This window comes from Bidens hawaiensis, unplaced genomic scaffold, assembly GCF_021521415.1.
Source record: "Bidens hawaiensis isolate Kalapana, Puna unplaced genomic scaffold, B.hawaiensis_p1.1 tig00019676_1, whole genome shotgun sequence".
NCBI classification, from domain to species: Eukaryota; Viridiplantae; Streptophyta; class Magnoliopsida; order Asterales; family Asteraceae; genus Bidens; species Bidens hawaiensis.
Window position 1 is genome coordinate 58,755 of NW_027492988.1, and position 72,089 is coordinate 130,843.

General features: G+C 36.7%; 4 protein-coding genes, 2 non-coding genes and 2 pseudogenes across 7 annotated transcripts; 6 read left to right on the forward strand and 2 right to left on the reverse strand.

Annotated features, from left to right (window-relative positions):
• The first annotated feature begins 15,096 nt into the window (after positions 1–15,096).
• LOC143558965 (putative serine/threonine-protein kinase PBL11) lies at positions 15,097–17,711 on the forward strand. The gene is made up of 5 exons (XM_077047693.1): positions 15,097–15,299; positions 15,587–16,085; positions 16,388–16,530; positions 16,615–16,708; positions 16,802–17,711. The coding sequence occupies exons 2-5, from the start codon at positions 15,932–15,934 to the stop codon at positions 17,179–17,181; spliced, it is 771 nt and encodes a 256-aa protein (XP_076903808.1). The 5' UTR covers positions 15,097–15,299; positions 15,587–15,931; the 3' UTR covers positions 17,182–17,711.
• LOC143558957 (putative serine/threonine-protein kinase PBL9 pseudogene) lies at positions 15,248–15,920 on the forward strand (annotated as a pseudogene).
• A 2,071-nt stretch (positions 17,712–19,782) lies between the features above and the next one.
• On the forward strand, positions 19,783–22,134 carry LOC143558966 (putative serine/threonine-protein kinase PBL9; annotated as a pseudogene). Its single transcript, XR_013139838.1, has 6 exons — positions 19,783–20,030; positions 20,118–20,382; positions 20,470–20,605; positions 20,697–20,839; positions 20,913–21,034; positions 21,221–22,134. The product of XR_013139838.1 is annotated as a putative serine/threonine-protein kinase PBL9 (transcript).
• An 895-nt stretch (positions 22,135–23,029) lies between these two features.
• Positions 23,030–23,102, forward strand: TRNAK-UUU (transfer RNA lysine (anticodon UUU)). The gene has a single exon. It is a non-coding gene; the product is annotated as a tRNA-Lys (tRNA).
• A 1,594-nt stretch (positions 23,103–24,696) lies between these two features.
• On the forward strand, positions 24,697–28,159 carry LOC143558958 (uncharacterized). Its single transcript, XM_077047690.1, has 8 exons — positions 24,697–24,811; positions 25,877–25,993; positions 26,090–26,339; positions 26,469–26,754; positions 26,839–26,938; positions 27,015–27,158; positions 27,644–27,751; positions 27,842–28,159. The coding sequence occupies exons 1-8, from the start codon at positions 24,743–24,745 to the stop codon at positions 28,148–28,150; spliced, it is 1,383 nt and encodes a 460-aa protein (XP_076903805.1). The 5' UTR covers positions 24,697–24,742; the 3' UTR covers positions 28,151–28,159.
• Positions 28,160–28,166: 7 nt separating this feature from the next.
• LOC143558967 (expansin-A4-like) lies at positions 28,167–38,682 on the reverse strand. Its single transcript, XM_077047695.1, has 3 exons — positions 38,500–38,682; positions 37,454–37,772; positions 28,167–28,784 (listed from the first exon to the last, which is right to left on the reverse strand). Exons 1-3 carry the CDS (start codon positions 38,645–38,647, stop codon positions 28,475–28,477), a joined length of 777 nt encoding a protein of 258 aa, XP_076903810.1. The 5' UTR covers positions 38,648–38,682; the 3' UTR covers positions 28,167–28,474.
• Positions 38,683–54,442: 15,760 nt separating this feature from the next.
• TRNAR-CCG (transfer RNA arginine (anticodon CCG)) lies at positions 54,443–54,515 on the reverse strand. The gene has a single exon. It is a non-coding gene; the product is annotated as a tRNA-Arg (tRNA).
• Positions 54,516–65,221: 10,706 nt separating this feature from the next.
• On the forward strand, positions 65,222–68,066 carry LOC143558968 (telomere repeat-binding protein 4-like). Its single transcript, XM_077047696.1, has 9 exons — positions 65,222–65,580; positions 65,667–66,330; positions 66,419–66,580; positions 66,679–66,741; positions 66,819–66,898; positions 66,977–67,197; positions 67,281–67,565; positions 67,648–67,711; positions 67,805–68,066. Exons 1-9 carry the CDS (start codon positions 65,497–65,499, stop codon positions 67,994–67,996), a joined length of 1,815 nt encoding a protein of 604 aa, XP_076903811.1. The 5' UTR covers positions 65,222–65,496; the 3' UTR covers positions 67,997–68,066.
• Positions 68,067–72,089: the final 4,023 nt, after the last annotated feature.

Consider the following 72,089-nt stretch of genomic DNA (forward strand, 5'->3'; position numbering starts at 1 on the left):
TTTTTCCATTCATCACAGTTCCAATATCACTGATTCTATCTCCACTCTCTCCAGCGAAACTAACCCTTCCTCCTTGAACAGATTTTCAGTCACGTAGCAATTTCTTGTTACCAGTCATGTGCCGGGAACAGCCACTGTCAACAACCCACATATTGTTTACAGCCCTGTTTGACTGTTCCTGCACAATTAAAGAAATAGATTAAAATCTATTAAATCTGTTGACCGGCATCCAGTACTTTGGTTGCCCAAAGTCAGTTTGAGGATGGTTTCTGTAAGTTCTGAAAGGAAACCTTCTAGAGGCTGGCTATGAGGCCATCCAAACCTTAGTGAATTAACTGAATTATAATTGTTGGTTTGGTAGTTGACTGGGAAAAAATGAGACTGATTTCTTTGAAATCTTGGATTAGTCCAATGACTGAAATTTGGTGTGTTCACATTCTTACCAGTATCATAATTAGTATTCGTTTTATTCTCAGTTTTCGGAGGCCTCATACCTCTAGATTTTCTCTGTTTTAGAGGACAATCAGCAATAAGGTGTCCTACTTTATTGCATCTGAAACAACTTTTGTTATGAACTTTCGTCTCAACAGTTGTTGCAAATCTCGAGGTTGCATTACTACCCGTTTGTCTAACATATGGTGGGACGAACGGATTTAGGGAAGAATTCTTTTCATCGGGCTTATATTCCTCCCCACGTTTTAGTAACACTACCTCTTCTTTTATCTCACCCAACTCGGATGACTTGTCCGAATTTGATGAGACAGAGCTAGGGACAGAAATCACAACATTAGAACTTGACTTACTCGTTTCGATTTTATTAACTTCAGTTTCTTTAGTAGAAATTTTGATTGGAACTGTCTGACTAATCTCAACATTCGCAGATTGCTGATTACTAGGATCATAAGTATAGTTATTGTTATACGGTGGTGGAACTTCAGAAAATCCAATTCCTCATTTGTTAACCGGGGAACGTTGAACACTTATGATGTGATCTAGCATTGCTGAAGAATTTCTAAATTGTTCAATTTTTCTGTTTAGTTCCACTACTTTTACCTGGTAATCAGCTATCTTTTTATCTTTTTCAGCAATTAGTTTGGTTTTTTCTACTAACACTTCATAACTAAGATCAATTACTTGTATTTTTTCAGCTAGACTGGCTTTAAGACTTCTGATATCCTTTTCACTAGCTTTTATTTTTACCGAGTAACTGTTTTCTCTAGTTTTAGTATAGTGATGATCTTCTTTTAAGGTTTTAAATTGTGTGTCCAAACTAACAAACTGATCAGTTATTGTTTTCAATTGTTCAGACATATTTTCATATTTTTCACAATGAAGTTTAGAACTTACCTCAGAGAGCTGATCGTTCACTTATGCCATATATGCTTGATTTTCTCCCGTCTCCCTCTCACTTCCTCCAGTTTCGATGTTTACCAAATTAGCCTGTTCGAACACTTCCTCAACTTGTATGTTCCAGTTGTATCCACCATTCTGTCTAGATACCATAGCCCTATTTTCACTACCACCCCCATTCTGTTGTGCAGGCCTGTTCTGACTTCGTTCGACTCTCTCATTTGTACATTCCTTAGCAAAGTGACCATTTTGTTGACAGTTGTAACATCGAACCTTTGATTTATTAAACCCTGGTCTTTCTCCAACGAACTTTCTACCCGTTTTCTTCATGAATCTCTTTACCTTTCTTACTATCATAGCCATCTGCCACTGCAGGTCCATCTCTTCCAAATCATTAGCATCGATCTGGTCATAGTCTTCATCCAACGTTGCAGGGTCGACTATTTTACCTTTGATGTAGTTATCATAGGATGCAGTGAAGGATGCATAGAGAGCAAACTGCTGTTCAGCTGATTTAACACTCATGGGCATCTGTGAGTAGTTGTAGCTTGGAACATTTGACGAGAAATTTCCAGTTGTGGTTTGAGGTTTTGAAGGATTACTACCTCCAGCTACGAAACATACGTCACCATCCATATTGAGAATCACATGACCATCTCGAGTTGAGTAGTAGGCAGAGGATTCTGATTTTGAACTTGAGCTTGGAGTGAATTTCGCACCATACATTCCTGGATCCTGAACCTGATCAGTTGGTGTCTCCTTCCGAACCATGTTAAGCTCAAAACTTCGTAACTTATTTACCACTGTTTCCAAATCGATCTTGGCAAAGTCCTTATCTTCTCTCATCAGAACAGTGTACATTTCCCATTTCGGTGGAAGAGCATCAAGAAGTTTCTCTACTATCTCTTCTAGTAATTACTAAGTTCGGTCATCAAGTGATAATATCTTGTGATGATATCGTCAAGTGATTCATTTTTCAAATACTTGAATACAGAGAATTGGGTTTTTAGCAGCTTTGTCTTGGAAGCACGTATCCCCACATTACCTTCATATCTATTTTCTAGTGCTTCCCATAGCTCTCTAGCAGTTTTGTATTTCTTGAAGGTATGAAGAATCTATTGCGGAAGAGCCATTGTTATAGCTGCATGAGCTTTACTCTCTGCCTCATACATTTTCTTTTCCTCCTATTGAGTACAACTTCGCCTCTTATTAACTTCGCTTAAACCTTATAAGTTCGCTTAAACCCTACGTAAGTTGACGGCAACTTCGCTTGATGAACACAAGGTTTGCAGGTTTTAATTGGATGTATTGCGAGGTATGCGGAGGTGTTTTGGGGTATATTTGATGGTGGAAAATGGGCAAGACACAAAAACTAAGTATTTCAACGTAAACTCGTTCCGCGAATAGTCGAACGGAACGATCTTAACACCCGTGTGATAATCCCGAACCACACAATCACGAGCAAACGCTCTGATACCAATTGTAGGTTCCCAGCCGAATCACACATGAATATCTCATAACACGAGGGTGCGGAATCCCCACGTAATATGATACGAGCGTAAGATAGATAATACGTTGAACTGATAAGACAAACTCACGGCACAATACTAATAAACTCGATTGTATTGCAACACTTCAACACGTGATATCAATAATCGCTAACACACGTTCGGAAAAACTGTGTAACGATAAGCCGAAGTGGAGGTTTAAATAGACCTCGACAACTTCGCCTAACATACTAGGCGAAGTTGTCATAACTTCGCTTATTCTCCAAGTTCGCCTACATCTCAGGCGAACTTATACAAAACAATATTCAAAACCAAACAAACAATCTAAAACGATTACAGACACATACAAAACAGAAGATACTGAACTACTGACATTATGCACCAACAGCAAGACGGTAAGGGGATTTAGCTACGGGGTTAGCTCCGGGTATAAGATCAACTCGGAATTCGAGTTGACGAACCGGAGGAAGACCAGTGACATCATCGGGAAAAACGTCGGGAAAATCGCGAACAACCGGGATATCGGATAATTTCTTCTCTTTTTGCTCTTTCTCTACCACGAGTGCTAGGAAGGCGACACATTTCTTGCGCAAATAACGTTTAGTTTGAAAGCACGACATGAGATTAATCTTGGATGTTGGAGTATCACCGAAAACCTTAAGAATACGACCGTTTTTGAGAGGTAGCGAATGAACTTTTCGAAACAAACAACTTCCACGCAATTAAGAGTTAACCAATCCATCCCTACGATTACATCGAAACTACCCATTTGCATCGGAATGAGGTCAATTAAAAACTCGACTTTGTTAAGGACTATGACGCAATTCCTGACTACCGAGTCAATCATAATAGAATTTTCGTCGGCTACTTCTACGGAAAAAGGTCTAGCCAACTTATCCCGAGGCTTATCAATAATATACGCAAAATCCAAAGATATGAAACTCTTATTGGCGCCCGTATCAAACAAAACCGAAGCATGATGATTATCAATGAGAAACGTACCATTCACCACATCGCTAGAACTCTGAGCTTGATTCACATTCATCATAAACGCACGACCATTGGACCCTTGAGGGGTTTGAGCAACTTGGTTCAAAGGAGGAGCAGGAATTCCAGGAGCTTGAGTTGATGCCGATCGAGGAGCCATGAGCTGAGGCACAGGAGGTGCATGGGTTTGGGGTGCATAGGCTTGAGGTTGGTAGGTTTGCACTTGGTAGGCTTGAGCAGTGTAGTATGGTGCATGGTATACTTGGGCTTGTGGTGGATGGGTAACATAAAGAGGTACAGGCATGACATGGGCTTGGTAATGGGCAGGCATTACGGAAATGATTAGGGTTTCCGCAGTGGTAGCAAGCTCGGGTATTGGGAACACCAGGCTGTGCAGGGTTAGCAGCAGGTCTAGCCACGGCCAAATACGACCCCTGGTCGTTTCTCACGGTATTCCACCATACAACAGCTCGATCCAGGCGGTGCACGGCAAGTATCAGCAAGGTGGCCATAACGGTTGCATCGAGTGCATAATCGGCAACGGGATTGAACCGGGTGATGGCGGTTACACCTGGCACAAAGGGGACGTGGGCCAAAGTAAGCTTTCTTGTTTGGGGCATTAGGGTCATTTGGGGCTTGGTTGTTGGATTGGTTGACGGAGTAGTTTTGGTAGTTGGGATTACATTTTGGTGGTTCTTGTTGAAGCGGTTGTTGTTGTTGGATGGTTTGGCCTCAGCTTTGGCATCGGTAGAGGAGTCGGTTTTTGTCTTGTTGGGTGTGGGCTTGGAATCCTTGTGGGACAAGGCTCCATCCCGTACGTGACTATCAGTGAGGGAGGCAGCTAGGTCCATTGCCTCACCAATGGTTAATGGGTTACGACTCATTACGGCATCACGGAAAGCAAGTGGGAGACCGCGAATGTATTTCTGAATTCCGTGGGTCTCGGGAGTTACCAGATGCGGCACAATACGGCTTAATTCGCGAAATCGGCTAGAATAAGTGGAGTTATCGCCACCGATTTGCTTAAGATCCCAAAACTCCGCTTCCAACTTCTGCAATTCATGTTCTGGGCAAAATTCCTTTTTCATCGCCTCCTTTAGTTCCTCCGAAGGCATAGCCACGGCCAAATACGACCCCTGGTCGTTTCTCACGGTATTCCACCATACAACAGCTCGATCCATAAAGCAGCTTGAAGCAAATTTTGTCCGTTTGACATCCGGACATTCACAGTGGATAAATTTGTTCTCCATTTCTTCAAACCATTGGAGCAAGGTGGTAGCATTTTCCTCCCCACGGAAGGACGGAGGTTTGGTGGCTAAGAAGTTACGAAAATCATAGTTGTTGGGTGTGGCCGAAGTGGCTGAACCATTAGAATTGAGGCTTTGGATTTGGGCGACAATTTCAGGCATAGCAGCAGCAAACTCTTTCGTGATTCTAGCAGCCAAGCGGCGATCGCGCGAGCCAGATGAACGTTGATGGCGACGGTGATTTCTGAGTGACGACATTCTACGAAAAATAATAGTAAAGATTTATGAGTTGGGGGATCATATGTGTAAATATTTATGTGGAAAAACAAAGTTAGTTGAAAACATTAAGTTTCTGTTAGGTTAGTTTCACAAAAATATAGCGAAATGCATCTCGGGACGTTGGCCTCCCATGAGCTTTCCATGGCAATTTGAATGGCCCAACAATAATTAATGAAAACACATGTGAGTTGGACAGCATGAGCGTTACTTGGCAATTTGGTTGTCCCAACTAATTAACGAATTATCGATGCAATATAGTTTTTCGGCCCGATGAGCGTCTTTGACCGACCAAACTAAATAACGAACTATCAAAATAAAATATGGGTAGTCGGAGTATCCGACAAAATACGAAACAAGTTAACAGATGGATAGTCAGGATTCCCGACTAACCACTTGAAATAACATAAAAACCATAATCGGAAGGTTACCGAATTTAAGCCACGAAATCACCGTGAATTCAGTTTAAAATATGTATATGGGAGTGCAACCACTAGTGTGGTTACGGTTGACAGCTTAGGGTGTCGGTCATATGGCATTCATGGGTCTCGCTCGGGTCCATAGGGTTGAGTACTGTGGTCAGGTTATCACCCAGGTAAGGATTAGCGTCTTACCTTTGGTTCTCGGAACCGTTTGGCCAGTGCCCAACTCACAGTTTCTCTCCCCTTTTCTTATGATAGGGACATGCCATATAACCTAGCCTTAAGGAGAACGAGTGAAAACAACAGGTGAGAATTCTTAAGGAATTTCACGCAATTAAAAAGCAATCTAATATTGATTTTAAATTTAAATAAAAATTTAAAGTTTTGAGGCATAGCCTCGGAGCAGTGCGTGTGTGCATGACAATAATATAATAAGAAGACTTATCAACTACGGTAAAGCAGTAACAATCAAATAGAACACGTAAGGTAAGTAGATAAGCACGTATAGGGCTCCTAAACATGTGTTTAAGGCAATCTCTAAAGACCTATCTTAAACCTTTGGCTCTGATACCAATCTGTCACACCCCAACCTACGGCGGAAATGCCGGGGCGTGGACTGATTGTCACAGCTCGTAAGGTTACTATCACGCAATGATTAAAATTCAAATATCTATTTATTTAATTCAAATAACACCATGATTCGTTACAAAAAGAAATTCAAAGTAAAACAAAACATCAAATAATTCAAATGAAAATTTAAAGTCTCAAATAAACTCTGATAGCATTAAGTCCTTAAACAATTCTTTTAAGTCCACACTTCACATCAAACGGTAACCTGCACATGCGTGAAAATAATATAGTTTGTCAACACGAGGTTGAGTGAGCAACACACCAGTTCAGTTTACATATATAATGAAATACGTAGCTGCAACGAGTCAAATGATATTAACAAATCAACCAATGAGCAAATAAAATGAGATGTCGAAAAGCACAAAGCTAAATCGACTAGCGTATGATCATACTATTTTCTGAGATTATGCTGGACCTCTCCGAATGCGGTTCACATTGAGCACATAAACATATAGCAAGTATGGCATGAGATTAGTTAACACATAAGACAACAATTGCAGTTTTGTGTATAGATAAAGTGTGAAAATATAATAAGTTACACATATGTCCCCAAAAGTGATAAAACAAGTAAAAAGGGGGAATGTGATACTCACCTCAAAGATGGACGAGGATGGTTAAAGTAGCGAGAATGAAATAAGAGGATCACGCGCGAACGTTAACGCCTAAGAGAGTAAATTATGTGATTAAAAATAAGGGTCTTAATTACGACGCTAGTTAAACGATAACCAATATTATATTTATTTAGGGATTTAATATTTAAACTATTACTTTGATTTAAGAAAATATAAAATACTATTTTTTTAGTTTTTATAACTTAATTACTTGATTTATATATTTAATAAAACGTTAGTTTTTAAGTAAAAATCTTCTTTATATATTTATGTATCTTTATATAAGAAAAACGTATCTTTATTTATATCCATACATATATATGATATATATATATATATATATATGCATGAAAACGAGTCTTAGAAAATATATGTGAACGAAAACGAATATTAAAAGGTCGGTTTTTAGTTAAACAACTTTGTTTAATCATTATTATTAATATTAAAATGGATTATTAATTAAAAAGCATGAAACAATTATTTTCCAAAAAAATCGGGGTGTGAGAGGGTCGAACCCGCGACCTCCCACCCCTAATGTTCAAGTGTTGACCAGCTAGGCTACCTGGCCATATGCATCATATTTCGATTTCAAAACAATAAGAACATGATCTGGTTCTAGTTTCCCCCATTTGCCAAGAACCCTAGAAAATCGATTAACCCCAAAACGTTAACAATCGATCAAAACAGGTTTAGGGTTATTGATCCTTATGAAAACGCGATCTAAACCAAGTGTTTAATTACCTTATATCGAAATCAGAGGAGGGAGAACGAGGGTGAGTAGAGTCGGCCTAAAGAAGACGCGATGAACGAGTTTACAAGTCAAATTAATCCAATTATTTATAGGGGTATTGTCGGTCATCTCATAAGGAAGGTATCTATGAAATTAATTGCAATTATATCAATGTTTACGCGGTCAATGCTGTCAAAGAGTGTCGGTTAGGTCTAAAAAGGAAAAACGAGTCAATTTAGGTGTAATTAACGTAATAATTCCGTTGGTGAGGCCGCGCCTAACAAACATAAACAAATTCCAAAATCATAGATTGATTACAAACGGATTTGGAAAACCAATTTGATTGATTGATTGATCTCGGGTGAATATGGGTCGGGTTTAGGAGGGTTGGTTGAACCATATAGTTATAATATAATTAATAATAATCAAATTAAACTCGATAAGTGCGGATATTATTAAAGAACGAACCCGAACCCGTAAATGGGTCGGGTAACGGTTACAAAGTAAAAATCGAAAAGAAACCGAAATGTTATACGACACAATCACAGAATAGGATAAGTTGGTGGATTAAGGCTTTGGGTTAACAATTGGGCTTAAAGCCCAATAGGGTTTAATTGTTAAACCTTAATAACTTTCCTATAAATAGATAAAGTTTATTCTATTTATGGTAACCTTTAAAAAAACACTAAACCCTAGCTGCCCACCTTACTAAGCCGCCGTTTTCCGGCAAGTCGTTTTTCCGGCAGCCACTTCCGGCCACCGGAATTTCGTGCCAATCTTCATCTCCGGTTCCTAGACGTAGTATATCACCACCGTAGCCCTTAAAGGCTACCCGTGTTGCTCACTGCCCTCGTCTGTCCGTCTGCGGCTCCTTTCCGGTGAACCCGATTTTCCGGCGAGCTATTTCATGCCGCCGGATTACCGTCTTAGCCAACCACAGCCTCCGCCGCCAATCTGCTTGCACTCGGCTGCTGTTGCAGCTGCGTTTCCGGAGTCTGATAGCCGCCGCAGCCAAAGGTCACCGGAACACCCATCTCCGCCGTCGCCGTCACTGGCTGCCGCCGTCGCCGGAGTGTTATTGGTTGTTGATTGTGTTATTTTTCTAGCTCGTTCTCGTTATCCTTCGGTGTCTTCCCGGTTTCGATAACCGAGGTAAATCGACTACCTTATCTATGGTTGATTTATTTATGTTTATTGTGATCGTATTGTTGTAATCGGATCCGGGTTAGGGTTTCGGTTTTTGGTTCGTTTAAATTGTTTATCCGCTGCGTTTTATAGTTCGTTTAAGTTTGTATATTAATAATGATTAATATCTATCGAAACGAATTTATAACTAAAACGGGTTTGTAAATATTTAGGAGGATTGGAATATCAAAGACGATAAGGCAAAGGATGTCACACTTAAGAAAGCTGTGAGCTATCGTAACGATTTCCGAAGTAGTTTGGCACGAAATTTCGTATATCCCAACAAAAATCCTCTTAAAAGACATCCATGGCTCGACATGTCGCATTGGAAAGAATTCGTAAAGGCAAAGACTAGCCTGGAAGCCTTGGTATATGCTAATTATTATTATTATTTATTATTATTATTATTATTAGTATTATTATATTGTTATATTTTTGTAATATTAGTTATTGTGTATTGATGCATAGGAAAAACGTGAAAAAGCAATAGCAAGTGCAAACGCACAAAAAAACCACCCCCGCACAGGACGCGCTGGATTTAGAGGCTTGAAGGATAATTTTCATACCTTGTGGCCTCAACTTGTGTCGGTTAATCCACATTTTGATGATTTGAAAGATCAACGGTCTCAATGGTTTGCTGCTGGTAGAGCTCGTAAGGACAAAAAAACTCGTTTGTATGAGATTCAAGATGAAAAAATCAACGATTTGGTAAACACGTGTATATCTATTTATAAATATAAAATTATTCGATGTTATAACATTTATATTTTCTTATAGGTTCGTGTTGAAAAAGAAATGAAGGAAGACGGCACATATTTCGAAAAGCGGTCTGACCCAATAACACGATTGTTTGGACCAGAGCACGGAGGCCGAACTCGGGCAATTTCATCCGTAATAGGTAATTAAATTAATATACATTAATATATTTGTCTATAATATATATATCAATGTAATTTTGTATGTTGAATTTATAGGTTCATCACAAGTTGCCGGAGGTTTGTTCAAAGGAGCATGCAATGAGGGGGTGAACATGAACCAAAGTAGCGAAACTGTGGACGCGCTGAGTGCATCTCACGTGGATTATGCAAATATTCAGGTAATTTAGTATTAATATTGAGGGTTATTTTGACTTGTTAACAGCGTTGAGTCCCGCACGACATGCATTGCAAAAATGTCTCAAATCAAGTGTTCAGTGGCCTAAATATGCATTGAAGGTATGTTTGGCAAATTTATAAGTTGTATAATTGTATATGGGGGTGTGCCGGTTTAGTTCAGTTAAGGGTTAGGTTCTGTTAATTGGTTTTGGCTTAACATAACCATCTGTTAATTGTTTGGTTAGGTTCTGTTATAGTTTTGTTTTGTCTATATATTATTGTATTAGTTATTAATATACATTATTTGTTTATTTGTAGATTTTAAATGTTTAATCACCCAACAAATCAACAAGTGGCTCGAGAAACGGCCCGAGTAATAGTGCACCGAGAAGCGGTGATGAACCCTATGTACCATTTCCGCTCCAAGACGATCAGCTTGAAAATCACGAGCATTCATATAACTTAAATATGGATAATGATGTTGTCAATTCATTGGTAATTACTCACTTCACTTTAGTAATTTGTGTGTGTTTATAATATAAAAAAATTCTTGTTAATGTAGTGGGCTGATCTAGAAGATAATCAAGTTGGACGACTTCAAAAGGAGCTTAGCATTGAACAACCAATAATGAAAAAACGCATTGATAAGGATGAAGAACAACCGGACAAAAAAGAGATTAATGTTGAACAACCAAAGGTGGAGAAAACCACTAATAAGGATGAAGATGAACGCAACAAAACGATAGATAAGGCTTTGAAGGTAATAAGTAACCGAGCTAGAAGGATTAAAGATTTGGTTGATGAATTGCATAACCACTTTACACGTGAATCTCGTGCGTTCTATTTTTCTACACCCGATGGTATGTTTCCCAGCATCTTATTTGATTGCTTTGAGTATGAGCTGCTTATACAAGTCTTTGCCAAAGGTTGGCTTGATACCACACTCGTTAATTGGTTTACAATGTAAGTTTGTTAGTTTTTGTATTTTGTACAATATACCCGTATATATATATATATATATATATATTTAATTTTATTAACTGTATCATGTTTTTTTCTTCTTAATTAAGCTATTTTTATGAGGAATCCGTTCGTAAAGAAAGACCATTGGGTTTCTTTAGTGTATCAACGATAGCCGTCCGTTCGTAAAGAAAGACCATTGGGTTTCTTTAGTGTATCAACGATAGCCGAAGTTGCATGCCGACTTACACCCGAAGAGGTTAAAAGTCACATTCTTGACATATCAAGTTATCATGGTGATAAAGAATATATTCTTGCACCATATTTGGCAAGGTAACACATATATTGTTTTTCATAGCCTATTTCAATAAATTTTTATATTTATTTCATTTTTAAATATTATTTAATTATTATATAATTTGTGTTTTGCAGCGGTCACTGGATTCTATTTATTATCTCCCTCAAAAAGAAAGAAGGATTTATTTTAGATTCTTTAAAAGGTATAAAAAATAAAAATAATTATCTTCTTTCGAAAATATTTGAAGACGCTTTCGGGGAAGGAGCATTAACGTGGAAAATGGTTAACGTAAGTTTTATAATTTGCTAGTTCATTAGTATTTGTTAATATTTTTTCTAATTTTTTTATATAAATTTGTTGTAGTGCAAACAACAAAAGAGCTATTGGGAATACGGTTACATGGTTATAAAACATATGTTTGAATTTGTCCACAATCATCAAAATCAATCTCCAGACCTTGTAAGTAGTTTCCGTAAGCTTATATGTTTGAACATGGGGTGTCAAAAAAGCCCGAACCCGATTAACCCGACCCGAATCCAAAATAGCTAATTATCCCGAATAACCCGAATTGTTAGGGTCGGGTTGTATGGATGTCGGGTTAGATGTTGTTGGAAAAAAAAGCTTTTAAGATGTTCATTTTGGATATTACTAAAAAAAATGTGCGGGTTGTTCGGTTTCGGGCTTACATGTGAATGAATAAAAAATGTTTGTTTTGGATATTTTTATTTTTGGGGTTGTCGGGTATGGGTTAGTTCGGGTCGGTGTTCGGTTTTCGTTTGGGTTAGTTCGTGTTGGGTTGTTTGGTTTGCTTTTGCGTTAGTTTGGGTCGGGTTCTTATATTTATGGTTGTGGTTTTCTCTTGCTATTCTAACTTGTATTTATCTTTTTTAGATTTGGCACGACTCGACATTAGCGGATCTCGACGATATGATTATGAGATTAATTCCAAAACTTTTTGATAGAATGTTTGTAAAGGCACAATGATTCTCAATTGATAATCTTGGATTATGTATTTTGGTATCCTTTATGAAACTAGATAATTTGGGATGTAAGTGTTATTTTTAATGTTGCTTGATAATCTAGTATGAAATTAGCTGCATACTAATGATTTTGTTGATGGATAAATTATGCTGCATATGGATGGATAGCTGTAAATATAATATACAAAACCGCTGTATATAATTATGACCGCTGTATAAATAACCGTTGTTTATGAACCCAAAACCCGCTGTATATATAACCGCTGTTTATGAAAACCGCTGTATATTATGACCGCTGTTTAACAAAACTTTAAACCGCTGTTTAACAAACCTGCTGTTTATGGAGTCTTTGTAAGCATAAACAGCGAGCATATCAATAGCGGTTCTAAACCGCTTTTAACCTACCCAAAAACCGCTGTTAAACAACATTTTTTGTAGTAGTGAATTGTTTGAGCCCATTATTTCGTACTGAGCATTCGGCTCATTCCGTTATTTTTACTTTTGTATACAGGTCAACAGGTTACTTTGGGCGGGATTAAGAGCGAGGATTAAAACACCAGGATCATTAATAAAATATCTTTTCAACCGTGCTAGCGTGTAAATTAACCTTAAGTTTGCCTTGTCTAATGTGTTAGACAAGTAAATATTTAAAATTATGTCTTTTGTTCAGAAACCATGTTATTGTGACACGTCAACCTTCTGGGCTGGGGTGTTACAAAAAGGCTCCTTTTCTACGAGTTCATGTCGCGTGGCAGCTTGGAAAACCATCTTTTTAATAGTGAGGTTTCTTTCCATTGTTTGTTCGTTTGCGTTTGTTTGAGTTTGTTCATTTATGTAATCATTTATTGTTAGGCACATTAGTCATTACAATCTAATTTATTAAATTAAAATATCACCCATTACAATTTAGTTTAGTTTTATTAATATGCACGTTTACTTTTAATTGTATTTGCTCAGTTATGTTTGTTTATATTCGTTCATATATGTCCAGTTTTATTCGTTTGTTTATGCTCATGAACCGTTCGTTTAATCTATTAACAATAGAACATAAACGAGCGAACACAAACACCCCCCCCCCCCCGAGTTCGTGTTAGTTTACAAGCATAACCCAAATTGTTTCAATTTATCTGCCTAACTTTGGTGTTTCAATATATTTGAACCAGGGAGTTCTAAACTTCTTTCGTGGACCCTACGCTTAAAGGCGGCTTTTGGTTCTGCTAAGGGGCTTGCATATCTTCATAGCCCGGATGCAAATGTGATATACCGGGATTTCAAGTGTTCAAATATCTTGCTTGATTCTGTATGTCTCAAATTCCTGCATATGCTCATAAGACATTTGTTATACTCCGTATATGTATAACACTTTTCGCCATGTTTTACTAGTTATACTTCATTGCTAATTAATTGTATTATTATTTTAGGACTACAATGCAAAACTTTCTGATTTCGGGTTGGCTAAGGATGGGCCAGTGGATGGAAAAAGCCATGTTTCCACAAGGGTTATGGGCACTTATGGTTATGCAGCTCCTGAGTACATGGCATCAGGTGAACTATTTTGAAATAACATAACATAGTGTTTTTATTCATATATATATAGCACATTATTTAGTAAAAAAAGTTATAAGCAAAATGGGTTCGATCACTTTGATGAAGGTCACTTAAGTGAACGAAGTGACATCTACAGTTTCGGGGTGGTTCTTCTTGAAATTTTGACTGGAAGGCCATGCATCGACAAAAACCGCCCATCTAATGAACAAATGTTGGTTGACTTTGCGAAGCCTTATTTAACTAGCAAAAGAATGGTTCTTCAGATTATGGACCCGCGGATTGAGGGTCAATACTCTGCAGATGTGGCCATGAGAGTTGCAGCTCTTGCAAAGAAGTGTCTCGCGATAAGACCTAAATACAGACCGACTGCTGATGAGTTGGTGAAAGTGTTGGGACAACTTCAACTTCCAGATTTGAAGCAAGGGTCGCATGTTCGTAGAAAATAAACGAGTTGAACCGAAAACATAGTGGCAATAAACTGTTGGTAACCCTTGGCTGGTGTCTTCCTTCTAAAGGTGGTAGTGTTTGAAAGTGTGACAAAATAGTCCCGTTACTAATTTTATAGATGTAATATAGATAAGAGATGGTTTTAGCAATATAGTTTTATTAAATTAATACCATCAACTCGATTTTTATACGAGCGAGCTAGCATTTGCTCGAACGTATCTACAAGCTAGCGAGCTTAAGCTAAATCAACTTATGTTTAACGAGATATATTATCCGATCTGGTGAGTAAATTACTAGCTATTTGAATGGTGCTAATCAAAACAATTTATTAGTCTTACATTTGTTTTATCATAACAAAATTAAAGTTTGAAAAAATAAGGATACAACAAAATTAAATTACTTAGGCTCGTTTAATGTTAAATTTTTATCACTTCGATCCATACTTCCATAGCTGGCCTAGCTTAGGCTTGTTTAATGTTTTTTCTTAAAACACTTAATAAATAATTTAAAACATGTATAAACTAATTAATAAAAAATAAATAAATCGAGTCCGATGAGCTGGATTTAGAAAAAGAGCTTATAACGAGCTGAATAGCTGATATCAATATGTTATACTCCTACATAATGCTATTTTGCATTAAATAATGTATGTTTCAACTACATTTATTTGTTTTAAAGACCCGGCTCGATGGATAGGGTGATATTTTGTCTTGTTCATGGATTTAGGAATACATACATAAAAATGTTACTATTTTAATCCGAAAATTGAACTCTTTGTTCATATAATAACACAACGAGTAGTTGGAAACTCTTGGTTTTATTAGAGAAAGTTCTCATGAAGCCAACCGCGTATACTCAATATATAGACTTTCGATCGTTGTTCACACTCACCAACTGTTATATTTAAGCTCACTGCCAACAAGACACATTCTCTCTCAACCCTGTAATCTAAATCAAAAAGAAAGAAGATTATAATGGCTTCTTGTTTTCGTTTTCGGTTGAAAAGAGAAAGTTCTCGTATTGATGGTGAGTACATCACAGGTAATTTGTTCTATGTATGAATTGATTATTGTTTTTTTTTTATGTTAATCAATCGTCATGTTGATATACAATCATACTGGGTCGTTTGACTTTGTCAAAGGTCACATCACTCATTTATTTGTTGTCAAACACCGCAAAATCTGCCCCTCATACGATTGACCTCGTATGAACATTTCCCCCTTGTTATACGTTAGTGATGTGATATAGTGTGTCATTGATGTTTGTATAACTTCAGCCAATCAATAAATGTACTTCTTAATGTGTTGTGACAGTTAATGTTGCATCTGCAACAATACCACCTAGACCAGCTCGAAGCCAAGATGAGATTTTGCCGTCGGGAAATCTAAACTCGTTTAGTTTCCAAGAACTTAAAGCAGCCACCAGGAACTTCCGTCCCGATAATTTGTTGGGTGAAGGTGGTTTCGGTATGGTTTTTAAAGGCTGGATGGATGAGCAATCGCTTACCGCAGCCAAACATGGCACAGGCATCCTTATTGCTTTAAAGAGGTTAAACCAAGAAGGTCTTCAAGGTCACCAAGAATGGCTGGTAATTTTTGCAGTTTATGATTTTGAAACTTTTACTTCGAGCAAACTAATATCTTGTAATAGTAATAATAATGATAATAATATTACAGTCGGAAGTTAATTATTTAGGGCGGCTGCATCATCCAAATCTGGTACAAATAATCGGTTACTGCCTAGAGGATGACAAAAGGCTCCTTGTCTATGAGTTCATATCGCTTGGCAGCTTGGAAAACCATCTTTTTAAGAGTGAGGTTTCTCTCCATTTTTAATTTTAGATTTACCTAAATGTAGTTGGCCTCCTAGTCATCTTATGGTCTTAGGTTCGATACCTGACTTAAGGAGGTTTATCCACAGTGGTGGGTTTCCTCCTTGATGGTGCATCAGGTGAGTCTGGCCTAGAGCGTCAACATCAATATGGATAGTTGACATGTCGCCTCAGGAAGACTCACTCGAGTATTGGGGGGTAGTTCCAAACGCTGTTTAAAAATATGTTTTACCCAAATCAATCCGATTTATCTGGCCACTTTTAGTGTTTCAATTTGATATAGGGGGTCCTAACTTTCAACCGCTTTCTTGGAACCTTCGTTTAAAGCTGGTTATTGGTGCCGCTAAGGGGCTTGCATATCTTCATAGCCTGGAAGCAAATGTGATGTTTCGTGATTTCAAGTGTTCAAATATCTTGGTTGATTCTGTATGTCTCAATTTCCTTGCATAACAGCCTTTTGTTTTATGTTTAGTATTTTTACACGATATGTATATGTTATTATTATTTCAGGACTACAATGCAAAACTTTATGGATATGCAAAGAGTCATGTGTCCACAAGGGTCATGGACACTTATGGATATGATCCTGAGTACATGGAATCAGGTTATAACTAGTTTGACAGATGATAATTATTTTTGTAGTAATATGTGCACTGAAATTTGGAACTAATTTCAGCTAGATATTTCTTGAATTCAGTACTCTCATGTCTTCATGAAGGTCACTTAACCGAAGGAGGCGACATCTACAGCTTCGGGGTGGTTCTACTTGAAATTTTGACCGGAAGACCATGCGTTGACAACAACCGTCCATATAATGAAAGAGTGTTGGTTGACTTTGCTAAGCCTTATTTGACTAGCAAAAAAAGCTTTCTTCAGATTATGGACCGCGGGATTGATGGTCAGTATACTGCGGATATAGCCATGAGAGCTGCAACTCTTGCTAAAAAGTGTCTCGCGAGAAAACCTAAGGACAGACCGACTGCTAATGAGTTGGTCAAAGTCTTGGAACAACTTCAACTTCAAGAATTGCAAAATGGCTCAGAAACAATGATGTTGGTTGCCACTGGCAATGTTTGAATGTGAAAGATTCAATAGTCCTTTTACAATCATGAATGTATAATTTCTAAAGGTGTAACAAAGTAGGTTGTTAACCGAGCACCAAGCAAGTTCGACTCAATATTTCTATTTGTTCCAAAAGTTAAGCTCGTATCGGCTGTTCCAAAAGCTAATTTATACAAATTAACAAACAAGTTAATCAACCCAAAATCAACTTGGTTTTTATACGAGAGGGCTACCTTTGGCTTGAACATGTGGCGGTGAGCTGGTGCTACTCAATTTTGAAACAAGATGGTCTTGCATGCGATGGACAAATCTAACCGATATTGAGGCACTAATGAGTGCCGGTGTATCACATATTCAATTAAAAGAATTCGCGACAGGAATCAATTTTGAAAAACATCTTAAAGGAGTCCTTTGTGGATCAAGCCAGGGGCGGACCCACGTAGAGATTAGAGAGGATGGGGTTCCCAGGACCTCAATGTTTTCTAAAAGTTTTTAGATCGAGGCTGTATAATAAATTTTTAAGGGACTTGTGAAAATTGGTAGACGAGACCCATACTATGTATGTTTTCTAATGAATAATGATCTTAAATCTTTTTATTATAATATTGTTTTTTATGACGTTCCTTGCGCCAACCCGACTCGAACAACGACCGACCCGAAAAATAAATATCATAAAAATGACCCCCCCCCCCAACCAACCAATTGTGTAAAATTATAATTCATGTAAGCAAGTGGTGCAAATTGCAAATAAACAGATTGGACAGTGACATGTAAATTGAAATTTTGTTTCAATCAGTTGTCAAAGAGCATGCGTCACTGATGTATACATATAATATCAGCATATTATGTCATAATGTTTTAATAATTTTAATAGAATACAAAGGAATATAGTTAGAATATATCTTTGTAAATCATATTGTGATTATGTTTCCTTTGTATTGAGCCCATTATAAGGGATAATATGTATTCTATTAAATTGAATTAAAATGTTGTAGATGGAATAACCACATGACACAAAAACTTAACTTATCCACTTTTATGTGAAACATAATACTTATTCGTTACTAGACTTCACTTGTTCTTGTGATATGATTTAATAAATATGGTAAGGAATCAGTATTTTAGTGAATTGACTCGTAGAGTAAAGTCAAACAAAGCTATTGTGTTCTTTCATGCAAGTATGCAACTATACAATTTTGAATTTCATTATAAACAAAAATGTTCAATAACTTTTGTAACAAAGATATATATTATTATAAAAATTGATTTTGTCTACTATTACTCTAATAATATCTTTTTTCTCTTCCTTCGAAAATAGGTGTAGGAAACCAGGGCCGTCCCTGAGATTTCGAGTTTTCAAAACGAGTACTATAAAATGCCCCTTCATTGCTAGGCCCGGACTATAGTAATATATATTGATTTACTACATTACCATGTTTAGTCCTAATAACATTTTATTGTATTGTTTTACGTTTAATTAACTTGTCATATTTTTTAGGCCTTTATTGGTTTTCTATCAACCATTTTCAACCCTATTTATTAGCTAAGGTTAAATTTTGCTTTGCAACATATATAATTTTTAAAAAATAGAAAACTTCAAACTATTACCGAGACTGTACTGTATAGGAAACTGTCAAGATTTTTAATAGTGTAGTATAGAAAAACCGTGATACTTTTTCATCATAATTTAAAAAATAAAAATAAATAAGATTATAAAACATATAATCATATTTGTATTATTAATATTATTGACGAAGACAGTGAAAGAATGTATATTTCAACTACTTTTATATGCTTTGATAACGAAATTTTATTCATTTTAGTTATTAATGTGAAGATAAGGATGTCTTAAAACTCGAATCCGTGTGACTCGGCTCACTGGATCTTGAAAGGGTTAAGTCTTAAGCAGGTTGTTGACCCTATTCCTTTGTCTTCTTACTAGTTTCATAATTAAACTAATAACAATGCCATTAATTTAATCCGATTCCATCATTTCCACCATTATTATACTCTTAAACTATGGACTTGTTTAATCCAAGACTTGAGATGGTATTTAGGTTAAATGACCAAAATGTCCATTTGCATTTGCCTAGTTATTTCACATAATGTCTGCCCTCAATCTCGTCGACCAAACACTTTTTAATCATCAGCGATGAGATTTTCAACCAATAAGATTCTGCCACACGTCACAAGATTGTTGGGCCGAGAGTTTTTTTTATAATCGTCGGAGCCAACGAGATTATTTTAGACGTCCAATGAGATTCATTTTGGCTTCCAACGAGATTTTTCTGGCTTCACGCGAGACTTTCTTGGCTTCCAACGAGATATTTTTTGGCTTCTGATGAGGTATTTATTGCTTGTGACAAGATTTTTTTTGGATTCCGCCGATATATTTATATATTTGGCTTCCATGAGTTTTTTTTAAGGAAGTGACAGAATCTAGTTAGTTAAAAATCACGTCGAGTAATGCCAAAAAACCGTCGATTCGACGAGATTCATGGGTGGGCATTTCACAAACAAAATGATCGGACATTTTCTTGACTTTGACCAATGAACCAGACATTTTGGTAATTTTGCATGGTATATAACTTATCATTCAAAGCTAAAGCAAGTTGAGTAATGAATTAATTGAAAACTAAGTCAACCCTTCTGTCATTGGCTTTATTCAAGAAAGGTTCTCGTGAAGACAACCATATACACATAACATAAGAAGACTTTTGATGCATGCATGTTCACACTAACCAACTGTTTGATTTAATCCCCTACTCACTTCTCTTCACAAGTAATAATAATTTGAATCAAAAACATTCATATGGGTTCTTGTTTTAGTGTCCAGTTTAAATTAGAAAGTTCTTGTCATGATGGTGGTGATTTGAATAAATAATAATATTGTTCTTATTAATCTTGATCACAAATTCATATTTATTAATCTTTTTAATGTGTTTTGACAGTTAAGGTTACATCTGCAACAATATTACCTCCTAGTCCTAGAAGCCAAGATGAGATTTTGAAGTCAGGAAACTTAAAATCTTTTAGTTTCCAAGTACTTAAAACCGCTACCAGAAACTTTCGTCCCGATAGTGTGTTGGGTTCGGTTTAGTTTTCAAAGGCTGGATAGATGAACAATCGCTTACAGCTGCCCGTCCTGGGACGGGCACTGTTATTGCGGTTAAAAGATTAAACCAAGATGGTATTCAAGGTCACCAAGAATGGTTGGTAGGTGTCACACTTAAGCACTATGCAGTTTTATTATGAAACTGTTTACTTTGAGTAAACTAATTTGTTTTAATGTTAATGTTATAGACGGAAATTAATTATTTAGGGCAGCTGCATCATCCGAATCTGGTACAGTTAATCGGTTACTGTCTAGAGGATGATCAAAGGCTACTTGTGTACGAGTTTATGTCGCGTGGCAGCTTGGAAAATCATCTTTTTAGAAGTGAGGTTTCTTTCCATTAATCCATTGTTAATTTTAGTTTGTTTCAAATCAATTTAATTTATTTGACTAAATTATGGTTAATTTGATATAGGGAGTTCTTACTTTCAACCGCTTTCGTGGACCCTACGTTTAAAGGTGGCTCTTGGTGCTGCTAAGGGGCTTGCATATCTTCATAGCCCGGAAGCAAACGTGATATATCGCGATTTCAAGTGTTCAAATATTTTGATTGACTCGGTATGTGTCAAACTTGTGGCATAACACATTTTGTTCTATGTTTTTTTTTTAATTATTATTTTTACTATTTCAGGATTACAATGCAAAACTGTCTGATTTCGGGTTGGCTAAGGACGGGCCGCTGGATGGGAAAAGCCATGTTTCCACACGGGTGATGGGTACATATGGATACGCGGCTCCTGAGTACATGGCAACAGGTGAACTCTTTTGACAAGTATTAATTATTTTTGTAAAAGTTGAAAAATTAAACAAAATGTGTTTATGGGTGAGCCTAATATGTATTCATTGACGCTTAAAAAGTTAAAAAAAGAAAAAGAACCAATTTTGACACCTACAAAATAAAAAAGATTTGTTGATGTTAATACTCTCATTTTATAATGATGGTCACTTAACTGAACGAAGCGACATCTACAGTTTCGGGGTGGTACTTCTTGAAATCTTGACAGGAAGACGATGCATTGACAAAAACCGCCCATCTAATGAACAAGTGTTGGTTGACTTTGCTAAGCCTTATTTGTCAAGCAAACGACGGGTACTTCATATTATGGACCAGCGGATAATTGGTCAGTATTCTTCGGAAGTAGCCACAAGAACCGCAGTTCTTGCAATGAAGTGTCTTGCAAGAGAACCCAAGTTCAGACCGACTGCTGATGAGTTGGTCAACGTGTTGGAACAACTTCAAGAATTGCAAAACAGGTCAGATCTTAGTAGAAAAGAAACGGGTCGGAAACATAATGGTAACAAAAATGCTAGTTACCCGAGGCAGGTGGCCACTAGATTTGGGAGTGTTTGAAAGAGTGAACGATCATACCGTCTTTGTACGGTCATGTAGTTGTAATTTCAAAGGTGTGACAAAGAAGATGATTTAAAGAAATGGGCAAATTGCATCAAAAATCATCACTTTAGTTTTTAGCATAATGTTTGAAATTGTATAGAAGGGAGAAATGACATAAAAAGTAACAAATTATGTACATAGGCTTATTTTGCTCTTTTTTGTGGTGGGTTATCTTTTTAAGTCAAATGATAAAGATAGATTTAAAAATTAGATTATTGATTATTATTTATTAAGAGGTTAAGTTGACATAAATAAATATATGAAAATAACTTTTGTCCTCTGCTACCCACATATTAATATTAGTATATTAACCTTAGATGTTTTTTAGTTTCAACAGATTGAGAGTAAAAATTTCAGTCAATTTTTTTGTTTCAACAATTGGTAGAGCGCGTGGCTTTTAACCACGTGTCCGTGGGTTCGAGTCCCACAGATTGCGTTTTACTTAGCTAACTAATTGCATTTTTTTATTCGTTTTCGGTCATATGTGTCCACAAAGGTTATTTGCCTGCAAACTTCTTCTAAATTATATTGTGTAATGCTATCGAATCATATACTGTAATTGTATGCTTTAATTTGTGTTAAAGCATTCTACCAACATTCTTAGGTGGACTCAATTCGCTATTTTTCATTTGGTGCGTTTTTGTTCCATTCAATCTCATCAATATACTGATTTCGAGTAACATACGCAACAAAAATAAAATTATGGAAAGTGATGGTTTCTGTAGTCTTTAATAGCTAAGAATCATCACAAATGATGATTAAAAGTTAATAGAAACCATTATTTTTAATCATCTAATTAATCAAGAGATTGGCATATTATGTTTGGTTTTGAATGTCTAGCACACACATCCTCTAATCTTACTCTCAAATCTATATTTCTAATCAACATGTGACATGAATATCTAAGCTCAATAGTTTCTATATCATTTAATAGTCAAGAATAATCACATATCATCATGATCTTGCCCATAGCCAATAACCAAATGATCACCAAAACTAAAACTAAAATCAACACTAATCACATTTATAAATGGATCGATTTAAGTTATGTAAAATTCATGATAAAACAGATGTAAAACAAAAATAACATGAAAACATAGAAACAATGTCCAAACCTTTACATATCATGTTCAAGTGTCTATTCCCCATCTCCATTGGCAATTTTAGCCGCCCACTCGTATATATTTGATTAAAACCCGACCCACTCCATTCACCAACTAGTATATATTTGTGATGTATGACATTGACTTCACGGAGGGTAGACATGAAAACTGTAATAAAAGAAAGAGAGAAATTAACTTCTAATTGCTTAGTAAGAAACATACTTAAATATCTGAAGTATAATGTTTGTATGAGCCGTTCTAGCTCAGTTGGTAGAGCGCGTGGCTTTTAACCACGTGGTCGTGGGTTCGAGTCCCACGGATGGCGATTTAACTTTTGTTGAACGTATTTTTTTTGGTTCAGTTTTGATCATGCACATTTACAAAACCGAGTAAACGCTTAGCATCTGAAAACATCCTATGGATTATATTGTTTAATCCAATCGAGTAAACATAAGTTACTAGATTAATATGGAAGGCCATGTTTATTAAAAGACACGAATAGAGTTTTCATATTGAATGTGTTATGTTTCATATTCTTAGGTGATTCAGCGCGCTAGATATCCAGTTGATGTGTTTTGTTTTATTCATTATCTCAAGAGTAGTGATTTCCAGTAACGTACAAATTTATGAATAAAAAGGAAAAAAGGTGTCACATAGTTTACCAAATCATGCTAATATGTTAGATTCACATCAGTTCTTAACGTTTCTATTATTTTAAATCCATAGATTATCGATCAATATTAAGATTCACTATAGATAATTTTAATAAAGTCAACTCCGCCGGAGGCCGCAAGTTCAAATCCGATCCCAACTGAATTTTACTGCAGCGGGCATTCGGGCGGCAAGTATTCCCGAAACATAATATGGTGGGTGGGTAGCTAGCACTTTCTGTGATAACGGTCGTTTGAGGTCTCCTTTTACCATTGGGTAACCCCAAGTAGTCAGGCTTTATTCCTTACATGTTCAAAAAAAGTAAAACAAAATAACCTATCGTTTTCTTAAACCATTCTTTGTAGAGGGGGCAACAAAGCCCTCCACCGTGCAACCTCATTGGCCACGTGGGCACCTGGGGCAACAGTCCCTCCCCATGTTGCCGCCCCGAGGATTTGGTCTTATGTCTGTTGGATTTGATCCAACTCATCAAAAAAGGACATGGCCGGCCACACATCCCCACTTCTTCACCACCCGGTCTTCACACAACCCCCCCCCTCCCTCAACGGCGTACCGAGGGGTTACCACCCCTTTGCCGGACTCTTTGTCGCCCATTGAGGACGGTCTTAATGACCTATTTCAGATAGTTTGTTTAATAGTAATATAGTTGTGACACACGTTCATGTAGTTTGGGTTAAAACTAGGTCGGGAGGGTCGTATTTATCGTGGGAGGACTGGGAAAGATTTGTATTGTAATGGTTTGGGGTGATTCCCTGTTAGTGTAATTCGGCTAGGTCCAGTGGCTTACTCTGCCAGCTTGGGTTGTTTGTTGTTTGGTTGTTGGTTTTCAGCTTGGGTTGTTTGTTGTTTGGTTGTTGATTTTCTAACAATATTCGTTTTTATTTGCCGTTGAATAAAAAAGTTGGCAAGCCATGTGATTAATTAAGGTTCATGATCCAAAATTTGTCTTGCCTTGAAGTAACGTAATGTCGTGTCCTGATTTAACCAAAAATTTATATGTACGGGTTGGAATCCAATGCCAGCTTTATTCAGCAATAAATACATTTTGGTAATAATAAGATTAATAATATCAGTATAGTCAACATCTTAAAACAAGTATCACGGGTAAACAAAAAAGGTTACGGTGAAGGTTTAATAAATTTCGTGGGTTTCATGTCACCACCGCTTTATTCACGTTTCATATTGGTATTCCTATATATTAATTATTATAGCTTATTATGTTTAATCTGCAATAGCCTTTTAATTAATTTAATCATTATAATTCTCTTTGTGATTCGTGGATCCTTCAATAGAATGAAATTTGAAGAGCTCATCATGCAGGAGACTCAAGAGAACCAAAAAACATTGGCTCTTCAGCAAGAGGTGTCATCTATCATTTTCCAACATTTGTCTATCAAATTTATGTTATTAGTTTATTACTACTACAATACTTAGGAACTTAGGATCACCGGATGTGAGACTCATTTATTTCGTAGTGCCGAATGATTATGTATGTATATAAGGTGTTTTTCTTTGCTTAATTATAACTAATGGGTGATGCTAATCGGACACCATCTCCAAGTCCACATCATCGTGCATGTCATGTCATACGGGTTGTATGCTGTCAAATTAAGTCCGTACGTCATAGCTTGTCATTTCATGCAAGGGCATATGATAGGGTGAAATATGGTCATACGAGTCATATGAAAGTGGTCAAATCAATAATTTATTTGCTCAAACACATCATATGGGGAATAATTGGCAAGCAACACGTCGTACGACGCATATGATCATTTTCGTCTTTAATACAACCCATATGACCATTTTTTTTAATCTTTCATAGGGCCCATATGACTAAGGGTGTGTACAGTTTGGTTCGGATATTACTATATTAGCCTCAACCGAAACCCAAACCGAAGTCATTGGTTAATCTTTTTGATAACCAATCGGTTTTCGGTTAATTGGTTCGATTTATTCGCTTACTTTATCAGTTTTTAATTCGGTTAATAACCAAAACCAAACTTGGGCTAGAGACTTTGAAATACTTAAAATTGAGGTATAAACACGAATAGACGGATAAAAGCTAGAAATACATGAACATATGAATGGTTCAGCTCGGTTTGGTTAATTTCGATTAACCGAGGGTATCCAAAAAAACCCATAACCGATTTTAGGTTAATTCAGTTAATTACGTGCTTTCGTCGATTTTTGATTAACGGTTCGGTTATTGCTCAACCCTGCATATGACCATATTTGGCATGTCATACGGCCTTTCTAACAACGGATGGCGTTTCAGCCCCTAATATTTTTTTTAGAGAAAACACATCTTAAACTTTAAGAATTTAAGCTTCTTATTTTGGTTTTATAATCTTAAAATATATATCTAGTAAGTTTTAGTAAATATGTATAATAATTAAAGGTACTCAATGAATTGTGTGTGATAAAAAGGTTGAGCAACTTGAAGAAGAATTAGAAGATGAGTTGAAACTGAGCAAAGTCTTGCAGTATGCATTGGATGGTCCTTGTTGTCCATGTTTATCTACTCAAACTCACCTTCCCTATAAGGTGCTACATCAATATTTATTTATAAACTTATAATATAAAAATAACTATTACTATAAGAAAAAAGTATTAACTGTTTTAACTGCCTTTTAAGTACAGATAAAAGAACTGCTTACGGAACTCGCCACGGTGGAGGAAGAAATCAAGTGGCTTGAAAGAAAGGTCCACAAGTTGAACCTCAGTTTGTACATTGAGAAAAAACAAACCCGAGAATGGGAACTGCAGCAGCTAAAAAACCTGCATCGGCGTCACCAACGACCACGAATAAAATCACATAGACGACATCAAAACCGACCAAAACTTATAAACAATAATCATGGATCACAAGACTATGAAACGCAGATAAGATGATCTTCATTTGGGCTTTCGGTCTTACAATCAGACGACAACTCAAGTTATGCATATTATAATAATAACACAAGAAATCCAAATAAGTTATCTGAAGAACTTATAAAGTGCTTAATATCAATATTTCTAGATATGAATCAACCGTTTCCGGACAGTGAAGAAGGTTCAGATATTGCACACAAGCAAGTTTCATGCATGAGTTCCAAAAGCTTTATTTCCAAAACAAGTTTTAATTGTACTGCACCAACATTTTTCTTTCATGATAACGGGTCAAACTTTGACCCGTATTCGATATTACTTGACTTTGATGGTGCAGTTAGAGACATTGGCCCTTACAAGACTTTCACGCAAATTACACGAACAACCCTCGACCATACACGTATTTCCGAATGTTCGGTAGAAGTTGGAAAACTCAGGCAAGTTAAATGATATATTTATTTTTTAGAAAATGTTTATTATGTAATTACATTGTAACTAATTACATGTTATTTTTTGTTTAGAGTTTTGATGCAGAAACTATGCAGTGTGAAGTTGAACTTATTGACATGTAAGCAGAAGTTAGCATTCTGGATTAATATATACAATGCCTGCATAATGCATGTACTGTAAGAAATCTTGAACTTGTATGAAAAATGTTGTAATAAACATAAAGTTCTAAGTTAATATTTTGTTGCAGGCTTTTTTACAACATGGATTGCCCTCAACACAAGAGAAGCTGCTAGTTCTCATGAATAAGGCAGTGATTAATGTGGGTGGTATTGTGGTTAATGCATTAGCCATTGAACACTTCATTCTTAGGCATCCATCAAACTCAAATCATGTAAGTTGACACCATAAATAGTTCAAAATCTTTAATAACTTTTAAGATACGAATCTTAAGCAGAACGCAGTCTTTTGCAAGAACACGCAAAATAAACTATCCATTTTTTCAATCTTTTTTTTTTAAAATAAAAAATAAAAAAAGTGTTGAAATGCAATATTTATTCATCTTTCTTGAAATTTATGAAAAAAATATATAATGTCATTTATATTCAGGATCACCTTTACGTGTGTAAGTCATGTGTATGTTATATTATTTACACATGTGTAGGTAAACGGTTGAATTTAGGATAACATATGAACAAAATAGTTTAATTACTTTTACGTACATAATACACACATTTACATTTAAAAATTATAATATATTTATAAATGTAAACAATTAAAAAGAAATTAAACAATTTAGGTCTGTTGTTTTGTTCTCGTAATAATTTAGTGTGTTGTTGAACCTCACCCACAAATATATATTGTTGCTATATTTACAAGGGTCTAGAGGATGAGAGAGAAATATTACTAAGACACGCTTATGGGTTAGGATTCCCCGAACCCAATGTGACATTTGCTCTTTGTAGAGGGAGTTGGTCTTCACCAGCGGTACGTTTGAATCACTATTTACGATGTAACTATTATATTTTAAAACTAGATTAATTAGTATATGGTTGTAACTTGTAATGTTATTTGCAGCTGAGGGTTTATACAGCCGAGAACATAGTGAACGAACTAGCCAGAGCGAGACTGGAGTATCTAGATGCGTCGGTGGGTGTTATTAGCAAAAAAAAGATTATGGTGCCAAAGCTTCTACAATGGCACTTGAAGGATTTTGCAGATGACATGGAGTCACTTCTGGAATGGATTTATAGCCAGTTGCCACAATCGGGCTCGCTTAAAAGGTTAATAATGGAGTGTCTCAATGGTGAAACGAAAGCCAATCCGGCTAAAATGATAGAAATACAGCCATATGTCTATGAATTCAGATACCTGCTGCCTTCATGAACAAAATATGTAAAACTCCAAAAATATCATATCAATTTCATAAGTGTATTCTCATTTCTTACAATGATAATAATATGAAATAATAATATATAAGAAACTGAAAGTTGCGGGCCATCAGGAATTGCGACACGACTCTCTAGTTTATAGCCACTTCAAACCTCTCAATCGCATTCTTTCCTAAACTTTACTCGTATATGATATAACTCTTTTTCTTTCAAACCTAACATCAATTAAAATCACACCTAGTACACAACTTCTTTATTATAAAGCTTGTGTGATGAATATTAGTAAATGTTTTAATTAACCCGTTTAGCACCCAAGTGGCTAAACTCGAAAATTTTTGCCAACAAAGGTTTGTCCAAAATTCCAGTTGGCGGGAACAATGTTCCATGAGGTAGAAGTGCGACGATCACTGCCTCTGACCCTAAATGAAAGTGATTGGCCAACTAGCACTGCATTTGATTGCCAGTTTTGACCCCAGTTGCGGCTAAGGCTCATCCATCCGGTCCTTGAACCTTTCACCCATGCTTGAGTTATGTCCCCTGCTCCCGCGACGTTAGTGATCAAAACCAAGTTAAAGTAACGGAAACCGTTGATGGTGAATCTTACACCTCCTTGTTTTCGACATGGCACCCTATGTGAGAACAACAATGTTACGTAATTAGTAGTTGTACAAGGGTAAATTGGTAAATGTGAATTAAACAACAAGAAAGACCAAAAATTTACAAACACGGTTTTGTAGGCTGGCCCACGCGGCCCGGTTTTCAGGTGTGAAAATCAAGATGTTTTGAAAATTTAATACATAAGCTAAAATAGTAAATATACGTTTTAAATTATTTAAAGGTTTTAAATGTTATAAGACTGATTTTTACAGTATATTTTAATTTTATCACAAATTTAGGACAAAAATATTATTTCATTTCTTTGGTAAATTCTAAACTTTAACTTAAAATACCTAACAATTATTTATTCCCGTATAACTATAATTGAAAAATATTAAATAAATGAGTTAAACTTAAACAGATAACACGCGAGCCTATAGAGTTCACACGGAACACAACCGTTTAACTAGATATGTTCATGGGTTAGTGAAGAAACACTAAGTGACCCCGACAGATTAAGGATAATCTTAGGGTTAAGTAGATGTTTCCCACGAGGGTTAGATCCGGCAAAGATGGTTATTCTTCTCAACCTGCAAAACAGACACCGTAAGCTCGTCACTGAGAAGGGGGGGGGTTCCTCCTTGTGACCACCCTCCGGCGTGAGAATCAGACTAGGTTGCTCTGAATATAAAGTGTATATAGAGAGAAATAGCTAGAGAGAAGATGATGATACCGTTCCAAGGTGTTGGAATATTTATAGCCGAATGTAGGTTTCCAAGCAGGTACGGCCAGCTGTATATAATATTCCTTTTCCACCAACTATGGGCTACGTTCGTGCCACGTTGGGAGTTGGTGGGTACGCAGCGGCTGATAGTGACATTTTGTACTGGAGCGTGCTCCTCCTCGTACTATTGTCAGTGAGCTGTCACCCTGTGATTGGTTCATGGGTTGCTTTTGTCAGATCTTGTCTATTTTGTCCATACCTTGGTAGGTATAGTACAAAAGATCTTCTAAAAGCGTACGGACTGGCTCTTTTGGGCGGGAATATTCCCGCCCTGCTCAGTCCTTCTTCAGGTGACATTGCTGAATTATATAAGAGTTAGTGCCTTATGCGTGTAGCCTTACTGTTAGTGCGGGTAGCCTTCCTTCTTGGCTTGTACCCACAGCTGCGGGAACAGGCAGGGTACTGTACCAAGGGAGGCTTTCCTGCGGGGACAGCTGGCTTACTGCGTGTAAGGTCTTCATCTCTCTGAGCATGGTGGGTCCTGCGGATCCAGCTGGTCTTTGCGCAGACGTACCTCTTCAAGGTGAGTCTTGCGGGTCCAACTGGGCTTTGCGGGGACCTACCTCTTCAAGTCCCCCCAGTCCATTGTTCTTCTCATGAATTGTTAATAAGTGAGGGGAACTTTTGGACTTTAAGTAAGGGGTTTTAAAGAGGGGTTTTCGTTTTTAAGGTTCTCCGCGGGGATTCTTCCCGCGGTTTTCCTAATGTCACTTGCAGAAAATTCCCGACTTTTCTGCCTGATCTTTGGGTATGATGCGGGTAGGTGTAACCTCTTCGCAAATCAGGAGCGTTGAGTTTCACTTGTGTAGATTCTCCACGAGGTTTTGGTAGTTTTAGACATAGTGATCAGTTATGTTAAACGACCAATTCCACCTTGGAGCTTCAAACAATCTAGTTCTCAACGTTCCCGCCATGCGGGGGTGTTATTTCTCTTTCCGCAAGCATGACCCATAAGATCCTTCTTAGCTTCAATTCCCTGCAAGTGCTAAGTATGTGAAGGGTTTCGCCTTGACACTGTACCCGCACATGTCTTACGGTTTCTTGCTTTCCAAGGTAAGGGGGTATATTCCCTCTTATTTTTGAATCTTTTTGAAATTCGAAGGGTTGGTGAAAGGATAAGGACAGTCCAAACGGTTGAAAGGACGTTGGCGTCTTCTGACGGTTTCAGGACGTGCAGGAAGTTATGACGACGTGACAGCATGTGGTCAATCAGGACGCTTTTTCAGGTGCGTGGGCGCGAGTTTTATGGCACGCGCCCTTTTGACACCTGTTGCCAGCTTGCTTTATCCACACGTGTCGCCGTGTCATTGCTCATGCGCCTTCTCTCTCATCCGCATTAAATTCATCGCATTCATTGCGATGAGTATATAAGGTGGAGAGGGTGTATCTCGTCCCATACCTTCACTTCACTCTTCTTCTCCTTTTAAGCGATTTCTGGCGAATAATCATCTTTTCCGGCGAGCATTCTCCTGAAACCGCTTTCTTTCCTGTTAACATTAAAAAATGTCTTCTCATGACCCAGAGGTTAACGTCGAGGAGTCCGACGTTTTCCTTGAGAACCTGACATCCACGTCCGATAAGGACGATAAGAGTACTGCTGGCGAGTGTCAGTGTACTCTTTCTGTCAATGTATACCATTACATCGTCAAGAAGTTCATGCTGGAGCCCTATGAGCCAGAGTTCCCGGAGGCCGACCAGACGGTGTACGACCCTCCCTAAGGGCAAGATAGGGGTTTACGCTTCGTTCTTCTTATATGGGAATCTAAGATTCCCATTAACGAAGTTCGTATACCGTGTTTTGGAGAAACACGGTGTTCATTTGACGGAGGTGCACCCAATGACAGTTGCTAAAGTTCACCATTTTGAATGGGTGTGCCGTATTTTGGGTATCGAGACTCTAGTCGACCGCCTGATGACCTTCTACACTTGGAGGTGCGTCCAGGGTTGGTATACCCTTGTCACCCGGATCAAGGGTTTGAAGATTTGCGCTACTGAGCGTAGTCTTCGTTCTTGGAAGCGGGAGTTTTTCTACATCTCCGCTCGTGTCGTTCCCATCGCGATGTCGTTCAAGAATGGGAGGGCACTTCCTAACCTTCCGGCCTCCAATTACCAGGAGACGGAATGGTTCACCAAGATTTCCCAGATTCGGACTCCTGTTTATCGCCTCGCGGAGTCTGGGATGGTCATGCTTGGGATGAGCCGCGTGTGGAAGGATGCCGGGTCTGGGACGCCGCAAATACCCATCGTTCTTGAATACGGTTTGAACTATATTCCTTATGGTATGCTCCGTCTTTTGTGTTGGTTTAGGATTTTCTTCTAACATTGTTATCTTTTTATTTCAGAGGGGAACGACTTACAGTCGCTTTTGCACCCGCGGGAGACTGGTGGTCCCGCGCAGTTGGGTACTCGTGATCTTGATAAGAACGAGTTGCCCATTTTGGAGCAGACTGCGGATAGATTCGTAGAGGTCTACCCGCCAGGCCACGAGATTTTTAGCGCCACTCGGCCAGGTAAGGAGTTCTTTAATCCTCGTCCTCTTCATGCTCAAACTTCTGCTGGAATTCCTCTGATCTTGTCATCTTCTGATGAGGGATCCGCAGATGGGCCTTTTATTGTGAGGAAAAAGAAGGCAGCTGGCGCGAAGGGCAAAACGAAGGTTGCTACCTTCGTTGACTTGGGGAATCAGTCTGATTCCGAGACTGAAAGTGAGGAGGCGGCGGGGAACCTTGGTGGTGGAAACGAGGCCACTGTCTCAGAGGTTGCGACAACGGCTGTCACTTCCGAGCCACCAAGCGTTGAGAAGGTGACTGGCGTTAAGAGGCCAGTTTCATCGGGTCCATCTCCGCCTGTCAGGGCTTTCAAGGTCAAGAAAACTAGTAAGTATACTTTTTGTGTACCTTTTCCGCATTTCCTTCCGCCTTTGTTTTTTATATGTTTGGTTTCTTTATGCAGGAGTGGACTTATATGCTTTTGAGAGCGGTGCGGGAGGAAGTGGTTCAGGACCCACGACGATAGGTTTGGTCAACCTATCCGAGGCGATGACCCAGGCGGCTGCGCCTGTTTCTGGTACTAGTTCAGTTGCTTATACTGTTGAAGCAACTGTTCCGGTTATGACGTCATCTGTCATGGCTGCTGTGCCGACGATGGCGTCCAGTTTCGTTGCTGCGTTGAGCAGTTCAACTTCTCCGCCGACCGTCAGTGCCATCTTTACTACATCATTCACCGGACCGGCGGTGACTTTTTCTGCGAGCTCATCTGCAGCGGCTACCACGGTTATGAGTTCATCTCAAATGAGTTCATCTCCGATGGTCTCTACCTCAGTGGCTTCTACAGTGTCAACGACTACTTCGTCCTTGACCGGTTCTTCAGGTATGTTTAGAGTTGGGACCTCTAGACTTACCTCTGTTGATGAGGGAGTCCAACCTTTGCCTCATTCCCATCTCCTTGACCTCTTGGATGGATATCCTTTAGGTTCGGGTGATGGGTTTAGCGGCTATCGGCCTGTTATCGACCTTACAGGTGCGTGGGGTTACTTTGGCCTGTTATCCCTCCTTAGTCATTTTTTCTTAACTGTTTTTTGTTGTTGCAGTTTCAGATTCCAATGAGGTCTATGCCCCAAGGTGGAATATCCGCCGAGGCACGACTCTCAGGACGGCTGCAGACTGCATCGACTGGGCGCGCCATGCCGCTCCAAGTGGTGCATTGGGGGAGGCAATGGTTAGTTACCAGGAGGGCCGGTTGTCCACTGAGCTCCGGATTCTTCTCGCCCGGATGCAGCCGCGTGTCGAGTTACTTTGTCGTGAAAACGACAAGTTAAGGACTGCGCATAGCTTGGAGGGGGCTCAGGTGCGATCACTGAGAGAAGAAAATAAGAAGCTTGCCGCCACCGCTGCTGAGAAGGAAAAGGCCTTCAAGGATCTTGAGGCCGAAATCCAAGCTAGGCATGAGGCCCGTTCCAAGGCTACCCAAGCTGTTAACGAACAGCTTAGGTTGGCCAAGGAAACTGCGCGCAATGCGACTGAAAGGGCCACCAAAGCTGAAGCTGTTGCTGAGCCTCTATGCGCTGAAAATGAAGAATTAAAAGCTAAACTGGAGAAGCTTCAGCAGGCTCATGAGGCTTTGGCTTTGGAGGATGCCAAGAAGCTACAGGAGCTCTTGGATCAGAAGGGTGTGCTTGATCGCACTGAGCGCAAGCTTAAAAGCGTTGAGGAGGCTGCTGCCAAGGAAGTGCTGCTTGCCAACTTAAACAAGAATGAGGCTGAACGCACACGCGATCAAGCTCACGCTACCCTTCAAGAGGCTCTGTCCAATAAGGATTGGCTTCTATGAGAAGCGTTGCCGCAGGTACGCATAGCTCCATAATTCTCTTTGCTTTTTGCTCTTTTCTTTATACTTAGAAAAGTTTTTTTTTTTTTTTTGTAGGTTGTGCATCGGATTTTCCCGAACACATCCTATGATGATGCCATGAGTGCAGCCCTCAACGCTTCTCATGAGGATGGAGAGAAAGCTGGTTTCTTGCTTGGTCTAGGATTTGCAGAGAAAGGCATCCCGCCTTCCAAATTTCCTCTACACGATGTTGACACTGAAGCTGCCTATGACCAAGCTGTGAACCAGTATGCTGCTTTCTCTCATCCGGTTGTGGAGAAGGTTAATGAAGTTGCTGCTGCTGATGACGGGCTAGCTGTTCTCAAAGCTTTCCTCGAACCGCCGCAGCCGACTGATGGTGCGGGTTCAAGTGGGTTTGGAGAGAGTGGTCCCGAAGCCTGAATCTTCAGAATCCTCCAAGTTGTTAGGATAAATTTGTACTTTTTGTAGGCGGGTAGATACCTAGCCATTTTGTAATGTTTGAACAGCTTTTAATGTGAATATAAATGTTTTGTTAACGCCTTGCCTTGTAAACATTATATGATTTGCTCATGCATATTTTAGTTTAACTTATCAATTTTCTAAGTGTTTTGAATAAGTTAACCTTTCGAAGCGTGTCAGATAATAGGTTAATGTTCTGTTTCCTCTATCATGATTGTGCGGGTAGGACCGTCACTTTCACTTAGTAGGATGACCAAACTTTATCTATATCTGACATGCGTGAAGGTTTTCCTCATCTTCCCCTTAGAAATTTTTACAGTTTCTGTGTTTATGCGGGTTGTGCCGCTTTCCACACGCAACGACTTACTTCCTCCATCACTTATTTATGCGGCGAATACCGGCATATCAGTGTGGTCAGTTCATAAGTATAAAGGTAAGGCTATCAACCTCAATGTGATAAGGAGAATCATTTCCATTAGAAGTGGCTCTAGGCTTGTTCGTTACAAGTTTGGAATTGATCTACATGTAGCATCTGCGTAATTGAGCTCCATTCCATGTTCTTGGGATGTGGGTGCCATCGAGCCTTTCGAGCCGGTATGCGCCCTTTCCCAGAACTTCTTTAATAATGTATGGCCCTTCCCAGACCGGGGCCAGCTTTCCTGGGCGCTCCTGGTTCGAAGCTTCGTTGTTACGCAGTATGTAGTCTCCTACATTGAAGTTGCAGAGTTTCACCCGCGTGTTGTAGTACTTTTGCATTTGTCGCTTGTAGTTCTCTTCACGCGTTGCGGCTAAGTCTCTGCGCTCTTCGGTTAGCATAAGGTCTAACCGTATTTCCGCATCATTGTCTTCTGGTTGAGTTATGACTCTTGGTGAGGGTAGACCAATCTCGATTGGAACCATGGCTTCAGTGCCATAGGTGAGGCTGAACGGGGTTTCGCCTGTGCTTGCTTTTTTCAGCGTTCTGTTTGCCCAAAGGACATGTGGAACTTCGTCCACCCAGCCGGATCTATGCTCCAAGAGTCTTTTCTTTATGCCATCGACGATGCTTTTGTTTGCTCTTTCCACCTCACCATTACCCTGCGGGTGTGCCACTGAGGTAAAGGTGTGGGTCATTTGAAGCTCTTTCAGCCACTTTTGTAGCTTCTGGTCAGCAAAGTTGGTGCCGTTATCGCTCATCAAATTCTGTGGAAGTCCAAAACGACAAATAATAAATTCCCAAATAAATTTGTTGATATGTTTTGCGGTTGTTTGGGCTAGGGGTTTTGCTTCTATCCACTTGGTGAAGTAATCGATGGCTACCACTAGGAACTGAACGTTCCCTGCTGCTGTGGGAAATGGGCCTGTCACATCGATGGCCCACTTCTGGAATGGCCATGAAGAAGTGACTGGAACAAGTTCGTTCTTTGGGCGATGCGTGTTGGGTGCGTAGAGCTGGCAGGACTTACATTTTCTGATGTAGGTCAGCGCATCCGTGTGCATCCCCGGCCAAAAGTATCCCGCGTTGTTCAGCTTAGCTACAACTGCGCGTGGACCTGCGTGTACCCCACAGATGCCTTCGTGTACTTCCCTTAGGAGGTAGTCGGCATCTTGGTCGTCAACGCATCTGAGGAGTGGGCCAAGAAAATTACGCCTGTAAAGTATGTCATCAACAAGTTGATAGTTCAGTGATTTACAGCGTATCTTTCTTGCCTGTGTCTTTGACTCTGGTAGTACACCCGCTGCAAGGTAATTTATGATTGGCGTCATCCATGTTTCCGTGCCGGTTTGGATGACACAAATTTCCTTGTGCGGGACTGATGGTGCTCCAAGAAGTTCAACGCGGATGTCCTTTCCCAAGTGGGTGAAGGCTAACGACGCAAGCTTGCTTAACGCATCCGCAGACTTGTTTTCGCTTCGCTTGATGTGCACAACTTTGCAATCGTTAAAATCGCGCATAAGGGTTTTTGCTTGTGCGAGGTACAGGGCCATTGTGTCGTTCACGGCCGTTTACGCCCCGTTTATCTGGTTGGCTACTAGCATGGAATCCACGTGGGCTTCCAAGTTTTTCACCCCCATCTTACTCGCAATTCTTAATCCGGCCAAGAATGCTTCGTTATTCGTACTTGGGAAATCCAGCCGAATAGCGTAAGTGTATTCTTGGCCTGCTGGGTTAGTTAGTTTAAACCCTGCGCCTGAACCTTCGTTGTTGGCTGCTCCATCAGTGTAGAGTCGCCAGACATCGTTAATGTCTTGTGCTGGAGAGGGTTGAGCCTCTTCCTGGCACTCTTTTTCCCGCGAAGCGGGGACTTCTGCAATAAAGTCGGCCAAGACCTGGCCTTTTATGGCTGGTCTTGGCTTGTACTTTATCGCGTATTCTCCCAACTCAATTGCCCATTTGGCTAGGCGCCCTGACAACTCGGGTTTGCCTAAAACATTTGCAAGTTTGAAGTTGGTGAGAATGGTGATTGGATGGCCTTGGAAATATCGTCTTAGCCTGCGTGAAGCCTGTACAAGCGCTAAGACTAATTTTTCCAGGGTGGAGTACCGGGTTTCCACGTCTGTTAAGACGCGGCTTACATAGTAGATGGACATCTGGATACCCTTTCGTTCTACTAGTAAGACTGCCCCAGTTGCTCTGTCTGTGGCGGAGAGGTAGAGAATTAATTCCTCCCCAACTTCTGGTGCTGTGAGTGTTGGGAGTTCGATCAAGCGTGACCGAATCTCTTGAAAGGCTGCTTCCGCTTCTGGTGTCCAGCGGAAGTGCGTTTTCTTTAAGCAATTTCTCAACGTTGACACGAATGGGAACGACCTATCCGCATGGTTTGCCAAAAAGCGGTTAAGTGCGACTAGTCGTCCATTCAGTGTTTGAGCCTGTTTGACGGTAGTAGGTGATTCCATTTTCATAATGGCTTCAACCTTTTCGGGGTTCGCTCTGAAGCCATCTTTGGTAACGATGACTCCTAAGAACTTCCCCTCTTCCATCCCAAATGAACACTTGCTCGGGTTGAGCTTCATGTTTATCTTTCTGAGCGTGTTGAAAGTAACATGAACCCGTTTATACTAATTTCAAACAAATTTCGTGTCAGTTTCCTGTCGTGCAAGAAATTTACACCCATAATAAAGAAGACTAACCGGCGATAAGAAACAAGAACTATGCCGGCTCGGTATTCAGCTATTTTGAGAAACATTGGCATGGCGAGATCAAAATGGGTTCGAGGAGGGTTGCACCACCCGCCATTATCACTTGCCTGGGCGAAATTAGGCGGGCAGAAATTCGTGGTCGTGATGAAAATCGACGGGCTCCCGGGATGACACCACTGCGGGTCATTCGCACACTTGATCTCGAAACAAGCACCACAACTTAGCCCATTGTTGAATAGAGCAGTACTTAGTGCAGCTGTGTTAACACCATAGCCTTGGCTGTACAAGTTACCGTACCCACAGGCTCCACCTATAACATAATAAAATGAACTTTAGTTAAAGAACTTGTGAGCTTGTCCAATTGTAGCTTTTCTTGTGCGTGATAACTTTTTGAAACTAAGACCTCGTGTTTCAAACTAAAGATGTTTATCAACTTCCACTTAAGTGTGTCGTTATATTTGCCCGAAACCCAACTCGAATTCTAAGCCACCCGAACCTGAGTTAAAGAATACCCAAAAAAATTAAACACGACCGGCCCGAACCTTAAGTGGGTCAGTTATTGGGACACTTTTCCCAGCAAAAACCAAACATTTGGTATCATTTTGTCAAGTGATGTTTGTATTTTGAGGATAATATTTTGGTAGCACAATGTAGATTATATTTTGTGAACAAAAAATCCATTTTTCATGTAAGCCCGAAACCCAAAAAACCAACCCAAACCTTAAATGGTGTTAACTACGGGTTGGTTATCGGGTCACTATTTTCTATAAAAAAACCCAAACAACCTAAAACACAAAACCCGAACATTTATTGTCTTCTTGTTTTTTTTTATACTTGGAATATTAATTTTGAGATGATTGCGTCAAATAATGTTGTTTTGATATTTTGTGGAAATAAACAATGTCTTTTTCATTTACATTTAAAACCGAGCCAACCCGCTCAAACTTTAAAATTGTCAGGTGACTTTTCTCCGACCAGAAAAACCTGAAACCCGAAGAACACCCCTATTAGTTATTGAAAATGAAATGGTGACGTACCCATGGTGCCAGAGGCGTCACTGGCACCGTAGAAGGTGGCGTGAGCACTCTCCCATTGTCCTCCGGTGTAAACTCCCGGTATACGAGCGTTGACTGCCGTCAAAACCGAAAACACAAGTACAAAACAAGCTAAGCCTCTAACCTCCATTTTCACACACGTAAAGAGAGTTGAGAAGTTGGGTTGAATGTGTGAAGTCAGTGAAATGGAAACCGCTATTTATTGGGACTAGAGGGGTGAGACAAAAAAAATAAAGTGGGTTAAAATAATTTTATATTAATATAAATAACATTTTTTTTCCTTTTTATCTATTTTCGGATGTAGTGTGAAGATGTGTACATTAGTCACAAGTTGGCTTGACAATCTTGGACCCCTTGCATGCCCTATCTAATACAAATACTAATCATACTAATCGATAATATTTCATATCGACAACATAACCGGTAACTCTTTAAATTTTCACGTTTGTTACAAGCAACAATCTTATGGGCATACCCTTCATAGCTAGATTAACACTTGACGATTGATGTGAACTCGATTCCGCCCACATAGGTCATGAGCAAAAGGGGAAAACGTACATTTATTGTGTGTGAAATCGAGTTTAAACATATGATAATTATTTAAGTCCGTATGTAGTTGATAACAAAAATGAAATCTAAGAGTGTCATAGGTTAAATTGCAGTATTTCAATACCAATAAATTATGGCTTAATTTATTAAAATATTTGCATTTATTTAATACATACAAATTAGTTTTATGAAAAATTTAGACAGAATTGCAAATTTTGTCCTTTAAAAAAAGCCAAATTACGGTTCATGTCCTTTTCTAAGTTTCCTTGCAGGCGGTGTACTTTAAACTTTTTTTTCCTACAAGTTATGTCCTTTACGCTAACTGGGTTAGAAAAACTCTGTTAAATCCCATCACGTGAGAAACATGTGAGGGTAGTTTTGTCTTTTTGCCTACCTGCTTCTTCTTCTTCTCCTTCTTCTGTTTCTGTGCTGCCTCATCTCACTTCTCTCTCTATGTTCTACCACACCATCACCATAACCACTCCTCAAACACCATCACCACCGCCACCATAGCTCCGCCACCAGCCACCGCTCCATCTCCGATTCCCTCATCTACAATCGTCCTCAATTCTGATTCGTTTGGAATTAGGGTTCTATCACAAAACACCTGTTTTTAGGGTTTTAATTTCTGATTCGTAATCGTTGGTGGTGGGTCCGATTCGTAACCGTTGGTGGTGGCGATGGCAGCTGTCTGTTATAGTTGTCTGTTATGGTTGCTGATTACTGATCGTCTATAATTGAGTTGAGCGGACGGTGATTGTGTGAGTGTTTTGCAAGCTGATTTACGGCCTGCTTAGGGTTTTGCAAGCTGATCCTTTCTCCGATGATGACGTGGCACTGATCAATCCATCTTGACCGTCACCTTCATCGTCATCATTGTTGACCATATTTTCCTCCTCTTGCGGCGGCGCGTGAGCTACTTCCTCCACAACACTCGGCGGCGCGTGAGAAGAATCTGGAGTTGGAGAAACTTTATTCTTCTTTCTATCCTTCTTATTCTTTTTGTTACTATTATTATTATTGTTGTTGTTAATAATAATAATATTAGCAGTAGCAGTTGAACCTCGGAGGGTGGCTTCCGCCGGCTCCGGTGTCGCCGGAGAAGTTTTTAACGGCGGTGTTGTTGGTGGTTAAGGAGCATGAGATAGGTGGTCGGTGGTGGTCGGTGGTGGTGACGGGTGGATTTTGCCTTTATTGTGGTTGTAGAGTTTCCTCATTTGTGAAGGGTGCGGTGGATTCTTTGAAAAGAATTTGTGGTCAGATGGAGATGGAGATGGAGGAGGAAGCATTTAATCAAAAGGTGAGGTCATATAATGTAGGGGTATTATTGGGATAAACAATTTAAGTGCTGACGTCAGACTCTTCATTACTAGGTGGTTATGATGGGATTGTTGGTTTGAAGTGATGTTGATGTTTGGTGGCCGGAAATGGATGCCGGAGCTCCGACGAGTTTTCCGGCGGGATGTTTCTGCCCTTGTGATGAAGAAGAAGCAGGGTAGGCAAAAAGACAAAACTACCCTCACATGCTTCTCACGTGATGGGATTTAACAGAGTTATTCTAACCCAGTTAGCGTAAAGGACATAACTTGTAGGAAAAAAAAGTTTAAAGTACACCGCCTGCAAGGAAACTTAGAAAAGGACACGAACCGTAATTTGGCTTTTTTTAAAGGACAAAATTTGTAATTCTGTCAAAAATTTATTCAAAAAGTATTAAAGAATTCATAATATTGATAGAAAAAATATATATATTCTGAATAGCAATCTATTCAAAAGATATACAAGAATTACTAATTGATAGATTAGTATTAACACTTTTAATCTTACTTAATATATAACTACGTTACTAATCCACCTTATTTACCCTTTTTATTTTAGTGATTGAAAAGAATAAGTACTGTAGTTTTGTGATTCCTTAATTGAAGCCACTACTGGCGGTGGGGAATGAATTCTAATTCTCATTGACCACATAACCCATCATCTTGCAAGAGAAGCCCATTGTACTTTCCGTACTTTGTCTAATCTACCCTTACACTTCAAAGAACGTGGACCCCATTTTGCAAAAATGTTAGGGGTAATATCAGAATTTTCAATAAACGTTAAATTGAATTAATATTAAATTATGGGATTTGGGAGGATAAAAGAAGAAGAATGTAAGGGGGTATTTGGTAGAGGGATTTGATTAGGGAGAAATGGAATTAGAAATATTTCTTTTGTTTGTTTTTCACTTTTCATTTCTATTTCTCTTTCTATTTCTCTAAAACTAGAGAATTCCATTTATCTTTAAAACAAAGAGAAATCTATTTCTCAGCAGCCTCCTCATAGCATGTCACCACCTCGTCTCCGGCCACCACCTCGTCCCCGACCACCACCCCGTCTCCGGCCACCACCCCGTCTCCGGCCGCCACCTCGTCTCCAAGTCTGCAACCGCCACCTCGTCTCCAAGTCTGCAACCACCACCCCGTCTCCGCCGTTCGCAGTGGTGAACACAGAGATGGTAACCGGTTGTAGGTTGCAGGTGGTACGGGTGAACGGAGATTAGGGTTTCAAGTGGTGGTTCGTGGTAGGTTAGGGTTTTCAGATGGTCGGGTGATTGTGGTCGCAGGTGGGTGACAGTGGTGGTGGAAATCGGCGGTGGTCGCAGGTGGCTTCTGATTATCATCATCATCATCGCCACCACAACCACCACCACAAAATCTCCAAAGAGGCAGTGATGACAGATCTGAGCCTCCTTTTTCTATATCTTATGTTCAAAAAATTTGAATCTTTTTAATTTCTTGTGTACTGTGGTTGAAGAAGGGGATTTGGTGGCGGCAGCCGGTGGTGGTGGGCTGTGGTTGAAGAAAGGGCTGTGGTGGTGGTGCTGGTGGTGTGGGGCTGTGGTGGTGGGGCTGGTGGTGGTGGTGGGGCTATGGTGGTGGTGCTGTGGTGGTGGTGCTGGTGGTGGTGGGGCTGTGGTGGTGGGGCTGCGGTGGTGAGTGGTGTCAGGTTGGGTGGAGGTGGGGGTGGAGGTGGAAGAGTTCTCTGTTTATTTTCTCGTGTACCAAACAAGAGAAATGATTCTCATTCTCCATACCAATTCTCTTTCTCTACAATTCCATTTCCATTTTCTCTCCTTTTCCATTCTCTGTACCAAACACCCCCTAAGTGTGGAAAGGGGCCACAAGCTTGCCCCTTTGCTTGAAAATGAAGTTGTGCTTTCAGCAATATTAATATATTATTGTTGCATTAGGGTCTTTTTTTTTTAAATAAAATATAATTGTTGCCATAATACTCCCTTCATCCATTATTAATGTCCATATTTCCTTTTTTATTTGTCTCTTGACAAGTGTTCATTTTTTAAATTTATTAGTCAATTTCCAAGTTTACCCTTAAACACACACAACTAACATTAATAAACAATATTAATGGACTCACTTTTCAATGACATTATTGTCATTTGGTAAGAAAAAAAAAAGTAATCATCAAATCCACATTAAACTTTGTGTTTTTCAAACCTGGACACTTATAATGGGACGGATGGGGTATACAAGTTTTTCTATCAGTATGTTGCGACGAAGGAGGTAAAATGCATTACATTTTAGAACCTTACGTGACATAAAGTCGGTCAAAATTTTCATTACCAAAGTTGAGAGACCAAAACGTAAATGTAAGTTGAAAGAGCAAAACTGCAAAAGTTTCATTACCAAAGTTAAGGTATCAATAAATAAATACGTGAAACTAAAATTGACAGTCTAGAAAACCTATATGTTAAACTTTTGTGACAAAAGTCTAATGAACCAAAATAATAAATAAGTTAAGGGGCAAATGTATATATTTGTGAAACTTTAGTGACAAAAATCATGTTTGTGTTTAAAAAATAAAACATTATATTTGTAATTTTCAAATAACACCATTTTAGTAAATAAGTTGTTCACCCATACTATTTTCATAAACAAAAAGGAAGAAAACCTTTGTTGCATTAATATTATTTTTTGTGTTGTGATTATTGTTGCATTACTATTATTTTGCTTATCATTTTAACTATAACCCTTTTATATGAGAACATAACAATATTAAAGGATGATGGATGAATAAATATGAGGAGACAAAAAGAATTTACATGGAGGAACATGACATAAAGATTGTGCAGATGGATAACCATGTAACACGTATTACGTTTCTGATAAGCATATTAAAGTTGAAATATTGGAATCTATAATATTGCATGTCTATTAACCTTACACTTCGTTTCATAACGATCGTCCACATATGTAGTCAGTTATACGTTTTGTTATCATCTCACAGTAACCAAATCAGAATCATATAACAACGATGTTCTTTTTGTTTGGGATGGATTTAGCTTTATAGGGATTTATTCTGTAGTAATTGGAAGTGATAAAATGAAACTATATTTCTTATATATTATCCCCCTTACATAAATTTTAAACTTCCTATTTGAATTAAAACAATATATTTTCCGTGCGTTGTTGTGGGGAAACGTTATTATGTAACAAAAAGATAAAACCGAAAGCTTTTACAATTCGTTAAATAATAATTAACATAATAAAGTAATGAGATTTTTGAAGCTAAGGCTATGTGGTATACTCTAATCTTTACATAGGTTAAAGTGACATGACACTTTAAAGATGAATTAAACAACTCCCCACTTGTGTTAAGTGTGTTAAAAAGGCCCATAGGTTATGCTTTTAACGGGTTAAAAGGAACAATATGTATTAATTACTAATTGATTTGTTATATTAATTATGTGTTAAATGGGTTAAACCATTTCCTTTAAATGACATAGAGTGAAAGAGAAAAAAATAATGATGTGGAACTTATGTTGAATTAAAATGAGTTAGTGTATACCTCATGGCCTAAGGGTTTTAGCATGAGCAACCTTAATATCTATCTCTTGTGGTAAATGTAAAGCTAACGGGTATAGATGAGGCCATGAGGGGGGCTCACTCACAAGTCTTGTGTGGCATTCTATGTCACGCGTGACACTAGTGGAACACCACCCTCCTCTAACCAACTTATCAGGGTCGTCTTCGTGAATTGTTAAAATATTTTGGATTGAATGCGAATAATATTTTGAACTTAAGTAAAATGAGTATTTTGTTAGGTTTAAACAACATAATCTTTAAAGGGACTTACTTGGTTTTATTTTGGTTGTGTAAAAAAACTTTTGTTTAAAAATAAGCTTAAACATGTCTTATATGAGAATAACCAACAACTTTTTGGTTGAGAGTCATACATCTTTTTCACTAGACAAAGCTAGTTGTTATGTAATTGAATTTAAACATTAAATATACATACTGTTTTTTTATATATAAATACATATATTTTTTTAAAAAAAATTCGGGCCTAGCAAAGTGTCAGGTCGGCGGCCGTCGACTACCCAGTCCCCCTAGGGCCGGCCCTGCAACTCACTAGTGACATGACCTAAACAACCATGGTCATTCCCGTCATTTGAAGAGTGGTGGCTCCATCCACCAATCAAATTTTTTTGTTTTTTTTTTGGAAAATTGGTTTTTATTGGTCCCAACTATCGTCTTTTGGTCCCAACCGGTCCCAACTAACGAATTGGCTGCTGGCGGTCCCAACTTTTAACGTATTTGTTCCTAACGGTCCGCGACTAACAGAATTCTAACGTCGTTAGTTTCAGGTCACCGGAAAAACGTTTTGGGCCGAAAAACACACTTTTTTTTTCCCGAAAACTCAACAATTTTGTTCCAAACATCATGGTAACTTTGTATCGTACCTTTAAGAACCTTTTCTAGTAAATGCCCCAATTATTGAGGTCGTCGGAACCCTATAACCATTGTCGGAATCAGTTGATGGTGCTTAAGTGATGGTGATTGGTTGGCGGTGAGTCAATTGGTGGTGGCGGCGGCGGTGGTCAAGTGGTGTTTTCCGGGAAAAAAATTGACTTTCCCGGCCAAAAACGGTTTTCCGGCGACCTGAAACTAACGGCGTTAGGATTCTGTTAGCCGCGGACCGTTAATAACAAATACATTAAATACCTCGGCTCATTCGAGGTTTTTAACGAGCCGATCACGAGTAGCTCGCGAGCAGCTCGGCTCGTTTTCGCCCTTAATTCTAGGTATTGGGAGGGTACAAGTAGAGGTGCACAAACCGGTTTTTTTAAAAAACCGGTTCGGTTATTAACCGGACCGGTTTTTTTTTGCCCGGAAAAAAACCGGTTCGGTTAATAACCGGACCGGTTAATAACCGGTTTTTTTCTGTCAAAACCCTAACCGGTTAGGACCGGTTTAGAAACCGGTTAGAACCGGTTAATAAACCGGTTTTTTTATTAACCGGTTTTTTTTATTAACCGGTTTTTTTTATTAACCGGTTTTTTTTTTTTTTTTTTTTTAAATTTCGCGGTTTCAAATACGAATATTTGTTTTTTATATTTTGTACTTAATGAAGACCATTATTTTTTCACAGTATAAACAAACCGGTAACTACAAGGCAAACCGGTAACTACAAGGCAAAACGGACTGACCGAAGCCATTCTTTGCTTTCGTTGTTAGGGTTCTTTGCTTGGAAGATGAGTATGAGTGTGTGTTGGTGAATGTGTTTTCAACAAACCAAAGATTAAAAACACATAACTTTCATTTATAGTTTTTACATTAAAAATACAAACATTAAATCGTTATCGCATATTCGTAACTCAAAAATACAAACATTAAATCATTAACACTGAAGAAATCTCTGCCAAGAACAGTTGTTCATGATTTAACTCAAAAATACAAACATTAAATCGTGAACTAGCAGATGCTCCTGTTGTTCCCAATCGCAGTTTGTTCATGATTTGCCTCCATGTTTGCTGTTTCTTTAACTAAATTAGAAAAATCCAAATCAACAAGTAAATAAGAGCACATATTAGGAAAAAGAATGCTTAGACACGATTACATGAACAACTTGCTGTTTCTTACTCATGATTTGCCTCAATGCTTGCTGTTTCTTTAACTAATTTTCTTCGCTACCCGATCCCGAGCTATTTCTTAGGTAATCGTCGTACGCGGCTTCTTCATCGGTCATTGGTTGAGTGTGTCCTTCATTGACCTCGTCTTCATACAAGCCCGCTTCATACTCCATTTCCCCCTCGAGTGAGCGTTGATGTTGTGCCCTATCTAAAGAGTCCAAGTAATCCTTGTAGCAAATCGACATCTCTATAGCTGGTGCAGTGAGTCGAGTCCTCCTAATCGATATAACCCTGCCAGAAACAGAAAAAGCAGACTCCGAAGCTACCGTGGAAGCTTGGACCGTTAGTAAATCTTTGGCCATGGCGGCGAGGATCGGAAACTCATCCTCCTTACCTCTCCACCAAGCCAGCAAATCAAGACTTCTAAATTCATCCGGAGTCATGTGTTTCACAAAGTTGGTACCACCATACCTTCCAAGTTCACTGCTTGGGGTGTTTACCCTTTGACGTTTACCGGCGTCTTCCCAAATCATGTAGTACATCCCCATTTCAAGGTCGGTTTGGGATTGGGATTGGGCAACAGTTCTTAACGAGTCATGAATTTGGGAAGACGACCCGTATTTTGTAAGGTAGACATCATACATGTTTGACAAGGTGGTGTTGAAAGCATTCTTTAAAGTTTGGCTATAATAGGGGTTTTGATCGTCGTTTAACCCAAGCTCATCAAAAATTTTTTCTATTAAAGCTTCAACACCACCAACATTGATGCAAGGGTTTAACGTAGCAGCACATGTCAAAACAGCGGGTAGTTGTTGAAAATATTTTCTAATTTTTTCTTTCATTTTTACACCCATATCAAAATAAGGTGCACCCCTACAATCAAGTTCACTCAACTTTGTGCACATGACAGCAATTTTTGGTAAAGCAATGGGGCTTGTTGGATAGTAAACCCCGGATAAACTAGTTGTGCAAGATTTAAAAATTTGAAGGACCTCCGTAACGATCTCAATCAATAACCAGTTTCTAGGATCATATGGTGCACATTTACCCCTACTTGACAAAATTTGATGAAACGCAATTAATGATTCTTTTTGTTGGATGGCTTTCTCAAACATATTACAAGTCGAGTTCCATCTTGTTGGACAATCCCAATTTGGCCCCAACCATTGACAATTAGCTTCTACACAAAATTTTTTGTATCTTGAAAATGTTTTATTGTTGCTAAAAACATCTCGTAACATTCTTTTAAAACTGTTTCTTTGCGTTTCGATCACGTTTAACCCATCCGCGGCCGTATTGTTGGACGCGTTATCAAACGAAATTGAAAAGATTTTATCTTCAATTTTGTATTGTCGAATGACTTTATCCAAGATTTGAAAAATATTTCTACCCGTGTGCGGGTAATCAAACAATTGAAACGCAACGGTTCGTTTCATCATTTGCCACGACTCGGGGTCAACCCAATGAGCCGTCACACAAATGTATGAGTCGGGCGAACCATGAGGTACCGACCAAACATCCGTTGTTAAGTTTACACCAGTTTGTAAGTTTGAAAAGTATGAAATTAGTTCGGATTTAGCGTTTTTCCATGCTTTAAGACAATCTCTTATAAGGGTCGAACGACTTACGTGTTGGTAGCGTGGTTGAACATAGTTTTGCATCATCTCCGTGAATTGAGGGTTGTCGAAGTGGTTGAAAGGAAGTGTTTGTTGAATCACAAAGTTTGAAAACTGTTGACGTACCGCTTCAACGTCGTACGTAAACACCCCTCCTTGATTCGTCATCTCCGGCTGCGAACTACTTCCCGCTTCGTCCTTCAAGGCCTTGCAAAAGCGCTGTTGTATATGCGCTTTTAAAGTGGAGTTTGCATCTTTGGCATAGAACTTCAAACAGTGCTTGCATCGAGCTTTTTGGCGACCGTTAGACAGTTCGCATAGGTCGAAATGTTGCCACACATCTTGGTTTCGTTTCGTGGGGATGATCCGAACGACCGTTATGTCTGTGTTCGAGGCACCCATGTTGACGGATGAAGCAGCACTTTGGGAGGCCATGATAATAAGAGCGTATAATCGAGTATGAAATAAACGAGTACGAGTATGAAATAAACGACTACGAAATAAGAGCGTATGGAGTGGTAATGTGGTATAATTGAGTGTGAGATAACAAAATAATCGCGTATGCAATAAACGTTTAGAGCTAGTAGAGTTGTATAATCGAGTGTGAGATAACCTACCCAACCTAAACTATATATAGTTGTTTGTGGGGGTAAAATGTTAAAAAAAACGGCTAGAAATCAAGAAAAAACGGGCAAAAAAGGACCCAAACGGTCATATGGCCGTTTTATAACGGTCAAAAACCGGTTAACCGTAGGTTAACCGGTTTTTGACCGTTAACCGGTTAACCGGTTTTTAGGTTAACCGGTTTTTTAATAACCGGTTTTTAAATTTAACCGGTTTTTTTACTAACCGGTTAAATAACCGGTTTTTGTCCACGAATGAGTAACCGAAGTACTAACCGGCGGTTCAATAACCGGTTTTTTAATAACCGGTTTTTCTATTAACCGGTTTTCGGTTAAACCGACCAAACCGGTTCTATAACCGGTTTTTTTGAACACCTCTAGGTACAAGTAGTCAAGTACATGGTAAAATGTGAATGGTTGGTTTACGAATCCAAAATGTTTTTTAACTTTCTAATTAGAACTTTTTTTATAGGTTTTATTATCAACTTGTAGGCTTGTACAAGTGTGTTCTCATTATTTTGTTTCTAGTTTATTGTGTGTTGCTAAAAATGGGGTATTGGATGCAATCCTACTCCATTAATCCCAAAACTCTAAGCAAAGGTAGATCAATTGAATTATGAAGAAAATAATAATAATAATTAGTATAAAAAATTATTTTATCTTTCCATCAACAAAATTTCAACTTAAATGCTTCACGTTTCGTATCAAATTCCTCTCCAACTTAAATTTAACTTAATGTACGTGCGTGCAAAATCAGAAGAATGGAAAATGTTCACATATGTTATCCTTGTCTAGCCTGAATCGGCATATATTCAAATTCATCTCATATTTATATTCTTTATGACAAATTTTATTTTATATATTTCATCAAACTTTAACTCAATCGGTTCCTAGTTTTTATAAGAAAATAAATCTAAATGTTCACAAGTTTTTGAGAATCAGGATTATTTTATCATGCCCATCAATGACCAGTTCATAGTTTGTTTGTTTTTTTCATACCTCTATTTTTCATAAATAGTTTCATTATCATGTAAATCTATGTTATCTTGAAGTTTAAAATGTTAATTATAATTATTTATTTATCATTATACTAGTTTTTATCCCCCGTATTAGAGGGGTTGTTTTATATTATTTGTTTTTAATATTTATCTATTTCTTCAATTATTAATTTTTTTATTGTAAGGAAATTTATAATATACTTAGAGTTTGATGATAAATGGTTTCACAAATAACTAAGATGTTATAACCCGGTTTAAATGATATATGTGTTTGATGAGACCCAATACCCGTTTATTTTTTTTATTATAAAATTGGTTTTTTAATTAAATAATATATATCTTTTTTTTAAATAAATCATATATTAATTTTTAGTATATCCTTACTTTATAGAATTTTTATATTAAATATTTGGTGAGATTAGTTTTAAATTTAATGAGATGTTATAACGCGTTTAAGATTTACCAGGGTTTGATGAGACCCATACCCGTGAATTCAGGTCAAATGCATGAGAAACCTCCATTTATAAATCAAGCAAATCTGGTGACTCCAAAAAAAAGAGAAGCGACCACATCGCGACACATAGGATTTTTATGTTTTCGTTTATATATATTATAGATTATAATAAGTTTCACAAAGTTCAAGCTAAAGAGTGCTTACACCCATAAAATTTAACTTGTACTGAAAGAATATATATTTGGACGTTTATCTTCTATTTTAATGTAAAAAAAATTATATTTTGCTTTAAATTAAATGTACTATCCATCATATACCGTCATTCATAATAATTTACTCTACAAGCACCCTAAAAAATGTGTGAGATACATAGAAGAAGCATTATAGAATTGAAGAGTAGAGCACATGGATGGAAGCACAAAAGCCAAAAAATGGTGATGGTGAATTAAAGAATGAACAAATTAGACCAATTGATTTTCCATAACTAGAGCTTGTAAGAGACTTCTCTTTTTCATATCTTGCATTCCAAGATTTTAAATTAACTTTGTACCACCACTCATTTTTGCACCATATGTTGATCTTACTTTATCAACACTCTCTTTTATGTGTTTTTAAGTGCTAGAGTAGTAGAGTATCAATGATTAAAAGAATACATCTATTTGTTTATCAATGAGTAAAATAATATACACAAATACAAGTAAAATAAACATCAATATACAGAAATAAAAATCAAAGCATGAAATATGTCTCATTCGGACTTAATATGGCAAACGACGCCGAAGGTATTTTCGAAATATTCGGGATGGATACCTAGACAAGTATTCGGATATGATACCATATAAAAGACATGTATCCAACATACGCCTCTCCTTCATCTCTCTTTCACATTGACGGCATCTCCTTCCTCTTTTCTCCATGTGAACTCAAGAACGCCATATAAAACGAGACATTATGGATGTTCTAAGAAATTTAAATGGTCAACAATTTAAATGTTCCTTACCATATTCAATATATGCACTTATGCAGTACTTAAACTAGAGTATAATAAAAATATATACACTTATGGCATGGGCTTCAACCTACCGATATAAAACCTTTTTCTGAATTCCAAAAAATGGTTGAATTGCCTTATTAGTTATAATGTTTCTATTCTTTCTTTTTTTTTTTGACATTAGTAGAGACGAGAAGCATTCAAATCATAACAATAGACAATTGTATAATACGCAAGTGTATTTTCTTTCAAGTTTCACATAAAAGATAATTACATAACCTTCTACGTGTTATCTCCTTAAATCATTAATGCACTAAACACAAGTGATTTGCGCGACTCTTGAAGTTTTCAACCTAAAATGTATTTCGAAGAACATGCAAGCATAGTAGACATAATCACATGTTGGAGGGACCATAGTTGCTCACTTAATTAGGCCTGCTTCCCATTGGGATTTATTATACACGAAAGTAACTACCGACCCAACTACCACCAACAACCTGGATGGTAATTATGTCAATAGAGCATCACTCTCCCCACTTTTAAATAAATGTACAAGTTTAACAAATATACAAAACTAGTTTTTATCCCCGTATTACGAGGGTTATTTTATATTATTTGTTTTTAGTATTTATATATTTTTTGAATTTTAGTTTTATTTATTGTATGTAAGTTAATAATATACTTATGAGTTGATGATAAAATGTTTCACAGGTAAATGAGATGCTATAACCTGGTTTAAAAGTTATATGAGTTTGGTAAGACCCATGACCCGTTTATTTTTTACCATAAAATTATTTCTTATTTATAATAATATATTTTAAAAAAATCATATATTAATTTTTAATATATCCCTATTTTATAGGAGTTTTTACATCAAATATTTGGTGAGATTAAGTTTTAATTTAACGAGATGTTATAACCCGTTTAAGGAATATATGGGTTTGGTAAGACCCATACCCGTGAATTCGGGTCAAATGCATGAGAAGTCTCCATTTAAACATCAAGCAATCTGGTGGCTTCCATAAAAGAGGGGAGCGACCACATCGCGACATGTAGGATTTTTGAGTTTTCGTTTATATATATTATAGATAGATACAAAGAATATATATTTTCACTATCGATTGTTGAAAATAATTAATGTCATTATGCCAAGGGTTATGAAGCATGATATATAATTTTTCAAAGTTGAAAAATATTTGATGTTACAAAACAACATTCTAAAGTGTATGTGATTTAGACGATGGAACATCATTAGTTCATCTAATGCTAACCAATCGTATTTTTTTATCTAACAGTTAAGCCATCATGTACATAGATAGTACAATTTTTATACGTATAGCAACAATTCACAGGGACTTCTAATTAAAGATGAACCAAAGAAAGTTTCAATCTTAATATTACACTCGTTAAAGAGAAAGTAGGATCATATTATTTCAAACATGTCTTCAGATTAATTTTTATAAGAAAGTATGTTTCAATCTTTATACTTTGTTATAAATTAATAAGATGCTGTAAGTTAACGAATCAACTAATCTTTGTAAATTTAACATTGATTTATATTCATGTTTTGTTAAAATATACTTTTAACGAGGAAACACTCTTGTCAAGTAGGCGAAATCAAACTCAAGTGTAAGGGGGAAAACAACATGTTTTTAGATTAATGATCATAAATAACTTTCTAATGTAATCTTGTATTTATATATTTATATTTCTTAAAAAAAAAATACATGCCTTGATGTCAATAAGAAAATCCAGATCATTGGCTTAGATCTAAATAATAGTACTGCGTGGGAGGGAGATGCTTCTTATCTCAATAACAAGCTTAGATCAAATCATACTTAAGTCTTTTTTTTTTTTTTGACCCAATTACAAATTTTGTCCTTTAAAAAAAGCCAAATTACGGTTCGTGTCCTTTTTTAAGTTTCCTTGCAGGCGGTATCCTTTAAACATTTTTTTCCTACACGTTACGTCCTTTACGCTAACTGGGTTAGAAAAACCCAGTTAAATACCCTCACGTGAGACGCATGTGAGGGCATTTTTGTCTTTTCAATGAAGTGGTTGAAATATATTTAATAGATATATTTAATAATTAATATTTATTATAAATAAAAAAATAGATAGTCTCTCTCTCTCTTCTCATCTTCTTTCTCTTCTTGTCTTCTCTTTCTACACCACCACCACCACCACCACCACCACCACCACCACTACCAACCCCCTTTCTCTATCTCAGCCGTGACCACCACCACTACCAACCCCCTTTCTCTATCTCAGCCGTGACCACCACCAAACCAACCCTTTTCCCGTCGTTGTCTAGCCGAAACCACAACTGGTGGAGAGTCACTGGAAACACCACAACTGGTGGAGAGTCACCGGAAACACCCTTCGTTGCCTAAAACAGTCGCCGGAAACACTGGAATGAGCCGGCAATCCGGCATCGGCAACTGTCTACACCACCACCACAAATGGTATGAGCCGGCATCGGCAACTCTGTCGCCGGAAACCCCTACCATCACCTCGTCCACCACTACTAAACCCCCTCTCTCTCGCCTTTGAAGATCTGTTGAAGCTTTTGGACAGTCGTAACCGAGGAGACGCTGGAGTTGGCGACGGTGCCGGATTTTGGGGGTTGTAAGCTTCATAATTATATTAATAAAGTTGCCGATGTCGCTTTCTTTACGTCTACTAAACACCCAATACTAAACCCCCTCTCTCTGTCGCCGGATTTTGTTTTCATCCGGGTCGGGTTTATTTGAAGAATTGGGGATCTTGGTGTCTGATTTTGGTTCAGATTTGAATGTTGTCTGATGAAGGTGTAGGTGAAGAATTGGGCTTTTCGGGTTTGGGTTGTTTTGATTTCTTATCCCATTGTTGAAGAAGAAGATGAAGAATTCAGGTGGCCGGAAATCGGAGGTGGTGGTTCAGGTTGCCGGAAACCGGAGGTGGGGTTGGTGGTGGATTTTAGGGTTTTGCAAGTGGTTGGAGGGGTGATAAACTTTTTGCAGGTGTAGACGAAAAGACAATAATGCCCTCACATGCGTCTCACGTGAGGGTATTTAACTGGGTTTTTCTAACCCAGTTAGCGTAAAGGACGTAACGTGTAGGAAAAAAATGTTTAAAGGATACCGCCTGCAAGGAAACTTAAAAAATGACACGAACCGTAATTTGGCTTTTTTTAAAGGACAAAATTTGTAATTGGGTCTTTTTTTTGACCGGCGGTAATATACTAGAAAGCACCAACTAGCAAGAAACTAGACGTGCGAAAACAGAATAAATTACATGACTACAAGAGGGTTTTTCAACCATTCGGTCCAAAATAACTTACACTCCTACTCAAGTACCAATAAAAAGAAAAGTAAACAACTTTGTAAAAAAACACTTATTTGTTAATACGATTCTTCAAGAACACCATGTTGTTTTATACCGAAAATTTGAGCCCCCCTTAGTTTATGATTTTTACAATACGACAAACTCGCTCAAGTTTCGTCACTGGACGGGGTCACAATGCAGAAGCCCTGAATCTATCATGGATGTATGCATAAGGTATTAAAGAGCACAATAATGAGGCAACCCCAAATTAGACCAACCTAATATGAGGATACTCATTGGATCAGACCATTCTTAACAGTCATGATAGAGGTATTTTATATACTAAAAAATATTTATTTTCAAATTTGGGTTTAGAAAAATATTATAATAGTTAAGAAGGCCTCTTGGGCATATTTACAATACTCATCAGGCCCAAATTGCTTTATTTTGAAAGAATAAAAAATATAGAAATACTATCCGATCACGGTGGGACTCGAACCCACAATCTCCCGCTCCGGAGGCGAGCGCCTTATCCATTAGGCCACGCGATCTTATGTGACCACTTTCTCGTTATTTTATTTATTAATGATATTTTTAACGAAGCAAAGCATCTGAAATATAACTGGTAGCTTGTTTGAAATTAAAAATATAAGTGACTGTAACAAATAGAGTTTTATAATTTATAGAACGTTTATATATTATCCTTATTTACACATGTTAATTAGGTAAATATAAACGAAGATTATCTGTAATATCTGAAAATTTTAAAGTTTATATAGTAAGTAAATAAAGTTAAATAAACTAAAATCTGAATTATTCACAATTTAATGATGATTATTTGATTTGAAAGAAATTCATAACTACCATCCTTCTCGTTCATCCCTTATCTTCGTTCCATTTAATTTTTGAAACGTTATCTTGTTCAACAACCGGCCCATTATCGCGATAGATAACTCAACATCCATTGCTGCCGATAACTAGAAACGACATCAGAGTTGCCAACCAGCCGACTCTAACCTGATCCACAGCCGTACGCGTTCTTGAGTTAGCTCTTGCCGTCCCATTCCTCCGAATCGTTCCGCTAACCCATTGATGTACGAATTTTAATAACTTCGTTTGTTTCCGGCGACTAAGACTGCAAATTTTAATTCTGCACGTTTGTCCATTGAGAAATTCTGCATGTGTGCCACTTTTATATAGTATACATAAGTGAACTCATAATCTGGTTTTCCAAAATAAATTATTCATATGGTACTGTGCCTACAAGAAAAAGTATGAGTTAGTACTTTGAAATTTCTATTCCAACTGAATGGAGGCTGTATTATTATTATTATTATTTATTATTATTATTATTATTATTATTATTATTATTATTATTATCTAAATAAGTTGTTAAAAGTTATGTCCAGTTTCATTAACCAAAACTAATGATTTGTGTTATTAAACAATAGTTACTACAAATACCATTAACTTTCGTTATATATGTTTTGCAAGTAAACTTAATTATGTTTTATGTATTTCAATGGACAACTAACACAAGGCGCATATGGCGTTAAGAGCCTAATTCTAAGTAACAACCTTAAAAGTCCATGTCGCCGAGAATTACTTAACCAACCAACGGATCTAAGTTTCATAAAGTTAATAGGAAAATAATAAAACGTAGGTGCTACTACGACTTTTAACGCAACTTGAATTTTACTTGCTGGTGCTCCTTGGCTAAGGTACAGATTCTGTTTCTTGTTACTTCATAGTACGGTTTCTGGTTTCTTTCTCTCATAGTATTAAATCTAGTCCGTTACTTTGTTGTACGGATTCTGTTTCTTGTTACTTCATAGTACGGTTTCTGTTTTTGTTACTCTTAGTATTAATTATAGTCCGTTACTTTGTTGTACGATTTCTGGTTTCTGTCATTCATAGTATAAATTATATTATGTTACTTCGTTACGGTTTCTGTTTCGGTTACTTATAGTATTGACTCTATTCCGTTACTTTGTAGTACGGATTTTCGTTACGCGTCAGTTATATTTTGAGTTCAGTTGTTATAGCATGCAATAGATTATCTATTTGTACTCTTTATTGCATGTTCCAGTTTTAAATATATTTAGTTATATGCTTTTAGCTTTTGTACTTTGTTACCCGAGCATGTTTGAAATGTCGTATGGGCGTCAACGGCATGCACTTATCGTGACAGTGCGTAATAAAAGTTCACGGCGTCTCTAGCTTGTGCTTTTGTAGCACTTTGGCCCCTAGAGGCGGATAGATCGATCTTAGCTCTGAGTTTGAGTTTGTTTTGTGGAGATGGAATAATGGGTGTACGCCACACTCAACGTCTCATAGGTGCATGGACTAGCTAGCTGTGTACCATTATGTTCTGTTTTGGCTCGTGGATGCTTCCGTTTCACGTGACTTTGAGTTTTTGATATGTGTAGTCACGTGGTTTGATGTGTGTATATGTTATGACATGTTTCTGATATGCTTTCGTATGCGTTTGATTATGTTTTGGCCAAGTGTTGGATCATACCCCCCGAATTTTATTAAGTATATTTTTTCGGTAAAAAGGTTGGTTTCGAGTTTGAATTGAAGTCCGTATATTTATTTTCTTACGTCTGTCTTTACCTATATTATTGTTCTTTCCGTTACTGGGCAATTTTTGGCTCAACCGTATTTTCTTGTTTTGTTTTCGTATTTTGTTTTCAAGTAATCCGGGACTCGGGGAAATTAGTGATGAGAGAGAATAATGAAGTTCAAGCTTTTAAAGATTTATTCATTTTGATTTAATAATATGACCTAGGTTGCATTGATTTTTGTTGTATTTTGGATTGTGGCGTTGATTTGATATTTGTAATAGTGACACGTCAGCCTGCTCCGGGTTGGGATGTTACATTATCAAAATGTTAGCTATGTTAAATGAAAGGTTATATACAAAGTTTAAAAATAGTGTATTACCTACATTGTTATGTATTTAGTTGATGATGGAAGGAGCAAGTATGACAAAGGTATATTGTAAAATAGCTCATAAGAAGTTAAAGAGTATATAGATGGAGCTATTTCGACTTAGGTATGTCTTGTTGACTAAAGAGTTTCATTATTAATAAAACATAACGTAAAATGTAAAAAAATAAATAATAATGTTAGGTTTAATGACTTAATCTAACGGTGTCAAATAGACAAATAGATACTTTTATTTAATTTTGTTGTCAGAAAATAAAGTAAATTTTATTATTCTGTTTAAGAACAACATATACAAATAGAAAATAGATAACATTAAAAAGTATCATTGATGTATGGATTCGTGTTATTTTTATCATATTTATCTTTATTTACGCATTTTTTAAAATCTATCTATTTTAATGAAAGCATACCAATTTTGTCACTTGTTATAATCATAGCCATCCTCACCTTTTTTTCATTCAATTTTCATATATGGTCCTTATCTTTTAAGTTATTTCATTATATGACATTAAAACTATTATAGATTTATTCCAACTAAATCCATTACTACATATAATAAGTATTCTCCATATGGATTGAAAAGAGACGATTAGTGAATTTTAAAATATTAATTAAAGTATTTATTATGGTTTATATTCAAAATAATAAACATTCGATTCATAATATGTGGAATGAGAACAATCGACTTAGACTAAATTCTGATAACGTCAGCGGCTAAGGCTTAGCCTTTAATACCTAAAAATACATATGATTTTAAAATTAAAAATTTTCGGGTTAACCCGAAACCTAGATTTCGGACCCAAGAACCAACCTGAATTACTTCGGTTCAGGTTCGGGTTAGTACTTTCTTGGGTTCGAGATTCTTGGGTCAGGTTAGTTTGGGTTCAAATACGAGTTTTCTTGGGTTGGGTTTCATGTTACGGGTAACAGTGACATCCCTACTTTCAAGATTATAAATAAGAATCACTACATCCATTTTATGCAACTTAATTTAAATCTTCTAATAATCACTATTATTTGAATATGGTTTTAAGGTTATTATGTATTTTTCATTTTTCTGACAATTACATTCATATGAAATAAACAAATCATTTTGTTATATTTAAATTTTCGGTTTCTATTTTGTTTGATTATACAATTTTTAATTGTAAAATATAAAGTCAATTAAAAATTTGTAAAGATTCTAAGGATAATTATATCATCAAAGTTTAGGTATATGGTTTTTGGGATAATCATGTTTTGTTTTTTGATAAACTGAGGAGATGTTCTCAAATGACACCATATTTATTGATTAAAAGATATGACATTTTATTTGTATGAATTTTTCTTTTATTAGTATCATGTATATATATTATCATTTATCTAGAGTTTGTATGTACTTGGAGAACCATTTTTGTCACACGCACAACTATATATAGCTATATCAAGAGTTAGAAGCATGTATATATGTTACTTTATTAAGAGTTACAGGCAGTCATGGAATAAAAATTTTGATTTTTGATAAACAATGTATACCTGCTAACACAATAAATGTAGTGTAAAATGAAGTTTTTACATATTTGTAACTTATTTGTGTAATCTTACTTATGTAATTTTAGTTTAATTTTAATTGTATTAACAATATATGATCAATTTGTTGACTGTATTTCATTTAATGATCAAAGTTTAAAATTTTCAACAATTACCTGTATAATATACGGGCCTCAAACTAGTTATTTATAAAAGTTGTGACTTATGAGAACACAATGCATGAAAATTAAACCTACCATATTTTAAGTCATTACTCAAAATTACCTTAAATTATAACTATTAACCAAACTTAAATTATCTTCTTTTTAACATGATGTGTGACGCCCACGCAGGCGTGCCCTCATCCGGAAAGCTTCGCGCGCAGCTTGTTTTCACACCTAGCTATATGTAAACTAAAAAATTAATCATCAAAAAAAGTTGTTCATCTAAAAGGTAAGTTATCTTACCTACAAATTTAGGGAACAAATGAACTTTAATTAAAAACAAATGAAATAAGATTATGACCCAATAAAAGGATAATAGGCGCACCATGCTAGCCCAATAAGCCCAAAAATATAAAACAACGCTAGACATGTAGTCACGTACTTAACTTAATGCGTTAGTTGTGTACCAAACCAATTTTTGGGTCAAATCAAATCGGTTTGGAAACACAGATCAAGTCAAACCATTTCGACCTAAACTATGACGTACATGATCACTAGTAGGTCCGATACAGGTTGGTAAGTTACGCTAGATCTTCTAATGTCACACCCCCTTCTAGGGCCTAGGAGTGCGACTCGTAAGTTGGTATCGTGTTTGTAAATAGTTCAGAGTTGCGTTATGTTGCGGAAGACTTATAAAACTTTAAGGATCAAAAGTGTAACATTTATATATATTCAAAAGACGGGAATTATAAATACCCGTTTAAGTTATTAACAAAAGATTATTTGTTTTATATTTACAAAACCACCATATTAAACTTATACAAAAATTTATCCGAGCCATCGGATATTAGTACTTCATCATTTCCAAGCTCTAACTTTGTTCACCTGCAAAATGTAAGAAAATACGTTAGCAACGAATGCTGGTGAACACGCTGACGCAAAAATATTTCTTTTACTTTATTACCCCTCGAGACTACGCCTGCCTCGGCCCAATGTGGCTTAGGAATAACAAAGTCAAATAACACATTATAAGTTTGAGCCTCTACGCTAGGTCACCTCAGCAAACACCGCAGCGTTCGACTTAGTTAAGTACCCGTAAATATACACATAAGGTCGTACTCCCTGCAGGAGAGCGTCCTACGACCAAGGGTGGTGCGATCATACCCATTCATCGCATAGTACCACCTATGTAAGGATCCAGACATACGTATACCACAGCCTGAGAGCTAGGTTTATACCCTTATTCATAACGGTTTTTGGAACACATAGTTCCTTGTAAACAATTTCAAATAACAAGTTTGACTCATTTTAAATAAGTAAAAGTTTGGGGGCGTATTCACCTTGTCTCTTTAGGATCGGCTTCACTCACCGTCCAAGGGTCTTTCCCTTTCTTTATCTCGCACCTATAGTACGAGTATAAATATTTGTTAGTCGGATACACGATCCGGCTTAAGACCTTTAGTCTTATATCTCAATCCTCGATTGAACCTTTAGTTCAATTCTTGTTTACTTGAAAACCTTTAGTTTATAATAAAAACCCGACGTTTCTTCTTCTCCAAAAACGTAATCTTTACTTTTATTATTTAAGAATACTCTTTATTCATTAAATAATATTTCATAACAAAGAATATTTACATATATACTTACACACATATATATGTTATCACATCATTAAATATTCATTCTTTTATTCATATCTTTGTTATGTTATCTTTCTTTTCTTTTATCGAGGTATCGAGTATAACCTCGACTTAAGGCTTAAGCCTTGAATATAATATTAAATTATATTGAATTCATCATTACGCCTAACCTTAATGGCGTATGATAACCCTAGGGACACGAGCAGCACTCCAACACCGCTTTAATCTTCTCGACACGCAAATCGAGGAATGCCAAATCTTCAACACTCGTTGACACGACTTTCGAGACTCCTTGCCATTAACAACACCTTTTTGATATGTGGGTGGAGGGTGGCATAACTTCGAGGAAACGTCGTTACACAATCGAGGGATCGGGGCACGCTTAACGAGGTATTATGGCACGCTTATCGAGATATAGTTAGAGAGAGAGAGAGTAGAGAGATGTGAGAGCAGGTTTTGGGATGTGAAAATGAGCAGCCCATGGTTGCTATTTATAGACGAAAATTTGGCTCCCATCGCGCTACGCGATGGGTGCCTCAGCAGACCTAAGGGAACACTGATGGGTTTAACTACCAGACTTAGCGATATTAGGAAATTCGGGTTTGATTGCAAGTGAAATGAAACTACAAGTACGAAAATTGCAAACTTGAAACTATTGGACTAAACCGCAAATTTGGACAAACCACAAGGACGAAAACCGAAGTTCACTAAAATAAGTATTATAATAAAGAAATAGTGAAAAGACATGTCCACCCATGACTTAACGATTAAATTTAATGGATTTAGTGATTTAGATGTAATTTGCAATAACTGGGAAACGTAGAGGGTCCATATGCAAAAAATAAACTTTTTAGACTAAGTTCGCATTATTTGCCAAACCACAAGAACGAAAATGACACTTTACTCTATTAACTAATGTCCTAAGTATTATATTTCCCCATAAACGAACACTTTCTGCGACCTCATATTCTCATTTTCGTTCGCAAACTCTAATAAAACTCATCCTACTCTCTTGTACATTTATATTGGAGTGATACGGTTGATTTTTATATTTCTTAATCTTCTTAGAACAAAAATGATTTTTTTACAAATAAAGCTCACATGACATCTTCATTTAGATCTTATTGAAACACTCACATGGAAATGCAGTAATCATTAATTATTTTATACTTACAAATATTTTTAATTCACCGATGCCAAAACATGTCATTATTTTATAATATTAACTATAAGTAAGAATATTACTATAATATTCGTCAACAACGTTACTCTTATTATAAAACAACTAATTTTCTTGAACATCTTTTCTTAAACGTTTCGTAACATATAAAGTACGTTACAAGCATGTTTCATGTACCACTTCAAAAGAGTAGAGAAATTATAAGCTATGTGGAGAGATTAGGAGCTTAATTCATCATTTCATTCATAATTTTATATTTCGCACCGATCTCTACTCGGTGGGTGGTCAACGGAGTGAAATAAAGTATGGTAATAAACCTCTACTTCTATAAGATCTCGGATTCTTCTAATAAGAAACTACCCGGTACTAGTTGTTGACTTGCTACTAAGATACAATCTATTGCATGAAGGAAAGAAAGGATTTAACTACTCTGCATACAGTATACTACTAAGGAAACACCTGCTTCTTATATCCACGATCTACACATATTGTTATGCTCATATGTACTTTCGTGTTTTTGGTTTGGGTGCACATCATGTTTTTGGTTTGAGACCGTAAAGAGCATTAGAGAACTTGATAATGTTAAATGCATTAGCAAAACTTCTTTAGTTAATACTAAGGCACACACTAGAATAGTAAAGTTACTCCAAGTTACAACGGTTTAAAGTTCTTAAACTTAAATAAAGGTGCCGTATTTGTAAAATAAAGTTTATGAAAAATATATAAGTAATTGTTATTTTTATAAAATGATATTTCCAAAACAAGTAAAAACAATGCAAGTCGTGAATTTTAGCCATCGAAGGTTCGGTGGTCAGAAGGTTTTGTCATAAATCGTGATTAATAGAACGTTAGAACTTATCAGCACTATTTTGGATAATGCATTTTATAATTTTATGTAGATAACTATGAAGTCAAAAAGATATAAAACATTGTTTATGAAATAAGTTATTTGTCTATCGCTAGAAATGGCCAATCGTATCAAATGACTTATAATATCACAAACTTTTAAGTAGAGCATTAAAAAAAGTTATGTTAGCACAAGTTGCTTGATTTGTAAGGTAAGCATCTTGACAAAGTGAGCATTCATAATGTTGTATATGAGAAGCTCAGTTATTTGAAGCATGTTGTGTGTTTTGATAGAAGTTAAATCTTTACTATTTTTGTTGAACAATATTGATTGAAGTTTGAAAATTGTTACGAGTTAACATGTCATGTTTATAGAAAAAAAAATATTACTATCAGTAAACACATTACTATATTGAGTCTGATATTAGGAAGAACATATGTATTTGTTTAAAATAAATAGTTTACATAAACGATTTATGTTTTTAACAATAAATAACATTTAGTGACCTTAAGTTTTGTTTTTGTCTGCCTTAATATGAATTCTAAACTCCGGAATCCAAATTGCTGAGAACAAGTAAAGCTTATCTATAACATCAACAACTTGTTTTCCTTACTCATCTGCTTACTTCTTTAATTCGTTATGTATTATTAAACAATTTTATATTTATACCATAGACTCATAATGCGTTCGTCACGTATTTTTTTTTGTAGGATGATGATTTTTTTTTGTATGTTAGACCATTGTACTTTTCAATTTGGAGCCACGTTGTCTCACTCTGGTCAGACTATGTTGTCTTAACCGGGTCCACACTAGTCAGAGTTTGGCTTGGGCGTTTCTCTGAAAAACCATGCATTCGGCTGTCACTTGATAGTCGTTGTGCCACCACAAGAACAAAATTCTTTGACTTAACACATGATGGGACTAAAACCCGGGTGGGCTCGAGATTCGAATTGACAACCTTGCAAGGCTTAGCTCAAATATTTCATTGTCAGTATTCATTCAAAGTATCACAATTTGCGATCGAACTTGGATCTCCATAAAAAACGCAAACCTCTTACCACTAGATCACAAGTAAGGGATGTTCGTCACATATTATAATTTGGATAATAAGGAATGCTTGATTAATTAAAATATAATAATGTGTTTACTTGTTATAGCTTTATTAATGCAAAGTAGAGTGTGAGTAACAATTGTTATTTAAAACAAATTAATGGTTTATAATCATAATTGATTTAAACTTTTGAGCAAAATAAACTACCAATAAGTAGCATTAACACTTCATTTAATGTAAATTGTTTATTTTAACAGCTTTATTCTAATTACTTACAAGAAGAAAATATATAATTGTTTTATTTATTACCATTTAATCATTCAATCATAACCCAAAAGGCCAAAGCTATATATCAATTTGCAAAATTCAGGGATTGACAGTTTGGTAGAATGAAATTGTGATGATGGTCTCGACTCGTAATCTTATAGTCTCAAATTCGAAATCTGATTGATGGTGAATCTGGATAAGTCAGAGTTTAAGACTTTAGCACTAAATCAGCTTACACAGTTTACATCTTATTTCACAAATATTGACTTGTGTATTAAGGGTAATTCCAACCGACGTTAAATTATTTATATTGTTATTCCTTTTTATTTTTATTGTTTTACAAAATTGAGAAAACAGAAAACCAAAAGTATAGAGGGTTGTAAAACCCAAACACGTGTCAAAAGCTATCCACGTATCCACGCAAACTTGGGAAGAGAAAAGAAAAGAAAGGAAAGGAAAGGAAAGGAAAGGCTAAAGTGGTCCTAAAAACCGTCTCCAACAGATTAGAGAGGTTTATGGTCACCTGCTCTTTCATCCCATTCCCATCCCCATCCCCTTTCAAATTACCCTTTTATCCTTCACCTATATAAATATTAAAAAAAAAAAAAAACCATGGGTTTAAGTTTAAGTTTAAGTTTAAGTTTAAGTTTAAGTTTAAGTTTAAGTTTATTCTCTTCAAAACCACTTTTCTTCATCTAAACCTCTCCCTCCATAATAATATTAATAATAATCACATTTGTTATATTATTACAATTCGTGTTTATAATTGCACAGATTATATCATACGTATTCCAAATTCACGCTGCTTCTGCAGTTACGTCTAAAACCATTACAATTAACGCAGGTAGTTTTCTCCATCCATCTCTTATTATTATTATTATTATTATTATTACTTTCATGAGTTTCAATTCATTGAGTATTTATTATCGGATCTCTGTATTCCGATTCGCCTGAATTTGTGAAATTTGGTCCGATCGCCACCGGAATTTAGGCTCAGCTGTTGCCGATTTGATCCGATCGCCTTCGGATTCGGATAATTTGTCTTTCTAGGTCTAATTGTTTCAAATTATCATGTTATGTGGATTTATGAGGGTTAATTTCGTAATTATCGAGTTTGAAGATCTGATTCAAGGTGGAATAATATAATTAAATATCAATTAAATAAGCTTTATTTTATTTTTTTTATTATGAATTTTGTAATAGTTATGAGGTTTATGGTTCTGTTATAAGGTTTATTGTATTTGTGGATGAGGTTTTTTTGTTATAGTAATTTGATATATATATATATATATATATATATATATATATATATATATATATATATATATATATATATATTTTGCATGGTGTTGAGTGCTTTAACTTTTTTTCACATCTTGTTGTCTATATGTGTTAAAATTTAGTTGAAAGTGTTTGACTAACCAAGGCGGTGATTTCTATGTGGGGACTTTGTTAAGCTTTCTGTAGATCTCTCTGAACATATGTTATTATTATTATTATTATTATTACTATTATTGTTTTTCTATCTTAAACACTGCTTGCAGTCCTTGGACTTAGGTCCGACCTAACCACGTTAAAATTCTTGTGTCGTTTACTGTTATCGTATGGCATGTTTACATCGTTTGTGGGTTTGCTGTGTTGTTTCGCTTCCGTATCGCCACTTTGATTTAACAAGATTGTCAGTTATCTAGTTATCTGCTTATTTTCCTTAGATGGCTGAATTGATACATTGTAAATTGATTTGGTTTCGAATGAAAAAGGAAGACATATAATGTTTGGATCAGCAATTTGTGCTTTATGTTGTGTTATTGCTATTGTATCAAATGTGGAATCTGGTCTACACTTTGAAGAGATGGCCTGTTATATAAAGCTTCTGATTCTTTTATTATCTGACAGCAGAGTTCAGCATGTGTGCGTAAAAGATGGTGTCAAAGAAAAGACTGTATAATGGAGGATTTGATGGTTTCGTTGCCCCAGTGGTACCGAAGGCTCCGAGGTCCTTACGAGTGAGTGAATTATCGAGTTTCCTTATTCAAAGCATACGCTTGATTTATGAGAATTTATGATTGACACATATACTTTGTTTTCCTAGAGGGTTTCACATAAGAAATCATCAGCAAGTAGCGAAATTTGCCCCTTTGAGTTACTGGCAGCTGTAGCCGGCAAGTTATTGCAGGAGAGCACAAGTTCTGTTTCTAGCACTGGTCCGGAAAGAAAAGAACAAATTACCATTCCTGAAAAAGATGTTAATCAGGAACCGCTTAAAGTCAAAGTTAATCCTTTAAAGTTAGATTATCTTGATCAGGGATGCTGTGGTGAGAGTGAGTTTGTTCCCGAACCCTCGAATCTAGAGTTAAAACTAGCACCACCAGTGAAGGATTTCCCACAATCTGACAATGATTCTGCTTTAGAACATGCTTCTGTAATTAGCACTAATGTGAAGTTAGAAGCCTCAAATGACAAGAATGGAACTAATGGGTACTTATGTGATGCTAACATGGAAATTAAAGTAGAAACAAATGCAGTAGAAAAACCAAGTGAAGATTTTACTGCAGTTAAATCATGTAATAATGTAAAGATAGGCATTAGAGATGATGACGAAAATTATTTTAGTTTTAATCAGCATATCGCCAAAATGAGGGCGTATAGATTGCAGTCTCATTCTGGATATAGAAGAATGAGGAAGATGTTGAACACTGCTAGACACTGGAAATCGGTTCCTAAGTTGAAAGATTATGAACCGTCTAATACTATCAGTAAGTGAATAAGCCTTCTTAACATTGTTTCTGCAATTTCATGCCATGTGATTATTTTTCTTATTTGGTCATTATGTCGTTCTTTTAGGTCGTGGAGTCAAACCCTTTGACCAAAACAGGAACAACGTATACGTGCGAGAACGTTGTCAAGTGCAGACTTATTCCAAGAGAAGGAAGCTGTTTCATCATAACTCAAAACTTGATTATGTTCACGAGACGAGTAGTGAAAGTAGATGTAATATACCTAAAGGTCCTTAATTTTTCTCCAATTTTCTTGTAAAATAGCTCATTGTTTGTTTAACTATTTATGCATCCAATTAACCTATTGTGTCATATATTGTCATACAGCAAAATCAGTGACATCTTCAGTTATCAACCATAAAAGTTCCTACGAATTTAAAGATGGTCACCGTACGCCTCCTATCTCTCATGTATAAATAATTATATCCTCATTTGACAAATTTCTCATATGATGTTTCTTCATTCAGTGAAATTTAGCATAAACTCGTTTAAAGTGCCGGAATTATACATTGAGATGCCAGAATCATCTGCAATAGGTTCTTTAAAGGTACACTTTCACATTTTGCACAAGCATTAAGTCTCTTGCTGATCAAGTATCATTTAACAAATTATGGTTGGATTTTAGAGTGCGGTTGTGGAAGCTGTAACAGCAATTCTAGGTGGTGAATTACATGTAGGAGTACTTCTTCAAGGCAAGAAGATTGAAGATGACAACACAACACTACAACAAACAGGCATTTCATTAAATGCCGACACTTTGGGATTTATATTAGAGCCTGATGTTCCAAAAACTCCTCAGAATGAACCATGTGACAATCATGAACCACCACCACCGTCATCACCCATGTAATATAAAATTCCTCTTTACATATTAGTTGACTTTTAGTAGTATTAGCATTTGACTTTTTTTTGTTAATGTATGTATTCAGTTCTCCAGCTAGTCCCATTGTGGATGTAGATACTCCTGAAGTAACTTGCATGGATAACCGAATTGAGGATAATCAAGAAAGTCAAAAGGAGTCAACAGAAGATATAGTTGATACTAAAGCTATTGTGCCAATCAGACAAGTGAACCCAGAGGCGCTTGCAATGGTCCCACTGAACCATAAAGTGAGCAAAAGATCTGAACTTTCACAACGGAGGACTAGAAGACCGTTTTCTGTTAATGAAGTGGAAGCACTCGTGGAAGCAGTTGAAACACTCGGAACCGGAAGGTGTGTAAATCACTAAATCCCACACGATTTTAAATATTATTGAACGATCGTTTTAATGCTTTTCTTTTATTAAATTTTTTAGATGGCGTGATGTTAAAATCCGCGCATTTGATGATGCAAACCACCGAACTTATGTCGACTTGAAGGTAAAACAAATTAATTCTTTCTTTTTCTTTCAAGTTTAACATAAATTTCCAATCTTGAAAGTTCTTATATATGATTATGTATACAATATACAGGATAAATGGAAAACACTGGTTCACACTGCAAGTATTTCCCCTCAGCAAAGAAGGGGCGAACCAGTACCACAAGGTCTACTGGACCGAGTCTTGGCTGCACATTCTTTCTGGTCTCAGAAGCAATCTAAGCCACATGGGAAGCATCAGACCGAACCCATTCAGGTTCAAACTCCACAAGCGGTTAAAGTTTGATGGCTGAAATGAGTTCGGGGATGGTGTGTACAAAGTTTTAACTTGTTTAAATTACTGTAATATTTCATACTTTTACTTACTAAAGAGTCTTCTCTAAAGAAGGCTGGTGGAGAGGATCATCATGTAAGGGTGTTTTTAACATGTTTTAGAAATTGTCAGTTTATTATTATACCATTCTTTTGCACATTGTACTGTTTGTATGCATTTTGTAAACATTTTTTTTTCTTAATGCAATTGATTCTTGTTTTCTTTCTTTATGTCTTTGCTCCTTTTGATCTCATCAAGTCTCTGTGATTTGTTTTTAGTTAAGAATGTCATACCATTCTTTATTGTTGAATTTGATGTTTAATAAGATGTTAGTAACTAATTAAAGTGTTTAATATCAAAATTAAAGGATGGGATTTTATAGATAACAAGAACTTGTTCAAGCTGACCTAATTGACTAATTCCATATGCTGCAATAATAGGAAAATCAACAAAACTGAAATTTGACCTATCAAATTACCGATATAAACATTGGCTTCGGTTTTTATTTATGAACAAGTCTAAGTGAACATTGAACCAGTGTCTTAAGACGTTGAGGACCATTATTGCCCAATAGAAACACGCCACATAGGCACATCACGCCGACTTATCACATGGGCGTAGTGTGTTTCTACTGTTCTTTTAACTTTAAAGTGTGGTTCCCACCGTTTTGAGCCGACTCGTTCACCTTGTGTTGCTTGTACAAAATGTCAAATTATTATTCGTCGCTTTGGTTAATGTTTTAGTTTACATATGTCAACCTAGCTAATAATCAATGTTATAATAATCTTAGTAACAGAAGCTGGTCATATATATATATATATATTTAGGTGCATAATAAAATACAAGTAAAATAAACAGGGTGGCAGGAATATTATTATTCGCAACGTAGATCCCGTTGGCAAGATAACGAAATAGAAAATTAGATGGATGAGGCATGAGCATGTGGACTGGGTTGTTTGGGTCTCTTCATTTTGTGAAACTGGATACGCATAATTAAGATTCTCTTTTATCTTTTTCTATACACATAAAATATTGCTAGACATAATATAGGATCTACTGATCTACTTTAAATCAATATATATGAAGCGTATAAATCTTGTAATTATCCATAGATCCAACCTTAAAAGAGGGGAATAAATCCTGTGAAGATTAAATTGTAATTTATTTAAGTATTGTTAAAATTACCCAAAGAAGCCTGCATATAGTAAAGAGTAAAGGTTTTTAATTTATTGTTTAAATACTCTTGAGCATTTGTGTTTGTCCAATTCAACACGCCAACTCATCCTTTGCCTTCTGCATCTTCACTTTTCTTGATATAAATGTAAAATATCTTTACCTTTAAACTAATATATTAATTTACATTCTTATCTTAACTGTCCTGTATTATTTTATGGGTGAGGTTAATGTACAACGCGAGACACTCAAAAGCAAAAACAAAAACGCTCAAATGCAAAAAATTATTAAACGCTAAGCCAAAAACCTAAAACGGGTCAAAAACGGTTTTCGTGAAAAAAAGTAAAAAATTGATCGATTAACGATCCAAAACTGTTTTTTCGGTGAACCAATGATTTATTAGATATGTATTGACGATTCTGAGACGTTGGGATGTAATTTCATGGATCGATTTCGTGAATGCAAGGTATTCGTGTACCTATTGTACGTTAAAGTATTATTGTATTCTATTTTTTTCCTTATTTTATAAGTATGTATTAGTAATCTTTTAACAATCAAATATAATGGATTTTAAAATGCTTATTTATTTTCCTTTCCAGAAATACATATTTGTATTTGATCAACACGTCAATTCTTTCGATAAATTATGTGTTTTAAGAAATACAAATCCGAAAACTTTTTTCCTGGAAAACAATGAAATAGATAGATAAAGTACTAAAAGAATTTTCAATAAAAATTTGACAACAATATATCCAACACAAAAATATATATAAAAGTACATATAACTACCATTATATGTATAGACGTATAGTTGTTAAGTAAAAGAACAAAATTTTGAGTGATCCAAAACACGTTAATGACAATTTGTATATTTAATTAACAAAGTCACGTTCTCTCATTAATTAGAATTTTCTATTTGTATCAATTATATGATAAAGAAAAAAATGTTGGAAAATAGTTACTTTTAGAAATTAAATCATATTTGATGAGGTCTCTATATGTTTATATGTTAAATTCGTTCTCTTAAGGATAAATTAAGGTATTTTTAGTTGATGCCTATTTTGCCGAATTTGTTTGTAGCACCCCAAGTCAATCTCATAACAGTCGTAAGCGTGATAGATGTCAAGTTAGATACATTGTGTTGCCTAATTAGACTTGTCAAGAATTTCGCCCTTTGTTTGTAGCACCCGAGTCAATCTCATAACAATCGTAAGCGACTAAGCGCGATAGATGTCAAGTTAAATACATTGTCTTGCCAAATTAGACTTGTTAGAAATTTCGGCCCTAGCCGTGGCTATTGTGGCAAAACATGCAATACTACTATTATTGTGGTGTGGTGTCTCCTTGCTCATGGTTTTGTTTTAGGGGACTGTAGTAGAACTTTTAAGAATATAACTCATCTTGGTACTAATATCACCTAAACACGACAAACTACAAAGTGCTTAAGACTCTTTGCATATGAGCCTAAACTTCTCAGGAATGTGATAAGGTCCCTATGCTAAACTATTACTCTTGAACAAGCAATTCTAAGCAGAAAAAAGTGATAAGATTCGATGTGCATGTCTACTTCAAACGAATCATGCATGACAAAGTGGTCCACTCTATTTAACGTGACATTTCTCATAAGCATTATCAATGTTGGATCTACATATTGGTAAATAAGTTACATGTGAAATAATCAGCGTTTAAAAACTACACATGTCATTAAAATCATAACCCCATAGTCTATTAGTTTGAAAAATAATTTTCCATCATAAACACATCATAATTATTGATTCCAACCATATGGAATATTAAGATAAAACACATTTTTCACAAATGTACATATTTTAAAGATAAAATGGCAAAAACTAATCATTTATGTTTTCGTGTTTTTTTTAAGTTGTCCTTTAGCAAACTAAATGCCAGAAATCGTACTTTAGGTTTCAAATCCCTATCACATTACGTCATTTGGCACTAACCCAGTTAGTTTTGTTCGTTAAATCTGGTCATGTGCAAAACACATAAGGGTAGTTTGGTAATTTTACATATTTGTTTAATAGTTAAAAAAATAAAAACATATTAAACTCTCTCTCTCTCTCTAGGATATCACCACTACCACACCTCTAGACCGCCACACCACACTGACATGGTACCATAACCACCACCAGAACCTCCACCATAACCACCACCATCGCCATAATCGAAGATCTGGAACTAATGGGGTTGTCAAAGACTATACCACTAGATCTCAATTCGAAAACTGCCAAACTCAACAATCGACTCAAGCCACAAAATCTAATGTTGACGGAACCTAATCAATCGAGTTTTAGATCACATATTCAAATCTTATGGGATTTTGATGAGCGGTGAAGGGGACGATGTTGGTTTCTGTTAAACGCTAACTGATGGTTAGGTCAGGCGGTAATGAAGGTGGGTGGTGGAGACGGCCGGTGGTGGTGACAACGAAACATGTGATGGGTGGTGATGGTTTGTTTGGTTGTTTTGTGTTTGTGTGGGAGAGAGAGAAATGAGATGGGAGAGAGATAGAGAATTAAACAAATTTGTAAAATTACCAAACTACCCTCATGTGCTTTGCATATGACCAAATTTAACGAACAAAACTAACGGGGTTAGTTCCAAAGGACGTAATGTGATAGAGTTTTGAAACATAAAGTACGATTTCCATTGAAAAAGCACGAAAATATAAAGGACTAGTTTTGTCATTTGTCTATTTTAAATTGCAAATAGTGGCCATCAAATCATAAGAATGGGCCCAATTAATTTGAGTCGTATGTGAAACAAGCACGGATTTGAAAGGGCCCAACAAAGAGGTGTGTGTAGGCACAACCACTTTATGAGGCCTACATTTTTCAATTAATTTCCGGTCGGTCAATATCACAGTTTTAAAGAG

Excerpts from the sequence above, each read along its gene's own strand:
- LOC143558967 (XM_077047695.1), bottom strand. The coding sequence starts at position 38,647 with ATGGAGGTTAGAGGCTTAGCTTGTTTTGTACTTGTGTTTTCGGTTTTG. Across the intron at positions 37,773-38,499 it reads TGACGCCTCTGGCACCATGG|GTGGAGCCTGTGGGTACGGT; the intron begins GTACGTCACCAT and ends ATTATGTTATAG. Across the intron at positions 28,785-37,453 it reads GTTCTTGTTTCTTATCGCCG|GGTGCCATGTCGAAAACAAG; the intron begins GTTAGTCTTCTT and ends GTTCTCACATAG.
- LOC143558965 (XM_077047693.1), top strand. The coding sequence starts at position 15,932 with ATGATAATAATATTACAGTCGGAAGTTAATTATTTAGGGCGGCTGCAT. Across the intron at positions 16,086-16,387 it reads GGAAAACCATCTTTTTAAGA|GGGGTCCTAACTTTCAACCG; the intron begins GTGAGGTTTCTC and ends AATTTGATATAG. Across the intron at positions 16,709-16,801 it reads TCCTGAGTACATGGAATCAG|TACTCTCATGTCTTCATGAA; the intron begins GTTATAACTAGT and ends TCTTGAATTCAG.
- LOC143558968 (XM_077047696.1), top strand. The coding sequence starts at position 65,497 with ATGGTGTCAAAGAAAAGACTGTATAATGGAGGATTTGATGGTTTCGTT. Across the intron at positions 67,198-67,280 it reads CCACCACCGTCATCACCCAT|TTCTCCAGCTAGTCCCATTG; the intron begins GTAATATAAAAT and ends GTATGTATTCAG. Across the intron at positions 67,712-67,804 it reads GAACTTATGTCGACTTGAAG|GATAAATGGAAAACACTGGT; the intron begins GTAAAACAAATT and ends TACAATATACAG.
- LOC143558958 (XM_077047690.1), top strand. The coding sequence starts at position 24,743 with ATGAAATTTGAAGAGCTCATCATGCAGGAGACTCAAGAGAACCAAAAA. Across the intron at positions 24,812-25,876 it reads CATTGGCTCTTCAGCAAGAG|GTTGAGCAACTTGAAGAAGA; the intron begins GTGTCATCTATC and ends TGTGATAAAAAG. Across the intron at positions 26,939-27,014 it reads ACAATGCCTGCATAATGCAT|GCTTTTTTACAACATGGATT; the intron begins GTACTGTAAGAA and ends ATTTTGTTGCAG.